The 72,089-nt window shown below is 26.1% G+C and overlaps 4 protein-coding genes across 4 annotated transcripts in view; 1 reads left to right on the forward strand and 3 right to left on the reverse strand.

Annotated features, from left to right (window-relative positions):
* LOC135928579 (protein kinase C zeta type-like) overlaps positions 1 to 2,192 on the forward strand; it is a 3,770-nt gene extending 1,578 nt beyond the window's left edge. Inside the window, exons 6-14 of the mRNA XM_065465035.1 lie at positions 30 to 184; positions 282 to 388; positions 625 to 761; positions 884 to 969; positions 1,291 to 1,378; positions 1,572 to 1,676; positions 1,793 to 1,860; positions 1,905 to 1,994; positions 2,076 to 2,192. Coding sequence (XP_065321107.1) covers positions 30 to 184; positions 282 to 388; positions 625 to 761; positions 884 to 969; positions 1,291 to 1,378; positions 1,572 to 1,676; positions 1,793 to 1,860; positions 1,905 to 1,994; positions 2,076 to 2,192 — 953 coding nt within the window. The remainder of the gene's footprint in view (positions 1 to 29; positions 185 to 281; positions 389 to 624; positions 762 to 883; positions 970 to 1,290; positions 1,379 to 1,571; positions 1,677 to 1,792; positions 1,861 to 1,904; positions 1,995 to 2,075) is intronic.
* An 18,159-nt stretch (positions 2,193 to 20,351) lies between these two features.
* On the reverse strand, positions 20,352 to 31,293 carry LOC135928580 (uncharacterized peptidase C1-like protein F26E4.3). Its single transcript, XM_065465036.1, has 12 exons — positions 30,990 to 31,293; positions 30,664 to 30,924; positions 28,103 to 28,181; positions 27,022 to 27,114; positions 26,189 to 26,319; positions 24,678 to 24,785; positions 24,118 to 24,274; positions 23,664 to 23,814; positions 23,432 to 23,477; positions 22,909 to 23,077; positions 22,026 to 22,065; positions 20,352 to 20,662 (listed from the first exon to the last, which is right to left on the reverse strand). The coding sequence occupies exons 1-12, from the start codon at positions 31,291 to 31,293 to the stop codon at positions 20,531 to 20,533; spliced, it is 1,671 nt and encodes a 556-aa protein (XP_065321108.1). The 3' UTR covers positions 20,352 to 20,530.
* A 3,897-nt stretch (positions 31,294 to 35,190) lies between these two features.
* Positions 35,191 to 55,571, reverse strand: LOC135928581 (uncharacterized peptidase C1-like protein F26E4.3). Its single transcript, XM_065465037.1, has 11 exons — positions 55,355 to 55,571; positions 52,887 to 52,965; positions 51,898 to 51,987; positions 50,941 to 51,071; positions 43,246 to 43,353; positions 42,047 to 42,177; positions 39,066 to 39,182; positions 38,814 to 38,859; positions 38,389 to 38,530; positions 37,642 to 37,681; positions 35,191 to 35,316 (listed from the first exon to the last, which is right to left on the reverse strand). Exons 1-11 carry the CDS (start codon positions 55,569 to 55,571, stop codon positions 35,191 to 35,193), a joined length of 1,227 nt encoding a protein of 408 aa, XP_065321109.1.
* Positions 55,572 to 62,110: 6,539 nt separating this feature from the next.
* On the reverse strand, positions 62,111 to 71,300 carry LOC135928285 (poly(A) polymerase beta-like). The gene is made up of 20 exons (XM_065464704.1): positions 71,221 to 71,300; positions 71,014 to 71,178; positions 70,898 to 70,964; positions 70,775 to 70,856; positions 70,438 to 70,547; positions 70,307 to 70,360; positions 70,041 to 70,152; positions 69,685 to 69,774; positions 69,361 to 69,499; positions 69,030 to 69,108; positions 68,055 to 68,175; positions 67,834 to 67,918; positions 67,090 to 67,143; positions 66,730 to 66,945; positions 66,449 to 66,549; positions 65,766 to 65,917; positions 65,425 to 65,577; positions 65,013 to 65,331; positions 63,108 to 63,176; positions 62,111 to 62,259 (listed from the first exon to the last, which is right to left on the reverse strand). Exons 1-20 carry the CDS (start codon positions 71,226 to 71,228, stop codon positions 62,249 to 62,251), a joined length of 2,187 nt encoding a protein of 728 aa, XP_065320776.1. The 5' UTR covers positions 71,229 to 71,300; the 3' UTR covers positions 62,111 to 62,248.
* Between the last annotated feature and the right edge of the window lie 789 nt (positions 71,301 to 72,089).

Here is a 72,089-nt window from a genome sequence, read left to right on the forward strand (position 1 = left end):
AATATACGAGCTCTTTTTTATTTATAAAGTTCTAAGAAAACCTGAGTACCAATTGTCGGAATTTAGATGCCATGGCGTTTTAGGATGCGGCGCGTATGGGAAGGTATTCAAAGTCAAGCGTAAGAATACCTCCCAAAACTATGCTATGAAGTTTGTCAATAGACGATATGTAAATGGCACTGAGGTTCATATTTATTTATCTATTTTTGCAACAAATATTAAATGTGAATACACTATAGATTTTTTTTCTTTTGGATTGTAAATCATATATTTGCTTTTAGGATATGGCCTCTATAAAGTGGATTCGAGCAGAATTACATGTTCTTGAGACTGTCAAGAACCATCCTTTCCTGGTTGGCCTTCATTCCTTTTACCAAACTCCCCACAAGTATTTTATTCCTTTTATATGATTATTGATTATAATGAGAAACAGTAAGAAAATATATATAGTTAAGATAAATAATAAAATTTGAATATTAAGAATTCGACATATCAATTGATTATGCCTCGCGCTATAGTCGCTTTTTAAAAAAGCGCTTTTAAAATGCTTATATATCTTGAAATGGTGACATAGGGCGATTTGATAATCTCGGTTTGAAATCTCATATTAAATTTTTTTCGAAGGTATATATTGCTGATGGATTACATATCTGGTGGAAATCTTAGATGTATTCTGAATAGATATGGACGACTGGTGGAGGACCATGCCATATTCTACGGAGGAGAAATAGCAATTGCTTTAAATTTTCTACACGACAATGGTTTTAACAAATATTATATATTATTAAAGTATCTTTAATAACACTAATATCATATCTTTGCACAATTAATTAAATATAATGTATAGTTTTTCAAATACAATTGAATATTTCTATCTTTTAAGGGATCATTCATCGTGATCTAAAACCCGAAAATATACTCATAGACCGTGAGGGCCATACCAAACTAGCCGACTATGGAGCATGCATGGTATAAAAAAATCTTTTAAAAAAGCACCCAATAAACTGTCGGCGGCCAGGAGAGCGCCGCTTTCTAGCCGCCGTCATTATAGGTGGCCTAAATCGGTACACTGACTTAAAATGTTTATAAATTATTTTTAAAAAACCTAAATATAATTAGATATAAAATAAACACAACAGATTTAATTATTTAGTATATCTATTGAAATTAACTTATAAGATTTGTGTAAATATAACATATTATTACTTAAATTGGAGAAGAATATTCAAACCTAATTTCGTTGAGCTAGGATGAGCTAATAATGATTTTATATTAACGGTAATTAAATAGGAGGGTTTAGCGAAAGGAGAGAAAGTTAACACATTCTGTGGGACAATCCCATATATGGCGCCCGAAATTTGGCATGGTGAATATTATGGTAAGCCTTTTGGATTACTTTTTTATATTTTCCTATTTCGTAATACAGAAAAATATCAAATTATACTTTAAGGATTATAATAATTAGTACCAAAAATTTATTTTAAAATAATTTTTAGGGTTTAGCTAAAATAAAAATTATTAGGTAAATGTATCCTCTTCCCTACAAAAAAATTTAATTTTAATTATGAAAGATTTTGGTGTGGATTGGTATTCGCTCGGTGTTCTTCTTTATGAATTTCTAGTGGGCCCTATAATTTTTCGAGGGTCTGATAAAGCGACGTACTACTACTATCAAGGTTCAATAATACACTTTTAGAGTGTCTTAAAAAAAAATTTTCTTATAATAAATGATCTAGATCACAAATAATCAGCTTATTTTGTATGTTTAATATTTTCTTAAAACTTTAACCAGAAAGGTTTTCCGGTCCATGGCGTGTGTCAGTCGAAGCTAATTCTATTATGAGTGGACTTCTCAATATAGTTTGATAATATAATTTGTGCATTAAATAAATATAATTTTATAGGATCCCATGGAAAGATTAGGAAGTAATCCGAAAACTGGTTTTAGCGAGATAATCTCCCATTCCTTTTTCGCTTCAATTCATTGGGATATGGTAAAAATTCTATAATTTAAAAAAAATATACATAGTTTATCATAGATTTAAAATTAATTTTTTTTTCTCTTTGCCTTTTAGCTCCTAAACCAGCAATTGTACCCACCCTTCAAACCGAAAAAAAAAATAAAATATGGATTTTTGACCTATTTCTTCGATTCTTTGCTCTATTTAGCGTATGTAAAAGAGTTAATGTGACTTAATTTATTTATTACCATAATCAATAAATATTAGAAAAATATTGTTATTTTCTCGTTGAATTTATGCGTATTTTTTTATAGGTTTTAAACAAAATATGGTAAATTTTTTATAAATCAAGGAAGGAATCATGATTCTATAGCTGTTTTTTTATTATAAAATAATATGCTCAAATTTGACTAGTATTTTTAAAAATGGCCCTATTTAGATTTTAGCCGAAATAACATTATGCAAGCTTGAGATTTTGTTCAAAAGTGGAAGAAGGAGTTGAATTTTTGTTTTCAAAATTTTAAGATACATAATATTATTTTAATCGACCGTCGGGCCCGTTTGACTATATTAATTTTGAGAATTTTGTAAAATCCGCAAAAAATATAAATTTATAAAATAAATTTACATACAAAAAAAATAAATAATAAAGTTTTTTATTATATCTTAATAAAATGTGCTGATTGTGATAATGAAAATAATATATATGTCGTATTGGGATATGGAATCACGTGGGATTCGGAATCCCTTTAATCCCCACGTTTTATTCAGGATCTTTTTTTTTAAATACAATGGTGAAGGTCCGAAGCAACTGCTTCTAAAAATTTGAATGGGGGTACTTAAAAATTTTTTTAATTTAATTCTTTTATTATTTTACTTCCATAACCAAGTGATTTCTGGTTTATGATATAGGACTCGACCTCGTGATTCCGTATACATATTATATTTAATAATAAATGGGGCGTCTTATTACATTTTAATAAATTTTAATGTTTAGCAAATTAGGTTGATTTCTTGTCATAAAATTATTTTACCAATTTCAAAATATGCCTAAAAATATTAACCAAATTAATACAAATGCTTATTTAATAATTGCACATGCATAATATAAGAGATGATAAATTCTTACTACCTCATATACTGCCAAGACTTCTTAATACCATGAAAGATCCATTTCTTAATAATTTAATTATTTTATCAATGAAAAAAAAACTTATATAAACAATTAAATGATTATGATTAGAGATAAGCGCGGGCCGTGAAATTACGGCGTGAGTTATAATAAATTTTAAATAAAATTTGCGATTTTTTAAAAGAACCGTAAGTAAAACGTAACCATTATAATTTTTTACATACTGAACCGTAACTGTCCCTGCTTAAATGTTCAACGAAAATTGTGCAATAATTCGGATTTTTTATAAATATATTTATTAATATTTTTTAAAACAAAAAAGTCTTAACCTCATCCCTTTGCATTCATTATATGCCTTAATTTTATACTATTTACTTTTTTTTAAATTCTCTTTTTAAATCCCTAATTTTGGCCTTTTAATTATAGGGTGCCAGCCGCAAAAAAAGAGAAGAAAAAGTAATTAAATTATTTTATTTTTTTCATGGGGATTCGGAATATTTATTAAATATTTTTTTCCATATCCCAATACGACACCTATCTCTTGGACAAGATCACGTTATTAAAAGTGTCGTTAGAAGAGTTAATTTAGTATTATTTAAATGGCTCATAGCTTATCGTTTAGTCTTTAGATTTGCAAAAGTTAAATACCTAATAAGAGGAAATATATGTCTATAAGTTATTAAGTTTCAATATATTTATTTCAATCTAATAACATGCACATATATCATAAGCGTAAAAATATAGATGGAATGTAATAATTATTTTCATTTTTTGAGATCAGAACTCTTTCATCTACTAAAAAACTACCAACCTTATGATTGGGTAATGATATAACTTGCTAAACAAGGATAAAAATATAAAAAAATTTTATAATTTATTAACGGAATCATGTGGTTGAATATCTACAATATATCTTCCCCCAAATAAAGACCATCTAGTTGGCTTTAGGAAAAACATGATCCTTGCCGGATTCGAACCCAGAACTATCGGATTATAAATTATTATAATTCTAACAAATATTTAAATAAATACATAAAAAAATCATACTTAAAAACATTGTCATTACAATTTTTTACGTATATAAGAGCCTTTCCTGCATAATTTCATTAACATTGCGAGTCTTAAGCCTAAATGTCAGTTTCCTATCTTACCATTGAAAGCATTTCAAAGGCAGCGTTAAAGAGGTGGGCAGGTAAAGATTCAAAAATACTTTGAACATTCGTTTTGCAACAGAAATTTTAGAATTATTACAAGAATAAAGAGCGGGACGTAATTGCATAAAATACTAACCACATTAAATTTAGTGTGATAAGAGTATTTCTAGCAGATTTATCTTAATTTTTTTATATTTTTATAGTTAGTTGCTATTACATACTTTGATATGTTCGGAAATATTTATTTTACACTGGGCTCAGCTCAAATTAAAGAAAATGATATAAATTAAAACACTTTGATGTTAACGTTCTCCGGCAAGAGCCGGTAACCGAATTAACCGACATATCGCCATTACCCAATCTAAAATCTATGTAATGTAATTTATAAATCATTCGAATAAAAAACATATGAATATATCTCTATAGCTCGGAGCTTGAATCATAAGAAAGAGTTTGTATTGATATTTATACTTTATAAAAAATAAACTGAATGATATAATTAAAAAAAATTATAAACTGAATTCAAATTATTTATCAATAAGAGGGATGGGCTGCATAATTACTCAAAAAATTTAAATAATTTTTAATTGTAATGCAAAAATTTATAATTATGAAATTCCATTTCTTAAATTATTTATTAATTAATAATTACATGTAATCGTGATTTTATAGAGAATTCTAATTATATAATTACAATTCTTTTTTATCTCAATTCGTAAAGTAAAAATTCAAGATAGGATTATATTATGGTAAAACTAATGAGAAACTTTATTAATTGGCATATAATAAAATAATATTTTATACTTTATTAAAATTTGCTTTTTATATTTGAAAAATATAAAGGTTGGTTTTACTCCTTAAATATACAATACAAAATGATAGGACGTTTGCAATAAAATTCTGTATTACAAAATGGAACATCATTTATGTCTAAATACTGATTATTTTTCTACCCTAATCAACAAACACTATTGAAAATACTTTTAACGGATATTTAAAAGAAAACGTATAATTTTTCCTATAAATTATCATTTTTTATTTTTCAAAGAGATCGTTAATTATAGGTATTTTATTATAATTATTTAACAACTTAAATAGTGTTACTATAGTTGATGAAGAAAACAATGTGTTATACTTTAAAAACACCTTTTAATTAAACCTAGAATATTAATTCGATTATCGTCTTTTATATATTCACAAATTTGAAATTACCATTATTGTTTTCGACAATCTCGGGACTTTTGTATTTAGAAATGTTTATTGAAAACAGCTTCATATACTATTAATTATTATAAATATTTTGTCTAGATATTTACTCAACAAATCTAAACGGGAAAGTTTTGCCATTCTAATAAAATTTCTTTAGTGCGGAATAAAGACAATTGCTATGGGGGATAAAATTTACAGAATTATAAAAATTACATTACCATCTTTAAATTATCAAACTTTGGGTAATGCTTAATTTGATTTAGTAATATTCAAAACAATTATTGTTATTTTTCAAACAGCTTATCATTCATTATTGAATAGCTTTTCTTCATAAGCTTATATTCTTCATGTATCATTTATATGAGAAATTTGTAAAATTGAACAGGAAAATTTTTTCGATAAATACTTTATTTGGTGATTGAAGTAAAAATAAAAAGCAAGTCAGCCAGCCTCTAAAAGTGGTAATATAAATATTATAGATAGGTTTAATTTGTATTTTGTTAGTAAAAAAAGGAAAAATTAGGCAAATATGATGACATTAATATCAATGTAATAATCGTACCCCAATGTAATGCTATGGATAAATATATAATTAAAAGGGCTCCAAAAGATGGTAGAATAACTGTTATAAACCTGTTTGTGATTTGTATTTTACTGGTAAAACAAAAAAGTAAGAAGCTAAAAAAATTCAATTCGCGTTGCTGGAACCTCTTCATAAAAGTAAGAGAGAAAAAATTTTATGGCGTTTATAGAATAAATTTCACTTGTTCTGATTTTCATTATAACGATGATAATAGGTTATATGATTATGTGATTGTCGCAGAGACGAATTTTGATTTTTTTAAATTTCTTATTTTTTTGTTTTATTTATAAAATATTAATCATAAATAAGTCCATAGCATTCAATTTGCCTTCATATAGAGCGGCTTTTATGTTCTCTTCACCCAAATCGATAATATGAATTGATCTTATGAATGTAATCTTTATCATTTTTTCGACATTTTTATATTCTACTACAAATATATTTCATATAAATGATATATGATGGAAAAATATTGATTATTGAAAGATAAGCTGATTTTTAAGTTAAAACTTAAGAAACAATTTTACAATATCCAGAAACCCTTTTTGAAGCCGGTTCTTTCAAAGTGCCTATAATTAAGCCTTTCTTCGTTTTTTTCTATTATTGGGATAAATATAAAAGCAATCAATATTAATGATCAACCCAAATGTCCATTTTTATCGAGAAAGATTATATCTTTATTTTTGATAGATTAATTATAATTAGATAATTACAATTCATTTTTTATTAATTAATATAATAAAAAATTAAAGTAGGATTCTATTGAAAATTATCAAATGGAGTTATAGTTTAGAAGAACCTTTTAAATTGCTGAAAAACTTCCTAGCATATTAATTCGATCTTTATCACCTAGAATAATTGACATATATTCTATATTAATATAATCCACTTCCACAACATAAAATTTTAATGTTCAAAATCATATTAAACTAAATTTCGATTAAAAATATTATATGTTAAGGTATGAATATATAGTAATATTTGAACCATATTAACGTATGGCTCCCCTTGGCTACACCATTGAGAGAATCTATACATCTAGAAAAAAGAGATTCTATGAATGATACTATACCCTTTAATATAGGTAATGAATTTACCCGTTTTCTTATCATTCCCATCAAAGCTTAACCAAAATTTGTAATTTAAAAAAATTACTTGCGTTATCTGCCAAGGTAATAGTTAAAGTATTCACTCAATATATTCCCGCCAAAAATATGAATGAATGATTGCAATATTATTAATAGTTAACCAAAATAGAGGAGACTAGGGTAAAACGATTGACGGGTAACAATGTTAACGAGAATAACCTTTTAACTCTTGAGCACAAAGATTTTAAATTTGGTGTGAAGATGTATTTTTATATCTAATTTCTTACCTATGTTCATATTTTTAAAAACTTACCTGGTTTTATATATTTTGTCAAAAAACTGTTTTTTACCCAAAAAATATAAAAATCATTCTCTAGTATATTTTGCTTTTAGTAAAATATACATATCCTCAGGATTCAAAATTTGGCAAACATGTTTCTTAATGTATTAGCTATAAAATAAAATTTTATCTGACATTTGTAGCTATACTAGAAGTCACGCAATAACGATATTTATAATATATGTCACCTTGGGGTAACGCTGTTATGGGTAAAACGGTTAAAATATATAATTATTCACATTAAATTTTTCTTTCATTCATTTATTAAAATTGTATCAATCAAATAATGAGAAATTATAAAAGAAAAACCATATTCAGAGATGTAAGTATAATAGATGAAGTCATAAAATATAAAATAACAATAACACTTCATTGAATTTGTCTGCTAAAAAATATATATACCTTATACAACATTGAGAAGAAGATATAGAAATGGTATTTAAAGTTCAGATCATATACAAATATTTACAAATGAAGAAGAATCGTGATTGCATATTAGAAGCAAGCAGGTCATTTATGATTAACGCCTATACATAATTAAATTATATTGTTTGTATTAGAATTGATTGAGCAATACTAATAAAGTTACCAAATTAATATTGAAATTATTAATTCCGAGAAAAAAAGGATATCAGAAAAGAATTGTGTATGTGTTATTTGCAATAAAAACTATGTAAATAGTCGTGAGGGCGATGAATGGTTAAAATGTACAATGTGCCTTGAATGGGCGCATTCTAAATGTGCTAATTATGACTACTTTACATGTCCATATTGTATTGATTAGTTTGTAAATAAAAATCATAAATATATCTTAAATTTGTAATATTTGATAAATAAAACGATAAATATATGTCAAATATTATTTTAACCACTTTAACGCATTGCTTATCACTTTACCTTGTAAGGGTAAAATGGCGAAAATGAGTAGTTTGACATAACTAATCATAGCTCCTAAAATATTATAGGTAGAGGGCTACACTTTTTTATAACTTGTAGATGAGGGATGGGGCTATACATTGATTTATAATTTGTTGTGTTTGACTCTTGTTTAAAATTTTTATGGTAAATATGCAAAACGTTTACCTTATTGAAATATTTATAAAATTCCTGGCATGATATATTATAAATTTGTTTAACCATTAGCGCGGCCTCTAATGTTGTTAAAGCAATCCGATTTCTCTCCAGTCCTTATCAGGCTATAAATGTGCTCGGATGAGGCATTAGAATGAGGTAAGGAGAAGACATACTCGCATATTTTTCCCAAGCATGAGAATAAATTGTTAATACGAAAAAATTCAACCCATTTCTCCTCTACTTATAGATCATCTAACTTTAAATATTCTGGCTAATCATAAAAAATTGTGGAAATTACAATCTCCTCAAACTAGACATCAATGTTTTTCAGTATTTTTAATATATTTATTAATTTACAAAAACCATATATTGATGGTTTCTGTTCCAAGGCTAAATATTTATCCATTTGTAAATAGAGTTATTAAAATCAAATTTTGATTTTAATTCTAAAATTGTTTTAATAAAAATATCTGCTTCATTTAAAAATGTATTATTTAGAGTATTATTTGGACATTTTAATATAATATTTTTAGCAATAGCGCCATAAAATTTATTATCATTTTTAACTGTAGAGATGAACAGAGCTGTAGCATGATTTTATTAATAAAGAATCTTCTAATTAAAACTGAATATTAACTGCATGAAGTAGATTTTTTACATATCTTAAATATGCTTCTGCCATTTCATAATCCAAAAAATTTTTCAAAATTTTAGGACAGCTTTTAAATTCTTTATTTAAAAAGTATTTTTTTTAAGGGTTTGTAAAATTTTAAAATATCGATGGCAGGTATTAATGATAACCACCTGAGAGGTACATATCGCAACAACTCATTCCAAGTCAGACCACTCCACCAACTCTTTTAGTTGATGAACAAAATTAGTTAAAACATTTCAGCACAATTATTTCGACATCCACAGATAGTACATTCATTGCCTTCTTTCAAGAATCATGTTGTATATGCCATATACAGCCAATTGGTATTAATTCATTATTGTGCTGCCTGAATTAGGTAAATACACTTTGGTTTTTGCCAAAATTTACAGAGGCATTATCAGCGCAGATAGCTGACATGCAATTCATTGATAACCCTGAATCAGCTATATTTACATTATGTGGTTAGCTACATCGTTGGATTTTTCACTACCCGAAAAATTTTTTTTAACAGTTTTATTGAAATGTTATAATATTTCCATTATTAGATGAATCTGTTATAATTGCATATGGGATGCCCATCTTTCAAATCGTTTAGATTTGACCTCTAGGATTCAGGTACTAAAACCAAGTAAGGTTTGCACTTATATTGGAGTAATTAAATATCATAGGAAAAAGATTCTACCAACATTGTGATGATATAGCTCTGTGAATGTTGAACTACATGATAGGTTTATACGATTTCCGTAGCTGTAGTTGAATCTATATTATATATTATTTTTGGAGTATATTTTTGTATAATCATGTTGATATACGATAATCTCACCTGTACTGACTTATATGAATGAAAATATGTTGATTTATTATTGGATAAAAATAAAACAGGATAAAAAGAAATTTACAAATTAGACATGTTTTTCGAAATATTTAAAATTTATTTTAAAAATATAAAAATAATTAATTACTATCTCTCAAAATTATTATTTATATATTAAAAACGTTTAAATACTTGTTTTAAAAATTGTGGGAGAAATTAAAAAATTGCGGTAGATTTTTGCGGGAGAGAGATGATCTGCGTGTAAACTAAATAATTGCGGGAGTCTCCCGCTGATACGGGGAGACATGGCCACCCTGTTCACGACTCAAGTTGGAAGTCTAAAGTTAAAAATAAAAAAAAGAATATATGTTTTTTTAATTAATAACTAATTTGAAATCTTCGTCCTATAGTCCCATCAAGTTGACGACTCAGCTCATAGAACTATTCGACCTCTAGTCGACATAAGTATATATTTAGTATTCACGACCTTAAATTGGAAGTCTAAAGTTAAAAATAAAAAAAATAGAACAAATGTTTAATATAACTAATTTGAAATCTTCATCATAGTCGATTCAAGTTCATAGAACTATTCATCCTATAGTAGACTCAAGTTGGAAGTCTAAAGTAAATAAAAATGAAAAAAACAGAACATATATCTTAATTTAATAACTATAGCTTTTTGAAATATTCGTCCTCTAGTCGACTCAAGTTCATAAAACTATTCGTCCTCTAGTCGACTCAAGTTCATAAAATATTCGTACTTGAGTTCACGATATGAGTTAGTCGACTTATTCAACTAACGACTAGAGACTCTTAGTTGGAGTCGGGTAAACTCGACGTTTTAACAACATTACTTTTATATCTAAAAGATGATCGAATTAATATGCTAGAAAGTTTTATTGTTTTCTTCAATACAGTAGAATAACTATTTAGCTTTATTGTCGCTAAATAATCATAATAGAATACTTTTATTGATAATCTCTTTGAAAAATAAAAAAATGATAATTTATAGAAAAAATTATACATTTTCTTTTAAATGTACGTTAATTCAATAGTGTTTGATGATTAGGGTAGAAAAATTGCATCAAATTTTTGACATAAAGGATTTTTCATTTTGTAATACAATTTGAATGCGAATGTCTCATCATTTTGTATAGTATATTTAAGGAATAAAACCTTTATATTTTTCAAACATGAAAAACAAATTTTTTTAAAGAATAAAATTTTATTAAAATTATATTATATGAAAATTAATAAAGTTTCTCATTTTTATTTACTATTTTTAATAAAATCTTATTTAAAATTTTGGAATTCTTATGTTTGAAACATTCTAACAAATAGTGTTGGTTAGAGGGTGCGAGATTTTGTGGTGAATATAAACACCATTTAATAGACCATGGATAATCTAGTAACAGTTTATGATATTGAAAAGAATACCTTTGGTTGGAAATTTAATCAAAAGAATAACAGAAATAATAATTACTCTAAAATATAAAACGGCAAAAAATATCTGAAATCAAAAATAGCTGCTAGATCTTGATACCACTGATCTTTAGTTATTCGTTTTCAAATTGATAACTTAATAATTACAAAATAAATATAGTTTTCTTTTCAATAAAGATCTTATAATTTAGTTAATTTTAATACTATACTAAAGAAAATTTATATCTGTTGTGTTTATTTGATTTCTATTTATATTTAGCTTTTCTTAAAATAATTTTTAATATATTATAAAATTCTAAGTCGGTGTACTTTACGCCACCTATAATGACAACGATAGAAAGCGGCACCCGGTCTACGATAGTTATATCGATGCTAAGTTCTTATTTCTTATCTTTTTAAAATGATTTATTGCATATACCTTACATGCTCCATAGTCGTAGGTATGGCATGGCCCTTACGATCTAAGAGTATATTTTCAGGGTGAACATAGCGATGAATAATCCCTTAAAAGATGGAAATATACGATTATATTTTAAAAACTATACATTTTGTTTAATTAAAGGTTGTGTTATTAAAAGTTAACTTTAATAATATAATAATTTTGTTAAAACCGTTGTTGTCGTGTAAATAATTTAAAGCAATTGCGATTTCCCCTGCATAGAATATGGCGTGATCTTCCGCCAGTCTCCCATATCTTTTCATAATAGATCTAAGATTTTCCCCTGAAATGAAATGCATTACCAATATATTGCGAAAAAATTTAATATGCGACTGAGATTTTTAAAAGATTTTCTTGGGTCACCATTTTAAGGTAGCATATTAAAAACGCTATTATTATTAAAAGATAGAATATAAACTTATAACATTGCAAGCATCTTAAAAGCGCCGTTTAAGAAGCGGCTCTAGCAAGCGGAATAATTAATTGAAATGAAGAATTCTTAATATTCAAATTTTATTATTTATCTATAACTGATGAGGAATTTGTAACATCTCCAAACGAGGGTAGAATAATTATTATATAAACTGTTCATGATTTGATTTTATTAGTCAAAAATATAGGGAAAATAAAAAGGTTCTTTAAGAAATTTGTTAAAAAATCTAATGAAAAGAAGGGATTGGACATTTGTGCAATGAACGAGATTACCATTCCAGACATTCATTGAAATGATGCTTATTTATTTAGTGATATAGTAGATGGAGAATTTGTCACAGCTCCACAATTGGGTAAAATACTTATTATAGATATGTTCATGATTTGATTTTATTAGTCATAAAAAGGAAATATAAAAAGGATTAAGAGATTTGATAAATAATATATTGAAAATTCGGGAGTGGACATTTGTGAGATCAACGAAATTACCATTACATGCATTTATTATAATGATGCTATATTATTTTGTGGTTATCTCGTGGAAGATGAGAAATAAAATGTTATATAAATTTAAACTTTTCTCTAATTTCCATGATTCAAGCCCGCTAAATTGACTATGGGGGAGAATATTGTAAGACGACTCTATGAATATAGAATAAAAAAGATCTTTTTTAGGCGGAAAATTAATAATGTTTATATATTATAAATGAAATGTTGATAAAATTTGCAAAATTAATTTGCAAAAAACCTAGTGTAAAAATGCAAAATTTAAGATAATAAATTAAATTTTTCAACTTCAAGAAGCAAATATTTTATTTAGTAGGAAATTTTTATAGAAGGAATTTGATGAAATTCGCTATAATAAATTCCACAAAAAGTAAATGGGGGAAAAGTTTACTGACAAATTAAGATTTTAGAAATTAAATTCTTTAATTTCAAGTAGAAAAATTATTCGAATTATATATGCGAAATAATTTTTTATGAAAGGAAAGTTTTTTTATCCAGGAATTTTAATAATTTTAATAGTCTGAATGTGATAAATTCTCAATGATAATTTACGAAAATCTAAATCGGTTAAAAAATGTTAAAGGAAGAATAATACTTTTTTTAAACTTCAGATATAAAATCTATTCTAGCTATATATGAAATATTATTTTTAAGAAAGAATAGAAGGGAAAAATTACTATAATTGAGTCAAATATTCGAGAGGCAAAATAATATTTGATTATCATTTGTTAAGTCGCTTCTGAATGGCTTCCAAGGTAAGTTAACTGCTGACTCAAGATTGCTATTAGGATCTAGTTCACTATATTTTGAATGTTATTTAAAATAATTATCATTTTTTGAAGCACTAAATATTATATTCTAAATTTCAAATTGGCATCCTCTACGCAGAATTGTTTTCATGATATACGTTTCGATTATTGATTTTACTACGAATATCATATTTCAAAATCGAATACCAATAATAATAGAGATTCGATCAAATTATTAGTGTATTATTCGAAATTTTCCCTAAACCTTCAAAATATCCTTGTGAAACTTTATAATTATTTTCCAAAAATTAACGAATAATATTATGGTTTTTTTTATCGCTTCTTTTGGCACCTTTCTGCAGAGTTAATTTAACTAAATCTACCAAGAGGCCAAAGGACTATATCTTAGATGTTGGTTGCTTCCACTCTTCTTGTCAATATTCAAATGAATAGCGGAATGTGTCTTTTCCAACTCTATTCTTCTGTTGTATAATTTACTTCGGAACAGTTATTAATTTATTTCGAATTATTTATCATGAAAATAATTCTGCATAGAGGATGCCAATTTGAAATTTAGAATATAATATTTAGTGCTTCGAAAAATGATAATTATTTTAAATAACATTCAAAATATAGTGAACTAGCTCCTAATAGCAATCTTGAGTCCACAGTTAACTTACCTTGGAAGATATTCAGAAGTGACTTAACAAATGATAAAGGTAATCAAATATTATTTTGCCTCTCGAATATTTGACTCAATTATAGTAATTTTTCCCTTCTATTCTTTCATAAAAATAATATTTCATATATAGCTCGAATAAATTTTCTATCAGAAGTTTAAAAAAAGTATTAATTTTCCTATAACTTTTTTTAACCGATTTAGATTGTAAATTATCATTGAGAATTTATCAACTTCAGACTATTAAAATTATTAAAATTTCTGGATAAAAAAACTCTACTTTCATAAAAAATTATTTCCATATATATATAGTTCGAATAATTTTTCTACTTGAAATTAATGAATTTAATTTCTAAAATCTTAATTTGTCAGTAAACTTTTACCCTATTTACTTTTTGTGGAAATTATTATAGCGAATTTCATCAAAGCCCAAATTTATGATCTATAAAAATTATTGAAATTTCTGCACAAATAAAATATTTGCTTCTTGAAGTTGAAGAATTTAATTTATAATCTTAATTTCGCTATTTTACACTAGGGTTTTTAGCAAATGAATGTTGCGAATTTTATCAATATTTCATTTATAATATATAAAAATTATTAAATTTTCCACCTATAAATTATCTTCATTTTATTTTATATATATAGAGTCATCTAACAATATTCTCCTACATGTGAATTTAGCGGCTATCACGGGAATTCGAAAAAAGTTTAAATTTATTTAACATTTTATTTCTCATTTTCCACGAGACAAGCACAAAATATATTAGCATTACGAATGCCTGGAATGGTAATCTCGTTGATCTCATAAATGTCCACTCCCGACAATAGATCATTTATCAAATCTTTTAAACCTTTTTATTTTCCCTTTTTTATGACTAATAAAATGAAATCATGAACATTTTTATAATAATTATTTTACTCACTTGTGGAGCTGTTACAAATTCTCCATCTACTACATCACTAAATAAATTAGCATCATTTCAATGAATGTCTGGAATGGTAATCTCGTTCATTGCACAAATGCATTCCCTTCTTTTCATTAGATTTTTTTATCAAATTTCATAAAGAACCTTTTTATTTTCCCTATATTTTTGACTAATATAATCAAATCATAAACAGTTTCTTTAATAATTATTCTACTTTCGTTTGGAGCTGTTACAAATTCCTCATCAGTTATAGATAAATAATAAAATTTTTATATTAAGAATTCTTCATTTCAATTAATTATGCCTCTTGCTAGAGCCGCTTCTTAAACGGCTCTTTTAAGATGCTTGCAATGTTATAAGTTTATATTCTATCTTTTAATAATAACAGCGTTTTTAATATGCTACCTTAAAATGATGACCCAGGAAAATTTTTTAAAAATCTCAGTCGCATATTAAATTTTTTTGCAATATATTGGTAATGCATTTCATTTCAGGGGAAAATCTTAGATCTATTATGAAAAGATATGGGCCACTGGCGGAAGATCATGCCATATTCTATGCAGAGGAAATCGCGATTGCGTTAAATTATTTACACGACAACGGTTTTAACAATATTATTATATTATCAAAGTTAACTTTTAATAACACAACTTTTAATTAAACAAAATGATAGTTTTTCAAATATAATCGTATATTTCTATCTTTTAAGAGATCATTCATCGCTATCTTCACCCTGAAAATAAACTCTTAGATCGTAAGGCCATGCCATACCTACGACTATGGAGTATGTAAGGTATATGCAATAAATCATTTTAAAAAAGATAAGAAATAAGAACTTAGCATCGATATAACTATCGTAGGCCGGGTGCCGCTTTCTATCGTTGTCAGGTGGCGTAAAGTACACCGACTTAGAATTTTTAAAATATATTAAAAAATATTTTAAGAAAATCTAAATATAAGTAGTAATCAAATAAACACAACAGTAAATTTTCTTTAGTATATTTATTGAAATTAACTAATTATAAGATCTTTATTGAAATGAAAACTATATTTATTTTTTAATTATTAAGTTATCAAAATAACCGAACAACAAAAGATCAGTCGTATCAAGATCTAGCATCTATTTTTGATCCATCTATTTCGACCTCTGCCGTTTTATATTTTAGATTAATTATTATTTCTTTTATTCTTTTAATTAAATTTTCGACCAAAGGTATTCTTTTAAATACCATAAACTGTTACTAGATTTGTAAACCATGGTCTAATAAGTTGTGTTTATATTCACCACAAAATCTAGCACCCTTTCTAACCAACTCTATTTGTTAGAATGTTTAAAATATAAGAATTCCAAAGAATTTTCGAAAAAGTTATTTTTTATATCAAAATCATTAATACAAACATTATCTGTTTAAAAAAATAAAAATTATGGTATCTTTTATAGTTTTAGCTTTTTGATTGATTGAAACCCAGTCGGGGCAGATCTGTATTTGATAAAATTTAATCAGAGTTTGAAATTGTTACAAAATACCTGAAACCACGAAACCAATAAGAATATATGAACCACTATATGGAACCTTAAATTTCCATGTCATTAAAATTATTAGAAACTTTGTCATTCCTAAAAAAGAGTTTGAAATTGGAACCATACCCTATAAGAAAAAAGATTGAATTAAATGTTGTTAATAACCTTTTTATTATATACGTTTTTAAATTTACATACGAAATTTTCTTATAACTCAAATTACTGATGAAATTTCTCGCCAAGTGTATGTTAATTCTTATTAAATGTAGTAGGTATCCAAGAAACATTATTAAAATTAGTGACCATTTTGTGTAAAAATAACTTTATTATTAAAAGTCGAGGAGAAAATTCTAAGCTAATTTCGTTGAGCTAAGACGAGCTAATATTAACGGTAATTAAATTAGGAGGGCTTAGCGAAAGGGGAGAAAGTGAACACATTCTGTGGGACAATCCCATCTATGGCGCCCAAAATTTGGCATGGTGAATAATATGGTAAGCCTTTTGGATTACACTTTTATATTTTCCTATCTCGTATTACAGATTATTTATTATTTTTATACAAAATATTTAAATTAAACTTTAAGGATTTTAATAATTAGTTTTAAAATAATTTATAAGGTTTAGCTAAGATTTAAGAATTATTATATAATGAATCATCTACCTTACAAAAAATTTAATCTTAATTAAGAAAGATTTTGGTGTGGATTGGTATTCGCTCGGTGTACTTCTTTATGAATTTCTAGTGGGCCCTGTAATTTTTCGAGGGTCGATAAAGCGACCTACACTACTATCAAGGTTCAATTTGTCTTAAATTTTTTTTTCATAAATATTCAGTTTATTTTGTGAATTATTATTATAAATTTTATTTATAACATAAAATTATGTTTAATATTTTTCTTTAAACTTTAACCAGAAAGGTTTTCCGGTCCTTGGCATGTGTCAGTCGAAGCCAATTCTATGAGTGGACATCTCAATATAGTTTGTTATATAATTAGTGAATTAAATAAATAATAATTTTATAAGATCCCGTGGAAACTGGTTTTGTCGATATTACATCCCATTCCTTTTTCGCTTCAATTAATTGGAATAGGGTAAGAAATGTGTTTTTAAATTAAAATAACTATATATTTAAAATTTATTAAAATTTTTTATATCTCTCTACCTTTTAGCTCCGAGATCAGCAATTGTAGACACTATTCAAACCCCCCAAAAAATCAAATTTTTATTTTTAAACTATTTCTTCGATACTTTGCTCTATTTATTATATGTTAAAGAGTTAATGTGATTTAAATTATTTCAAAATCAATAAATATTATAAAAAAAATTCTTATTTTCTCGTTGAATTTATGCTTATATTTATTTTAGGTTTAAACATAATGTGGTAAACTTTACATAAATCAAGGAACGAATCACGTTGTAGGTGTTTTCTTTATTAGAAATCAGGTATAGATTAGAAAATCCTGCAAGTTTCACCCAAAAGCGTCGGACAAATGTATAGATATAAAAATTATTATCACTTTATTGTGCTAATAAAATACAAACAAGTACATACCAATTTTCAAAAAAAGAACCAGGTCGGATTGGACTGACGGTCCCACGATCAGGTCTTACTTGACTTAACGGTCCATCTGTCTGATTTCATTTTAGAAAAAGGACAACGGACGGGATCGAACAGTTTCAAACACTATTGAAAAAAGGTTTACTCCTTAAATAGATAATACAATAGGTATTAAAAATTACGCAGTTTTTCTACCCTAATCAACAAAAATTATTGAATATACTTTTAACGGATATTTAAAGAAAAACGTATAAATTTTACTATAAATTATCATTTTTTATTTTTCAAAGAGATTGTTATTTAAAGGTATTCTATTTTAATTATTTAGCAACTTTGTTTCAACAGTTGATGAAGAAAACAATGTGTTATACTTTAAAAACGCCTTTTAATAGTTTGAGTACTTTTTAGCATATTAAACCTTTTAATAGTTTGAAAACTTTTTAGCATATTAATTCGATTATCATCTTTATAAAGGTAAAATTCACAAATTTGAAATTTATCATTTTTGTTTTTAAAAATCTACGGACTTTTATATTTAGAAATTTTTATTGAAACAGCTTCAGATATTATCAATTATTTTAAAATATTTGGTCTAGATATTGATTCAACAAATCTAAGCTTAAAATATGGGGTAAAATATAGCTAGAAAGCTGAGTTTTTGTCGCATACAAACTTTAAAAAATTGGAAAATCAATCTTTTATTGTATCATTAAATTAAAACCGAAAAAAGAATATAAACATGTATAATTTGTATTTTGTTAGTAAAAAAAGGGGAAAATAAAGAGTTCCTTAAAAAATTGGGCAAATCCATTGGTGTCTATTCTATAGCATTCATTAATATGGTTTTAATGTTCTCTTCGCCTATATTAATAATATGAATGATCATCGAATTGATCTCACGAATGTAGTCATCATTTTTTCCCCTAAATGAGACTCCTCCGTTTTTAACAAATTTTACGCTAAAAAAAATTGTTGAAAATGTGCGGTTATTAAAACTTTTCTTTGCATTTTTGTATTATTGGGGTAAATAAAAAACACACAATTATTAGGTTAAATAAAACTTTTAAAGTTTATCGCAAATGTGACTTTTATTGAGAAAGCCTATATCCTGATTTTTTTTAGATTAATTATAATTACATAATTACAATTCCTTTTTTAACTTAATTAATATAATAAAAAAAAATTAAAGTAGGATTTGATTAAAAATTATCAAATGAAGTTATAGTTTAGAAAGAATTTTTAAATTGCTGATAAACTTCCTAGCATATTAATTCGAACTTAAATCACCTTCTATAATAATTGACATAAATTCAATATTAATATAACACCCTTCCACAACATAAAATTTTAATGTTCACAAATTAAACTAAATTCCAAAAAAACATTATAAGGTATTTATTTGAATATAAGGTAATTTTTTAAACCATATTGATGTATAATTTGCATTTTTGGAGGTTTTAGTGAGGGGTAACTTCGCCCCGTGGCTACGACATTGAGAGAATGTATATTCTAGGAGTAATATTAAATTATTACCCTCTAATATTGGTATAAAATGAATTTACCAGTTATCATTCACATCACAAATTTTTTAATTTAACAAAATTACTTACGTTTTCTGAGTCCAAGTTAAAATTTAAAGATTACTCTCATGTTCCCGTCAAAAAAAATGAATGAATGATTGCATAATAGTTGTATACATTTTGAAAAATATATTAATGAATATAATTAATAAGCATTTTTCATAAATTAATAATTTAATTTAAGAAAAGGAATTATAAATGTAATTGTAATTATAACTAATTCCTAATTACAGGCTTGAAAAATGGAATTAATTATAATAACCAAATGTGAAATTTATTACAGTTTTACTAATTACAAAAGGAATTAGAATTATGGAACTAATTACTCTCCAATAGTCTAACAATAAAATCCTATAATATATATAGTTTTTTATTTATATTAATCATAATTTTTACATATTATTTCAAATACTCTCAAAAAAATATTTTTTAAATTACAATTCATAGACAAATAATTTTTGAAACAAAAAAATATATTATCATAATTCATTAACTCCCATTATATACAAAATTAATGATAATAAGAGGGATCACTCAAACCCCGCCCATATATGCCCCACCTCGTTAAATAATAAAAGTATTTTAGAATTAAATTTAAATGTTGAGAATTTAATTTGTTTTTTACACGGAAAGAAAAAAAAATCACAATTTTAATTTTTTTTCCCTCTCTATAATTTCATAATCAAATATTTGAATTTTTAGGGCGAGGCCATATGCCGATGATAGAATTTTCTATTTCGCAATCGTTTTGTCCTCTAAGTATTCGGAAAGTTCCATTTTCACCCCATTCTTGACCCCAGGAATTGGCGACAATCTATTTAAATATATATTATATGGGGATGGGAAGAAACCATATTTTCGAAAAAAATGCTACGATTTTTATGGAAAATACAATCTAAACAATCATCTTTCAACTCATTTATTTTGTTAAATTGTGTATTTTTTAATAAGAAAGTAACATTTATAGATTAGATTTTTGGGTTTTTCACAATTTAAAAAAAATATTAAATCTAGTTTTTTATTTATTTTTAAAAAAAAACAGTTGTTCCTGTTTTTTCCATCCTAATATATATACTAGAGAGCTGCAAAACCCGGCCCACACGGCCCAAGCCTAGACTAAATAGAATTTAATCCGGGCTTATTTTAACTAATATCGGGTCGAACGTCCTAATACCTTTTTAAAGGAATTTAGGCCAGGCTTAAATTTTTAAATGTCATATTCAATTTTATGAAATAAATTGATATGTTTAGTACAATTTTTGCAAGAAGCAAGGAGCCAATATTTTTTATTAATAGAATATTATTTTTATAATTAAAGAGATATTAAATATTTTTTTATAATAAATTCGGGCTAGGCCCAGCGAAATAATCTATATTTTAACTTGGGGTCGGGCTTTTCGGTGTTAATAAAAAAAAATTAAATCTCGAAATCGGGCTAGGATAGACAAATTTTTTAAAAAAGATTCTGGGCAGGCTTGAAAAATTAGTTCCTATAAGATTTGTAAAAATTAAAATATTAAAATCGAGCTTAAACATTATCTGATTCAGACATTTAATATTATGTTAACCGAGGCTAAACAGATTTTAAACTGGGACACTATCTTAATATTTTTTAAGTATTTGGTGCTATTGTTATTTTTCGTATTTATTTTCTCGTTTTTTTTGTCGTTTTCTTTTCGTTTTTTTAAAAATTTTCTTTTTGCTTTTTAGGTTGTTTAATCGAAGCCAAATAGCCAGCTAAAAAGAGTCTATTTAGTAATAAGTCGAACCAGAATACATTCTAAAGGCTGATTATCATGTAAAATAGGTTTAATTTTGAGAAAAGAAGTGTCACAATCATATTTCATGCTTTATTAATTTAAAAAAATATGTATTTACAGTTATAGTGGAATATTTTAAAAATTAATTTTTATGGTATAGACCAGTTGATCAAAAAGTTAATGGGATATCATTTTGTTATTCAGACTTAAAAATTATTTGTATTGAAATTGAATGGGAAATTGCAAATGTAGATTCAAAGAGTGGTAAAATATGTTCGGCCCGACATGATTGCCTTATTTCTTTATATCATTATGCTTTTATTGGTAAATTATAACTATATCACAAATAAATTTGTAGAGATAGTCACCCTCTCAATTTGCAATATTAATATTATATAATAATACATATTATTTTACCCAATATTTCGTCTTTGGTGGTTTATCCAATTGTCCCCAGCTATTTTCAAAATTATTTGTTTTTTTAAAAAAAAATTATAATTTACTTCTTTTATCTAGATAAAAGGATAAAATTAAAATTAAATATGTTAGGATAGGATATGACCCAACAAATACTGTAATTTTACTCTTTCATTCTATACGTTATATAAACATTGACGTCAGGAGAAACAAAAGGATGCAGAGTAACATTAACAATATTTAAATTCTTCTTTAGCAATTTTTACTAAACAAACCCTAATTATTCAGAGCCAGTGGAGCCAATGTTTTAAAATTGTAACTGAACCTTTATAATTTATAACACCTAAACATATAACCTCAAAATATAACGGGTTTTCAACTCCGTGTTTTCTACCATAATAATAATAGCAATGTTTAAATATTTTTAAATTATATTTATGTGTGTCCTATTTGTGAAAGTTTTCAATTTTATGGGGGTTATATTAGAAGTTTCCCGTCATGGGCCGGATATTTAGATAGATGAGCGGTTTAAAATAGAAAGAGTAGAGCGAGCTTATATATATATTTTTTTTTTTAAAAAAATTATTTCTCAATATTGCATATTTTATAAAGTTCAAAGTAAAAATAAAATAAAAACAAAATGAATGGATCAAATAAATTTTAAACATTTGGGCTGGGGAAACAAAATTTCGGATAGTAGACCGGTTATTTAAAAAAATGGGCGGGCACGGGTGAGTTATAAAACTTAAAATATGAGGGTGGGCTCGTTCGTATTAAAACTTCTCCCATTACAGAAATCTAATTTTTACACAATTACTCTTAATAAGGTTTTATAATACATTTAAAAACTTTTAACAAAACAATCCACGAAAAATTTGTAAACCCTAAAATTCTGACGGAATGATAAACGGAATTGTTTTTGACTGAAGCTGATTCTTTGACTAACCCATCTAGTCGAATATTTTTCTTCGATTTTCCTTTCTTCACCCTCTTTGGACATCTGTATATTCCACTTTTGTAAACGAATAAATCGGGTCTGATAACCATCGTAGCTTTAAAAAAAATTATAAATATATATATTTTTCTTTTCTTTTATTTTATTTTTCTTTCTTTCTTTCTTTCTTTCTTTCTTTCTTTCTTTCATTCATTCATTGATTCATTCATTCATCCATTTATTTATTTATTCATTCATCCATTTATTCATTCATTCATTCATTTATTTATTTATTCATTTATTATTTCTCTCTTTCATTTATTCATTCATTTTTATTTTATTTATTCATTCATTCATATAAATATTTTTTTAAATAGCTGACATCTTTACAAAAAAACCGGCATATTTATGCTAGAAAGTGACATAAATGACGCAAGCTAAGATGTAAATAAAGTAAAGTATCATAATTTACCCTGAACTGGTCCATTGGACAAAATTTCGATCCTGATACTGCTTTCCTAAAAGAAATAAAAAACATTATGTCTGCAATATTTTAGTTAAAAGGGTTATCTTTTCTTCGTTCCATTTTTTTATAAAAAATTTATTTCTTTCATATGATTAGATATGAAATTCTAGCTCCATTCTTATAAAACCAAAAATCATTTTTAATTTAATTTATTTTGCAAAATCTAAAAATGTTTTACATTTTTTGGAACTTTGTAAGGTGGTGTGAATTTTAGAAATTGGCTCTGATTCTTCAAGCAATCGGCGTTTTTGGAGACAAGAGATGAAGAATTATTAATAGGGCATTCGATATCTGCCCCAGTATAAGGAAAACATCCTTCCATTACAGTGCTATAAAAATTAAGTTTATGATACAATATTAAACTTGCAAAATATCATTTTAAACTTCAAATTTTAACCAGATTTGAAATTATATACCTTTATTCTACATTTAAAGGCTTCTGAAAGTTTATAATCATACTTTGCAAGAGTACAATTTCTCATTATTATACCGAATTAAGGATTTTAAAATTTAACATTTCCTTATCATTTTTTTTTCTTTATTAGTCGATTATCATTGAAAAGCGCACATTTAGATAAAATAAAAAAAAAATTTATCGTAATATAATTTTGAGAATATTATATATATTATACCCAAATTTCCAAAGAAATCTCCAAGCTATATCAATATGACCACCATGGCAACCCAGCTGTCTCCCCCTACCTTTGTTACATGATATTAAGTACTGAGGGGAAAGGGTTGTTAACCCTTTTCGCATACCTATTATTCCTGACCTATCACCAGCCACATCTTTTTTTCGAAAATTTTTTTAAAAGAAAAAGGTTAAAATAATCTTTTGAAAGATGAAAACAAAGTATATATATATAAAAAAAAAATTCGGTTTCTTTTCTAAAAAAAACATTATATTGATCTTAGAGACCTGCAGATCAAATCCGGATGTTTTCGGGTTGTAACTATTCAAAACTCCGCCCGTGAAGCATTATAAAGATGTATAGAACAATGGGAAATATAATGAAGTTACTTCTTGAGTAACTTAGTGAATATGAATTACAGCAATACCTCGTTATATTATGGTGAGTCACAATTTAAGGACTCGCCACATACATCATGTTTTTTTTATAAACCTGTTATTGTGTGAGCGAATGAGTGTCTATTGTTAAGCAATAATTTAAAGAAAAGTAAAAGAATAAACCAGCTGCTGATATTGCCCAAGATGAACCGCAATTCAACTGATTCCGAATAGGATTGATGTGAGGGCCCCATTTTTTCCGACTATCGAAGTTTTCGTTTAGTATTTCATCTAGATACGATATAAGGGATATAAATATTTTTTGTGTATATATAGAATTAGAAACTCGATTAGGTTTAAAAAAAAATTAAAAGAATAATCATAATAAATGATAAAGCTAGGACCAAAAAAGATTTTTTTGAATGTTTTCCCACTAAAAATCAAGGAAAAATATAAAATTTTCCCTTTTATTTTTATGCTTCCTGGGGCGAGTTCTTAATAAATTATTAAAATAATTATCTTAATTTTATTTTTATCATTTTACACAATTTTTTATCGGTTTGAATTTGAAGTAAATTGCAAATGTCTAAATAAACACTAAGTACTTCATATATAAATTATTTATATATGTTGGAATAGGATAGAAATACGCACTTTTTATTGGAATGGTAGTTTATAATTGTAGTATAATAAAAGTAGAATCATTATGGATTAGCAATCTTAATCTTGGCAAAATACAAATCTATGTTCGTATAAAAAAGTGTTATTTAAATTTATGATATTTATATTATTTATATCCTCTTTTATATGTTAACTTCAATGTGTTTTTTGGGGCAATGTATTATTTTTTTTTAACATTAAATCCATTTTTGAGAGCGATTTTTTTAAAAAATTTAAAATATATGATTTTGCAGGAATAATATTTCAGCCAATCTAGAAAGCCTGCGCTGTGATTTTTAGAAAATTTTGTCATGAACTTTTGACCTTAATATAATTTATTTCTTAATACATTTTCTATATAAACTATAAATGACTCAAAACTTGACGACAAAATTATCTGAATCTCATAGAGCAGGGATTCAAAACACCTGTAAAATCAGATTTTTTTTAAATTTAAAAAACGCAATTAAAAATATGATTTAAAGTTGAAAAAAAAATAATATCTTTTGTACGAAAATTTATTTAGACAATTTTAAATAGGAATCTATCATTTAAATATTATTATATGAATTCGAATAATAATTTTAAAATATTAAAAAATCCATTTATTTTGATATATATCCGTCTTTTTTAAAATTATAATTTTGATAATTTTAAAAAATAGAAAATTCAAATTATTGTTCGATCCAAGAGAGGTTAGATAGGTAGGCATATTATATGCTACATATGCGAGTCGCGTGGTAACCATAAAAAGCTACTTATTTTTTTAAAAAGGTGTATCCTGGTAAAACTACAAAAGGGTAGAACCGCAAAACAACACTGCTATAACCATACCAGTCTTATTGACACATTGATCTTATTAAACACTGTTAGTTTCCCAAATTTTTCCCAAAAATCAAATTGCCCACATTTTAAAAAAAATAATTTAAGTTATATTTTAAAAGAAAATGATCTTAGACACAAACGCAATATTAAATAATCAAAAAGATATTTTAAAAAAATTGAATATCAAAATGTCTTCATTAACAACGAACCTTTTCCGAGAGTTAACGCCACGTAATTCATGTCTGAAAGACTATTAGCTAAAGGCAAAACTCCTAGTTTGTATTTCTTACCTTCGGCCAGCGTGTAACCCCAGAAAGCGGAATAGTTTGAAGCTTTCCAACTTGGCATATAAACATATAATTGAGATAAAATATCGAGAGGTTTAACTTTGGTGGGTAGGAAATATTTAGGATAGGATCTAGCCCTCATCTCTCAATACCCAAAACAAAAGTTCCACAAATTGGTTTATCTTACACTAGTGAAATGTAATTTTTTTTCTTCAAAAGTATATGTATTAAAATATTTGTAAATTACCCAATTCAATAATTTATTAGAAATTAATTACATTTTACTTATGCATATTATATATAATATAACTAAATAATATTCTAGCTGCTTATTCACGAATTATAATTTTTTTAGTATCGCACGAGAAAAATGGCTAAAAGTTATAATAAGGAAGAATTTTAAAAAAAATTTAGTAATACTTAATTTTATAAATGGCATTTTATAAAAAAAAATAATTATTTTAATAAAAATTGATATAATCAAAAGCATACAATAAGTGGACCTAAAGATCTCCAATAAAATATATGGGTCAAAAAAACTTACAATATAGCGCCCCCCCCCTTAACAAAATCCAGGTATGCCTATCCCAATTCAGTCATTTATTATATATATTTTACTAAATTGAATACATAATATAACTAAATAATATTCTAAGCTGCTTATTCACCAATTCTAATTTTTTTTAAATGATGAATTTAATATTCATGAAAATGATATAAAAGGAATCAATATTATACATTTTTATTATACATACCCTTTATTAGAATTATTGATCTTTTTAATGATTTCTGGCCGTATCATGCACACAGTTGTATCGCATTTAAATATTCTATTAACTTGACATGTACTACGATAGAAAAATTTTTTGTTAGAATTTTATATTTTTATAATATTTTTTTGGGCCTATATAACCGAAAATATTAATAAAAAATGTCATAAAGTTTCTATATATTATATTAAGGAAAGTAAACAAATACTTCGTTTGTTCATTCTTTCTTTCTTTCTTTTCTTTTCTTTCTTTCCTCAAAATTAAAGTTCTCATATTTTCTGGAGAATCTCATCATATCATACTTCATTTTAATTTCCATTAATTAGAAATAATAAACCATCTGAAAGATGAAGTCAATTTATTCTCCTGTTAAATTTTTTAAAATAAGATTTTAACAAAATAAATCTGGAGAAATTGGATTAGAGAATGAACAGACACTTATGATATAAATAAGAATGACTAATATGACAATAATAAACTGTTTATTTCGAATCTTCTAATAATTTCTTGTGTAAACATAACAAAATGACTTCCTTTTTAAAAAAAATACCCTCTAATTTCTTATATTATTTTTTCTTTAAATATAAATACAAAAGTAATATTTGATTTCGCATCTTAAAAATAAAAGATAAATTAAACAAAAGAAGATTAAAAATTATGAGACAATGAAAAAAAAATTAAATATCACTTTTTTGACAATATTTTTTTTTTATTCAGACATTTTTCCGGGAAAAGATTTAATTGAATTTTTGACAAATCGCAAGGTTTATTAAGAATCATTATCATAATTAAGTTTACATTATTGGAAAAATATTATTAATATTGATTTAAAATATTGTTTTTTTTCCCTTCTTCCCTCCCCCTCTTTCACATCCTTCCTTCCTTCCCTCCTTCCTTCATTCCTTCCTTCCTTCCTTCCTTCCTTCCTTCCTTCCTTCCTTCCTTCCTTCCTTCCTTCCTTCCTTCCTTCCTTCCTTCCTTCCTTCCTTCCTTCCTTCCTTCCTTCCTTCCTTCCTTCCTTCCTTCCTTACCTTCCTTCAGTCTACAAAATTTGTTATTTTGTTACCAGAGATTGCAATTGTCCTTAAAGATAGTTCCTATATCATATGTCTCCCCTTTGTATATGCATTTTCTTCGAATGTTATCTAATACGTTTTTAAAAAATGAAAATAGTTCTCTATTTTTGACAAAATATAATATTTATTTTTAAAGATTATGCAATAATATATAGTTAGTAATAAGATACCTTATCGTATTATCTATATTATGACACGCAAGATATTATTATTTAAATGACGATTCGGACAAAATGTATTTTGAATATTCCTAAATAAAACAAAAAATAAAAACAACAATCTTAATATATCCACCTCTACAACAGCAAAAATATCAAAAATGATTTTTTTGATTCAAATTCATGGCATAATTTTGCTAGAAAAATTGTTATAAATGATTTCCATTTTCAAAGCAAGTTAAAAGACATATAAATAACCAAACAATCCACATAAATGAAAATTATTACTTAAAATAAGTATTTCATAATAAATAAAAAACAACAATCTTTCCCGTTATATTGATATTTTATATATTTTTTTTTTGAATATAAATGTCCTCTGAGAATTTTGTCATTAGTTGCATGTTATTTGGACCTTCGTGGTTATTTGTAATGTATGATAAATATGCAAAAAAATTTGAAACTATATTAGTAATTTTTAATTTCACATTCAACTTACACGAAAAAAAAATGAAAAAAAAATAGAGATCTCGGCCCGGGCCTATTTAAAAAAAAAATACTGTTCGGTCGGGGTTTCCCTCAATATTTAAAAACATCTGGAATTGGATCGGGCTTAAATTTTGAAATAAAATTTCTATAAACCGATCAGTGTAAAAAATGTATAAACATTTAAATAAATTCGGGCCACGGGGTGACAAATAACTCTTATTTTTATTATGGGTCGGGCCTTCGGGACAATAGGATGACAATTTTTGGGGATCGGGGCGGGCCGGACAGGGTTGAAAAATTAAGCTGGATGCAGATCACTAATATAAAGTAACTCTAGCCAACAGCAGGTTTCTGGAGGATCCAAATTAACTAAGTTACACTGTATAAATGGTTTGATGTTCTGAATATTTTTCCCCAAAATCCCATACCTCCAAAATTAATTTTTGAAATAGAATCTGGCTCTTTGTAACTCCTATTCTCTAATTTATCATGATTTTTTTTAATACTTATGGCTATGTCTATTTTTTTAAATTTCAAAAGTTTCAAAACTTTCACAAATTTTAAAATTTTAAGGAAATAGTAAGTCAAATTTTTGTAATTTATAAAAAGAATTATGTTTTGGGCATGTTTTCATTTTTATATTTAAAATAGCTTATTTATTTATTTTCATTAAAGTTTTGAAATTTTGAGAATTTAATTTTTTTTGATATTTTGGACACGACATAAAGAAAAGAGTTTCGTGAGGAATTTCGAAAAAAAAATATACGGGACCAAGTGGAAATCTGAACTCTAGTATGATGAGTGATAAATTTCCATAAAAAGAAAAAGAGATAAAAAAAAGAAAAGAAAGATATGAAGGAGAAATTTTCAAAATTAAATATTATTAGTTTATTTCATTAATTTAATTATTGATTTTTGTGCCTTATATTTTATGGAGTTTTTTTTTCGACTTCCAAAAGGTTTATATTGTCAAATGATCAATAATTTATGTTTTCTTTCAATAAATATTTCTTCTTTTTCTCTTGATAATTATTATTACTTAATTATAGGATCTTTCAAAAAAATTATAACTCCAAATTTTAAGCTATTGTGATCGCGACCTTGTCCTTAATAATAATTTGAAATAAATATTAAAAAAAATGTAAAAATTTTATAAAATAACATTTTAAGCTTTAAGTATAAAAATAAGAAAGAATTTCAAGGGTGGGGTAGGTTTGAACCCAATAGAAGAGTTTACTTTAGATTTTACATTTTGGTCATTAAAATCTGTTGTAAAATTCTTTTAATTTTATCGTTTCTTTTATCAAGACTATTTCCAAATCTTCTATGTATTGAGCTCTAAGTATGGTAGATCTTAGACACTTTTTATCAATCATTCATAACTTTCCATCTCTACCTTTCATGAATTTGCAGGGAATGGGGATATAATTCCTTTACAAACTTCTTCCCATTACTTATGTGAATTAGAACATAAAACATTTTTTCGTTTTGTATTTAATATGACTTTATTTTTATAAAAAAAAAATGTAAGAAATATACAAAATAAATTTTATCATTAATAATCGCAAAAGCATATAAGAGAACTTATAAATTTATCATTTAGAAAAAAAAAATTTATATATTTTGCATCACATTTATTTTTATTTTTTGAGATTCCAGGATAAGATTTCAAGATGTAAAGAATTTATGAATTGTTTAAGTGAATGTAAATAATAAATGGGTGTGGTATGGGGTATCAAAATTATAGGTAGGGATAGTTTCCAAATAATAAATTGAAGAGAGGGCGGACTTGGTACGTGCGAAATAATTAATGGGATAAAATAGCGAAATTTAAAACATGTAAAAATTTAAGATAATAATAATAATATAGCTATAAAATTGACATAAAATAGGGTGGAAAAAACCTTGATTGATAGTAATGATGGATGATGTTGACGAGGGAGTAAAATGAGTAAGTTTTATGACATTTCCAGAAAGTAGGGCATTACGGGAAGGCGGAGTAATTGATTCTAAGTCGCCATCAACACAAACCGATTTATAGTCAGGGCAGCAATCGTTAGCGTGCTGGCAAAAACTGTCGCAATAGCAGAGAGTAAGATTGAGATGGATAGGTTTGCTACAAGTGTCATTCCTATTCCGACAGCATGTGGAAGTTCCCCTGGTTTAATTGGTTTGTTTCGATTTTCCATTGAGCTCTCGGTTATTGAAAATGGAGTAAAACAATAATCACCAGCTAGATCTGAATCTACTATATCGTGCAAAAATTCTTCGAAATTCCCATCTCTTAGAGACCGTCTTAAGTCGTTAAAGTTTTCCGGTTCTTTTTGCGAGTTAGTCAAACCATATACGTAAGAGTTATAAGTCTTGAGCTGATTAAATTTGGAGTCGTTAATTCCCCTCTGAATCTCGAAGAAATTCGAATCTACGATTGATTGTGATAACGTTATAGATATCGCCAATATTGCCAAAAGTTTTTGGATCGAAAATGTTACAAAGGTGTAGTAATATTTTTTTATATGTGTCCTATAATTCATTTTTCTATTATTTTTATATTTCATTTTCAGAGAATTTCTTTTCTTGTCTGAAATAAAAAAAAATTTGAAATATTTTAGTTTTAAAATAAAAAAAAATAAAACTGATTTTTTTATTTTCGTCAAAAAAAAAATTGACAAAAAATATTATAATGAAAATAAATATCTGATTTTTTTTAAATATTTATTTACTGATTTAAAATGTTAATTATGAAAGTATATAAACTTATATTTTTAAAGATTTGGGATATCGATTTGGAAAGACAATTTGGAATTAGACAGATGTTTATTTTTTACTATGGTCATTGTCGATTAATAGGATCATAGGCGAAGAGGAGCACTATTAGATGTCTTTTTTTGTCTCATAAAATAATAATGGAAGGCTTAGAGTTAGACCCACTTATTTGCAGACCTGTTGATAGACTTATATTTCTTTTTTAAAGGAATTTAGTTTTCACTTATTTTTATGTCAATACGCTTATTTTTTTGAACGAATCGGATAATTTAGTTTTAAAAAAAATTTACTAATCGTATTCGGTTAGAATTATTCGACTTTTTTATTATTTAACAAAAAAATATTATAAAATATTCATATGAAAATGTATTGAGAGATTTTTTTTAATGCAATATTTATAATATCTCTAAAATTCTCATCAATAATTCTTTGCCCTAAAGAAGGGAACCTAAATCTCCAAAAATCATAGGTAAAATTTTATGACTCTTATTTTTGGATTTAAATACTCTTTTTCTTAAAATGTATTATATATTTTCAATTTTATATTAAAAAATTGTTCAAAAAAAATGAATTTCGCATTTATACATCCCGTCTTAACTCGATTTCGTAAATTTCAATTATAAGTTAATTTTCTTTTATTTAAATAAAATTTTAACTTTGACAGTTTTAAATGGATTATTATCATTATTTATAAGAGTTTTTTTCTAAAAACAAAAATTAATTATCAATTATTTTTTATAATAAAAAGATTGATCTCGATGATTTAAGTTTACAAAAAATATCATTTTTACTGTAACTCTTTTTATTCAGGCGTGAATGGAACATTTTATATTGTTGATATGATAAATAGATGTTTTCCATTGCCTAAATGATTTTCTAATTATTAAACATTTTATTTCCCATAGAGTATCACACTCCTAATGATATATTCTTTTATAGAAACTGTATCTGTATCCACTCTCCAGTTTAAACCCCTCTTAAGCCAGTGTCATTGAGATCCAACCTTCTGGTAACTAACATAAAATAATTAAATTATAAAATGGATACCGTTTATCTAAGATGGGTATTCTTATCCCCTGATATACCTCTGACATTTTTATATGCGTGGGTCAAAATTTTCAAGAAGAGCCTCATTTTTAAATTGAAATTAGTTATAATTACAACTTAAATCTCTTCTTCTAATATTATAACTGACGGTGTGAAGATTTAAAGTTAAATATATAACTTAATCTTGTGGTAAATGATCAAATAGAGGCAATACTTCACAAATCAAAATATCTACAAATGTCAAAAAAGTATATATAAATAGAAGTAATTGATTGACGTTCATGATATAGAAATAAATTTTGATCTCGTAGCAGTTAAAACCTTATGAGACACAAAAAATAAATTTTGTAGTAGTTTTCAAAAATGATAAGCACTGGCAGTAAATTCAGATGATCTATAAATTAAGATGTCACAGAACGTGTAACAAACTTGAGAATTGTCAGAATCTTAGCTTTGAAATTGATGATGATCCTGGTTTTTCAGATTGGTAAAAATACTCTTTTTATTACCCTTCCGTTTTCTCAAATATATTCAATCCCCTCATGCACTGCCGAAGGGGTAATGCTAATGTGTAAAACAATTTAATTAAATCTAAACTACGAGGTATTATTATAGATCCTTTAAAAAAAAATAATTTAACAAATTTATCTATTCAAAAAAAAAAAACTTCATTTCGAAATTTAAATAAATTATTTGATTAGTTGCAAGATACTTTGTAGTTTTAATAAATTATTATAAAAGGTAAGATATTTTTGATAAAAAATTAATATTTTATTTTAACAAAAAAAAAAGGAGGAAGGGGAGAGTTCATTAAAACAATTTTTTTTAATAAAACCTGGCAATTTATCTGTACTTTGTTTTGATTACTTGGTTTATTTTTTTAACCCTTTACAACATAGGTATAATAAACTCCCTAAATTATGCGGACGCGGTATATTTTGTCCAAAATTTTAGATAGCTATATCTCAGAAAAGGTAATCCATATCGTCAGAGGAATGTTTAAAGAGTGGCGTAGACAACCACCCCTCTCATGGAACATATGATAATGTAAAAATTCTATAATATTTTTTATATTTATAACTAGTCCAAAATTTTCTTTCATTACCTTTAAATTGATAAAACAAACCCTCTCATTTACTTTTAATTCTATAAAATAATCTTAGAAACTTTCTTCTTCTATTAAAAAAAAAATTGTGGGCAAAAAAAATCTTACAAATCTGAGAATAAGCTATACTATAGACACATATTTCATTTTTTAATCAAATTTTTGGGTACTTTCCAGAGATGCTATGATTTTTATGTGATCGGAATTTGACCCTTTCCTATTTTAATTGTAAATATACTTAGTATTTATCACACTTTTAATTTATAATGTTGCTACTAAATTCTAAGTTTATCAAAGTTACAGTCAGTAAGATAGAGTCTCATATTTTGAAATATAGTTGATTCTTCATGATAATGATAGTAATTTTTTTATAGATATTTCGTTATTTTATATTATAATTGCTTTCGTACATTCTAGGTTCCTCGCTCTATCTTGAAACGTGATATGAATTTGAGTAATTTTTGAAGTTTTTAACCTTTTTATAAGTGTTTACCAATTGGGATATAGAGTAAACTAAGTATATCATTTAAATATGGTCTTTCAAATGTTTGGCAAACTTCATGCTTAACTGAGTCCTCGTTCTTCTTATTTTTTAAACTTATTTCCGTTTAGACCAGGAATTTGAACGAGGTCACCCTATTTTGGTTGGTTATCATAAAATAAAATAATAATCAATAAATAAATTCACTACAAAATCATTCTCTACAAAATTCTCCATAAAAATAATTTTCAATAAACTGTCTTCTCTATAAAATCATCCATACTATTATTTTACAATATTTTAGAGATTTTTTATATTATATATAGTGTTGTTAAAAAGACTCTATTTTTAAAAACGACCAATCCAATATTTAAGCCAAAAATATTAAGCAAGCCTAGAAATTTCGTTAATAGATGATCAAGCCATTTTACCATCTATAAGCAAAATCTCCAGGCATTTTTGGCTAAAAATCGAACCCCTTTTTATATCATAATTTAGAAGTCAACCGTAATTTTTAAAAATTACTAACATTTAATTTTTATAGGTTTCTTTATTTATATACCAGCCAATTTCCCACTTATCGTGGCAGAGCGATTTATATCGGTGACATTTTTTTTTGATTTTAGAAATAAAACTTATAATGAGAAACAAATGGATATATTTTTTTTCAGAATGATTATACTTTCAATTTAACCCCGATTTCGTTTGAACATATAATATAAGTAAAACTAAAAATTACAAATAATATTATTTTATTTATTTAAAATCATTATTTTACGTATTATTTTTCAAACCACATTCAAAAATATTTTTTTACACCAAATCCAAATAATTTTTAAAATAAAAATATGATCATAATTCCTAACTCCCCATTATAAAGGAAATTATTCATTTATAGTAATGAGATCTCAAAACAGATCCGTACGTAATCCCACAAATCGTGTATAATCAAAATATTTTACAATTAAATTTAAATGTGAGGGAAAGATAAAATTAAATTTAAAACTTTTTTTTCCATCCATAATTTCGTAATCAAATATTATTTTTTGAAGGCCAGATACCAATGATACAGTTTTCTATTTCGCATTCGTTGTGTCCTCTAACTATCCTAAAAGTTCCACTTTCACCCCATTGTTGGCCCCAGGAATTGGCGACAATCTATTCACATATAAATTATATTGGGATTACAAAACCCAGTTGTTATTTTTGGAAAAATCACTATAATATCTCACTTAAAATTTATTTTATTATAAAAAAAACTAAGCTATTTTTTTAAAGAAAGTAATAGGCTTGTGAAGATAACCCTGCAATTTGGGATTTTGGTGTTTATCAATTGGGTGGATTTGTTGCCCGATTTGTACCCGTCACCGTTTTTTGAGATATTCAAAGAATGGGGCCAACTTTAAGGCAGCCCCACAATTTCTGAATTTACAAATAGATATTTAAGTCGATTCAGAATGATTTGTACCGTTTTCAGTTTGATTGATATTATTACTCTCTTCCAGATATTGCCCTGTTCAAGTTTTAGTGTAGTAAATAAAATAATTATTAATTTATATGTTTATTTTAAATTTTATTTTTTTGATAGCAAGCGTTTTTTTCTTTCCTAGTTGGTGCTTTAAAATGATGTTATCTTCATTCCTTTTTATAAAATCAAACTTTCAATTTAAAATATAATGTGAAATAGGCCTCCTCAATTGGATTTCTAATGGTTTATCTAATGGAGTGGTTAGTACCCCATTTGTATAGTTTTGAGTTTCGATTTTTACCATTAGATTTTCCAGATATTGACCGTTTAAATTTTGGCGCAAAAATCTATTGTAAAAATTTTTTTTAATTTTTGGCACCAAACTTTAAATAGCCAATATCTGGAAAACGATATAACAAATCGAACTGAAAATGGTATAAATGGCACAAATACGTCTAATAGTTATACTCAAAATCCAAATTTGCAAGGCCAACTTCAAGCTATATTTTAAATTAAATATTTTATTTTATATAAACTAATTTAGATAAAAATAATTTGAAATCACCATTAGAAAGGAAATAAGGTTCTTTCTCTAATTGGTATTTTTAAAAACATATTTTAAAGATTTTTATATTTGGTACCAAAACGTTAACGATCAATATCTGGAAAACAGTAATGGTACAAAATTGCTGAATACGTACAATTCTGTCCAAAAGATAAATTATTAAAAATCTAAAATTGCATAGTAACTTTACGTTAAAATTCTTTAATTAACAGTTTGATTTTAGAAACTAATAATGAAGATAAAATCATTTTAAAGCACCATTAGGAAGAAAGGGTTATCTATCGGTTTCTATTAATAAAAAATTTAAAATCCTATTTTTAAGTTTTTTTTAGCGCCAAAACAATAATCGTGAACATCCTATCTTAAAAACGATAATGGCGCAAATCAGGTTTAAAATGGTACAAATCTACGTTTTAAAAATTTGGAAATTGCAAAATTGCGAGGCTAACTTTACGCCATATTTTATATCTAAAGTTTGATTATAAAGAAAAAACTATTGAAAATAACAATGATTTTAAAGCACCAACCAGTAGGAAGGAAAAAATGTTCTATATTACTTCCTATTAAAAAAAAAACTCTTTAAAAAAAATAACCTATTTAAAGATTTTTTTTTTATTTGGCGCTAAGAAAATAGCGATGATATAAATCGAACGGCAACGGTACAATACAAATTATTCTCTATCGACCTATATACATTTTATTTGTAAATTAAATTGAGGGGATGCTGTGAAGTTGGCCCTGTACTTTTACTCTTCGAATATCTTAGAAACGGTAAGGTATAAATCGAACTGAAAACGGTACAAATTCTTCCAATATATAATCTAGCAAAAATATAAAATTGCGGGTGAAAATAATTTTTATATATTAAAACTTTGAAAACCTTAAAATTTTAATAATATTTTGTTTTTTTATGTTTAAAAAACAGTTTTATTTATGTTTTATTTCATCCCCAATATATCCTATGTAGTGTACTATATTTTCGGTTTTAACAATACAAATATATTTAATAACTCCTTTTTATTTTTATAAGGGAATATACAAAAAAAAATTCCAATTTTGAGAAAGGGACTCTGAAACATATTTTGGGAACCTGAAATTTAAAATATTAAAACCAAAGAAACAATGTAAATTATATAATTGAAAGCTAAAAATTAAAATGATAAAATCCATAATCATATTTCTTTGTTTTTAAATTTAAAAGTATATAGTAGATATTTTCTTAGAGTTAACCCTAAGGGAAAGTTAAAATAAATTTTTAAGGTAGACTTAAATTTATTTTTATATACACTTGAAATGGAATGGGAAAGTTGCAAATGTAGATTTCCTAAAGAGTATAATTTGACCAGACACGATTGCCAGTGGTCAAATTAGAACTATCGAAAATGAATTTGTTTAGATAATCCCTCCCTCAAACTGTAATAATTATATTATATAATGCAAATTATTTTACCCAATATTTTGTATATGGTGATGTATCCAATTGTCCCCAGCTTATTAAAAAATTATTTATTTTTTTTAAAAAAAAATTAATAATTAATTTTTTGTTTTGTACAGATATAAAATGTTAAATTTATATTAAATATGATATAAAAAAAACACTGTAATTTTATTCTAAGAATATTTTACCATAGCAATACACCTTTAAATCCTCTAGAATTTGTTTAAATCTATTTTTTTTTAACAATAAGCTTCTTATTTGAAACTAATTTGCTGTCATAATTCTCATATCTTATAAAGAAGTAACAATAAGAAAATTTTACCATAAAAATTGGTTTATCATATAAAGGCATTTTAATTTCGCTAATATCTTGATCGCAAGTTCCTTATTATCAGGTTATTAAAATAATTTTTCCTGTTTAAAATTGATTGAAGGGGCAGCTTGAGCACCCAAATGGGCTTTTTAACAACACTAATTAATATTGCATATTTTGTACGTTTTAATAAAAAATAAACCAAAACCATCCGATCAAATAATATTAAGCATTGGACGGGAAAAGATAAATGGGAGGGTAAAATTTTTATAAAAAGCATGGACAGGCAGACGGATGGGTTAAAAAAAATTTAAACAATAAGCGGGTAGGCATTCGTATAAAAACCCCGCTCATTGCTGACTAATTTTTACACAATAACTATTAGTTAAGTTTGTATAAAAATTTTTAAAAACTTTTAACAAACAATCTGCGAATAATTTACAAACCCTAAAATTCTGACGGAATGATAGTTCGAATTTGGAGCGTTTTTGGCTGATGATTCACTATTTTTCGCCATTTCCTCTACCTTTGGGCACGTGTAAATTCCGCTTTTGTAAACGAATAGATCTTGTCGGACAACCATCGTAGCTTTAAAATAAAATTATATTTATATATTTCTTCTCTCATTCTTTTCCATTCACTCATAAGAAATGTCTTAATTTGTGCTTAATATTGCCTATATACCTTACCGTCGACGCCAGAATTAATAAAGATTTTTTAATAAATATGCCCTTATGTTTTTAATCTATTTTCCTTGTTTTATTCCCATTTTATTATTCCTCCTTCTTCTATTCAATTTTAAATTTCACTTTATTTCTTTTTTTTCTTCTATTTTTCGTTATTTAATTTTTCTTAAAGTATTATAATTTACCCTGGACTGGCCCGTTGAGTAAGATTTCGATCCGGATACTTCTTTCCTAAAGGAAAGGAAAAACATTATATTTTCAGCAATAACTTAGTTAAAAAGGCTGCAGATTCTTTGTTCCATTTTTTTTTAATTATTACATAAGAAAAACTAACTCCATTCTTTTCTAAGATTATAAATAACTTTTAACTTAATTTATTTTGCAAAATCTAAAAATCTATATATATATATATATAACATAATAGCTCATTCCTTTACATTTTTTGAAACTTTGTAAGGTGGTGTGAATTTTAGAAAGTGGCTCTGATTCTTCAAGCAATCAACGTTTTCGGAGATAGATGGTGATTTTTTATTGCGGCATTCGGTATCTTTACCCTTATATGGAAAACATTGTTCCGTGAATATGCTTTAAAGATAAGTTTAAATATAATATCTTGGCCTGGATAAATTATATCATTTCAGATCTATTGAATATAACATTAAACTTGCGAAATATCATTTTTAAGCTTATTTAAGCAGATTTGATTACATTCATTAATTATATACTTTTATTTTACATTTAAGGGTTTCTGAAAGTTTAAAATTATACTTTGCAAGAGTGAATTTTTTTATTATTATAGTGTAGGGGAGACTGGGGTTAGGTAAACCGTGGGGCTTGGCAAACCATTTAATATTATTTTAAAATTATAAACACTAGAAGGTTAAAATTTTATCCTAATATAGATTTTATTAGTTTACATCTATAGACAAAAAATCTTTTGAAATGATTAATTATTAAAAATTTTATTTAAGAAATAAAATTTTGATGAAATTTTCTAAAGATTTTTACATGACAGAATTTTAATTTTTATTAAAATATCTATTCATTTATATATAAATTAAATTTTATAGCAAAGTTTAAACACTCTTCTATAATTTGGGAAAGTTTTATGAATATTTATTATGTCTATATAGTATTTCAATCATGATTAGTAAATTTAGAGCTATCAGGGCTTGCTAAACCATACTATGTCAATCCATTTCAATAATTTTTTTTAGCAATTATTACATTATTCGATATGGTGCGAAAATATAAATCCAAAATTAATATAGGAGAATCATTTAATATTGATAATTATTTAGAAGTATATAAAAATTTAATGAATTAATATTATAATTGTAATTAGGCTATTAGGGTATATGAAAATTGTAAATCAACAAGGAAGACTAGCCAACTTACAGGTAAATTTATCTACATTATCTGTCTTATTTTTAAGATATAATCACAATAATTTTATGTAATTTTTAAACAATATAATCAATTTTTAGCAATATTTAATAATAGAAATTATGTAAATATTTTTATTAAATGTAATTTATAAATGATCTTATATTTTAGATTGATTACAATTTAGATGAAGTATAGTATTATTGTATTAATTTTATGTAATTCTTAAACATTAAAATCAAATTTTAGCAATATTTAATAATAGAGAATATGCTAATAAAATCTAAATGGTAATGGTAAAGAGATTATCATTTTTAAATTTTATGTTCTTAAATGTTAAACTTATAATTAAATAATTATATATTTTACTTGACATTTTTATTTTAGGTATTCCTAGATCAAACTTTATGAGATATTATAAGAGATATCAAGAAAGTGGCATACTTACTAGTGTAGGACAAAATAATAAAAAGAGGATATTCACAGAAGAAGAAGAGGGAGATATAACTAAATATCTGATTCAATCTAGCCAAATTTTTTATGGCCTTTCAATTAAAAAGGTATAGTTTATTCTTCATTATTTTATATTGTTTTTTAGATAAAAATATTAGCCTACCAAATGGCAGTAAATATGAAGAAAAAATTTCCTAAATCTTGGAAGGACAATTCAATGGCTGGCCATGACTGGTATTTGGGATTTATGTCAAGAAATCCTACTCTCTCCTTAAGATCCCCTGAAGCTACAAGTATGGCTAGGGCAACTGGATTTAATGAATAAAATGTTCTATACTTTTTTGATTTATATAAAGTTTATTAAATGATTGTTTACAATTAATATTTAGGAATATTAGATGAACATAAATTAGAATGTATGGCAATTTACAACATGGATGAAACTGGACTTACCAGGCCTCAGTTTATGGAGATTCTATATGTGAACTTCCAAAAAGCCCATTATTAGAATCAAGCTCAGTATCTTTGGTATTAAAAGATATTTTAAATACTAATAGAAACTTAGATATATGTAATGATACTCCATCTACGTCTTATGTTCATTTAGATAATATTCCTGGACCATCGTGCAATTTATCAATATCCTTGCCTCATCCCAAAAAGGAAAGAGTCAAGAGAGTTAAAAGGAGAGCAGATTTACATCATCTCCTTATAAAAAAAATTAATTGAGAAAGAAAAGAAAATAATGGAAAAAGAAAATAATGGAAAAAGAAAATAATGGAAAAAGAAAATAATGGAAAAAGAAAATAATGGAAAAAGAAAATAATGGAAAAAGAAAATATTAACAAGAGAAAAATAGTGAAAAAAATTATTCACAAAGATATTTGTGTTTGTTGTAAGCTGGAATATATCAAACATCATAATGGTGAAGAGTGGTACCAGTGCAGAATGTGCCACGAATGGGCACATGGTACATGTGCTAATTTTGATAAATTATATGTCCAAAATGTTTATTAAATTAACCAAAATTAAGTTTCAATTTTTATATATAATTAGCTTCAATTCATATGTATTATGATATTTTTAACAATAAAAGAATAAAATTATAGTATATGTATCATTATTAATAAATAAAAATACATTTCAATTTATTATGGCCTAAAAAAACCATTGGTTTAGGAAGCCCCTTGAAGTGGTTTGCCTCACCCCGCTATTGGGGCTTGTTGGGCAAATTTACGACTTTTACAAAAAATAAAATTTCAAAAAAATGATTATATTCTAGAATTTTTTTATAAGGCACCTTTATAGAGTATAGTTTTAGGTATCCAATCATATATTGCTTTTTATATTATCTAAAAAAACCCAGGAGCTATAAACAATTTTGTAAAAATCGGTTCACCTAACCCCAGTCTCCCCTATATGTATTTAAAATTTGACATTTCTTTATCACCTTATACTTTCTTAATTCGTCGATTATCATTGAAAAACACATTTAGATAAAATATAAAAAAATTAATTCCATGTAATATTTGAGAATATTATATACATTATACCCAGATTTCCAAAGAAAATTCTAAGCTATATCAATATGACCACCTTGACAACCCTTTTGTTTCCCCCTACCTTTGTTACAGGATATTAGATATTGAGGGGAAAGCGTTGTTAACCCTTTTCGCAAACCTATTATTCCTGACCTATCACCAGCCACATCTTTTTTTGAAAATTATTTTATAAAGAAAAAAGATTAAAATAATCTTTTTAAAAGATGAAAGATAATAACTGAAAATATATAAATAAAAATAAGGTTTCATTTCTTAAACAAAAATTATATTAGAGACCTGCAGATCAAATCCGAAAGTTTTCGGTTATAACTAATAAAAACCCCTGCCGAGTAGAGCTTTTTATTATTCATTTACTGCTAATATTTTTAATTTCCCTTTAAAGTAAATACAGCAATTATTTTAAATAAATAATAAAATTTAAAAAATTCTAAGTTGGGCGGTTAAAATGATCAATTTTTTTCCTTTTTTAAATCCTGGCAGGATATTAGATACCTCTGCAGGTCTATGTTAAAAATGATGAGTTATATAAATTATTTATTAATCCTGCAATAGAAATAGCAACTTTTAATTCGAAGTAACTCTTGTTAGGTCATACTATTTTACTTTCCAAAAGTAACTTATAAAAGCACTACTAATATAATAACTAAATTATATTTATAAATATTTGAACAAAAATGATTTTTAAATTACCTTAAAATAAAATTATGATAATAGTGAGGATTATTTTTTCTTATGTCGAAAGGGGTCTTTCACCCATTAATTTTAATATTTATTAAATATAATCTGAGATTTAGTGTTGTATAATAGCGCTTTACCCTGCATTCACAGTTACTATTGAACACGTATTCAGCACAGAAAGGCAGAAAAGCCATGCTGACATTCTTTATATAGGATAAAGATTTTAAAACAAAAAAATTATGCAAATAATTCTTTAAATGAATTTATGTAATTATATCTTGATTGATAAAATAAAAAGAAACGGTGTTTCCTTTTTAACATAAAGATGTATAGAGCAACGGGAAATGTAATGACGTTTCTTCAGGGAAATGTAATGACGTTACTTCTTTAGTAACTTTATAAATATGAATTACAGTAAAACCTCGTTATATTATGGTTAATGACAATTTAAGGACTCACCATCTAACATCATGTTTTTTTACAAACCTGGTATTGTGCGAATATAAGTATAATTTAAAGGAAAAATAAAGGAATAAACCAGCTGCTGATATAGCCCAAGATGAACTGCAATTTAACTGATTGCGAATAGGATTAATGTAAGGGCCCCATTTTTTTCGGCTATCGAAACTTTCCTCTAGTATTTCATCTAGATACGATATAAGGAATATAAATATATTTTGTAAATAAAAACCTCGACTAAAAAAAATTAAAAGAATTATTATGATAAATGATAAAGCTTGAACCAAAAATAAATTTTGAATTTTTTCCCAGTAATAATCAATATTTTATTTTTATGCTTCTTTCCCGAGTCCTAAATAAATTATTAAAATAAATAACTAAAAAATTGATCTTGTTTCAATTTATGATATCATATTTTTATAGGAAATAGGAAAGAAAAAACCCCAGCAAATTAAACCTTAAATAGAGTATTTTTTTATAAAATTTAATGCTTATAAATAACACTTTTCGAAATTCTCACATATAACATAGGATTTCTTCTACGCGATCTTCTTCAAATCAAATATCGAAGAGTGGTGGGAAATTTTTAGGTATGCTTTATCATATTAATATATAGGGAATTAGTGCAAGGTAAATGTGGTTTTGATTTTTATTTTTTTGCTATTTTTTATTTTTATTTTTTTTACAAATTTGAATTTATTTTGTTTAGGTAGAGGATTGTTTTTCTACACTGTTATATTTTAGAATAACCTAGCAATAGTATTGATAAATAAATTTATAAGCGAGTGCCCATGGCAATATATTATATTTATAAATCATTTTATAGGCGAGTGCCACAATCATTGACAGCCATTAAGATGTATTATTATTATTTATCATTAAGGGTTAAAATTTATATTTAATCAATTAAAATTGTTTATCAGGATTGAAAACGCTATATTTAGACAATTGAGGGTTAATAATTTGTTAAAAAATATAATTGTTCAGCTAAATCATGAACAGCCATGGGCGTAGCCAGGTGGGGGGGGGGGCAAAGGTCCCCTCCCCCTCCTTCAGAAATTTAACACTTTTTGTGAATATCATTTTAATAAAAAATATCCCCCTTAGCCCCCCCTCACTCCCTGACCCCCAAAAATGTATGCATATATCTTAAACAATAATTTGAAAGAAAGAATGTAAAAGTTGATATTTTTTTATAAAACTATTCATCATAATTTATACATTTTTGGAAAAGCATTTATATATAAAAAGTGAACCAAAAATGTTTTTTAAGAAATGGAATATAAGCCAAAGATAAGTCTTAAGATAAAAGTGAAATGTATTATAATTATTAATAATAGATCCATAAAATTACTAAATAATATAATACAGGGATCCAAACCGAAGAACCGAACCGTTAAACCGCTAAAAACCGGTATTTTTATCGAACCTAAACCTCTAAAAACATATCTAGCCAAACCTGAACCGAACCGCTAAAATGCCTCTGAACCGGTTCGAGTCTCATAATTTTTGTATATAAAATAATGTGTAAGTTATTACTAGTAGTATATTGCAAAAATTTTAATTATATTCAAATTGTTTGAAAAATTATTAATTTTTATAAACTTTAGTATATTGCCATTTTACAACATTTTTTAATATTTTAAGCTTATAAATTATAATGTCTAGAAAAAAATTAAATCTATATTATAAATAACACATCAAATCTGATTTCATACTGGCAATGCCAGCTACCCAAGTTAGTGTGGAAAAATGTTTTTCAACAATTAAATTTATATTATCTCCTTATAGATGTAATTTGAGTGAGATGAATTTTGAAAATATATTAATTGTGCGGCTTAATAAAAAAATTTAAAGTAATTGTTCATATTAAAATTAATCCTTTATATATTTATTTGTTATATATATAAATTAAATATTATTTTATAATGTGCAAATAATAAAAATGAAAGTTTTTATTTTAATTATGAAATAAAAAAAAAAATTTCCTTATACATAATCCTAATGTAAGTTTGAATACAAAAGTGTTCAAACCGGTTTTTAGAGGTTCGAACCGAACCGATATTTTTATTTTTAGCGAACCGAACCTGAACCTTGAACCGTTATTTTTATCCGAATCTGAACCTGAACCGAACCGATATTCGTTTCGGTTTGGATCCCTGATATAATATATCAAATATAATTTTTTTTAAAGTGAGTAATTTTAATTTATTTATTATCTTAATAAAAGTATAATATAATTATAAAACTATTAATAAAATTAAATCATAAATTAGATAAAAAAAATTAAAGCACAATACAAACAGTGTAATATTATATGTCGTAGATTTACAGTATATCTAATTTTATCAATTATCATATGACAATCAAGTTATTTTTACCAATTTAGCGAATTATAAATTTACAGAAAACTATAAAATATTGATAAGGACACCAGAAAATATCTTTTAAAGACATTGTGGGATGAATAATATAAGAATTAATTATTAATATCATTTTTTATTTAAAATAAATAGATGGCATTAATAAATTGAATGCAAATTGTTGCTATATTTATTATCAAGAGCATTGATTAGTAAAAAATGTTAAAATATTAACTGTAGTATATTCTCTAACTGTCAAATATGTCTGTAAAAGTGGAATTTTACCTAGTATTTTTTAACTAATTCTATTTAATAGAGGAATATATGAACTATATGTCTACTAACTTTTATAAATAAATTTCTAATACTTGTTTGGAATAAATTATTACCATGCTTTTATATTAATGTATATATAAGTAATTTATTATGTTTTATATAAACTAATAAAAATATATTTCATATTTGTTCCAGGCTTATTTTTTTTATTATAATTAACTTCCTATCTTGTAAATATATTTTATGACTATATATAGACTAAGGTAAACCGGACGAAGGCCCGGCAAAAGCGGGCCGAAGACCGGCCCAAAATGGGGTCTGGTGGCGAAGCCCCCAGTAATTTTTTAATTCCCCCCTCCCTTAGGAAAATCTTAGCTACGCCTATGTGAACAGCTATTAAGATGTATTATGTCATTAGGGTTTAAAATTTATTTTTAATCAAAGTAATATAAATTGTATAATTCCTGGTATTCATAAAATTAAACATTAATAATTTGTATCATCTTTATACTGTATATAAAGACAAAAAATTATTATAGTATTTTAATTGATAATTTACAAAACTTAAATATTATTTATATTTTATAAAAAAAAATATGGATCTAAATCATCCTGGAAAAGTCCTATTTGAAGGTAATCATATACCATCCATAAAAAAAAGATTAAACAAGATAAGATGGCGCCTCAAAGTATTCATCTTTTAAATGCCGAGCATAGTTATTTAGAATATTAGTTTAAAAATAACATAAAAATTTAAATATTATAAGTGATTGGGCAAATTGTAGTTCCCAGAACTCAAAATTTATTATTTGTTAATGGCCCACATGAAGAAGAACGTATAATCATGTTTGCAAAGGATGAATCCTTAAATTTAATAGACCTTTCTACAATTACATGTCATTAGAGAATCAATAAACACTATTTTTTATCACCGTTGTTTATTGTGCACTCAAAAAATAACCCAAAATACTTACGAAAAAATATTCGAAATAATAACGTCTAAATATCAGGAAAGGGATTTATTTACTGATCCATTATATATATATAATATCCATTATAATACAAATAAGAATATGCCTATATTATTAGGTCTTAATTAAATTCTATAAATATTAAAAAAAAATTACGGGGGTTTTTTCCGGGTTTCCTGGAGATTTTTTTCTGGCTCTAGCTGATTAAAGCTTTTTCTACATGGGATGATTACAAATTGGAAACCTAAAGCCGCCCGGCGGGTGCAATTCAAAAAGAATGAGACCTTTCTTTAATTTCTCATTCCTTAGTTTTCCTTAATTCAAACTTGCAATCTGAAGCGATACCATCTTCTATGAGTGGCTTGAAGTTATCCTATTTCGAATTTACTTCATCTTAGTGCTGAACTTTGCATAAGATAGGTTTATTAAATGTTTTTCCTTATATTTGTGTATTATGTGAAGCGGCAATTAAGTCTATTACCTACTATTCTCTCCTGCAAATTCAGCAAAGAGAGAAGTATCCGATATCACAATGAGTTTCCCATTAGGTAAAATCCTCAATATAATAGGGGACGCATCAACCCTGGAACCAATAGGACTCACCACATCTGAGGGAAGAAGACTAAATGGCATAACTCTTATTCCATTCAAGGAAGGAAAATAATTAGCTAGGGATTATACATGAATATATGTATTAGCCAGCAATTCTCTTCCAAAATGCTAAATTCAAATGAGACGCGTTTATTTGATAAATATTCCTTTTTAACCGATATTATTTTTATCCCGTTGGTTACAACCATTTTAGGGAATTTATAACCTGAAGCCATTAAATTTTTATAATTTTTAGGTCTTAAAATCTTATCAAAAGCTGGGAATTCAAATAAATATTTTTATCTAAATTAGCAAATTTTAATAGCAGCAATCATATCTAGTCATTTGTGATTCAATGTCTGCCATGATCTGATAAATTATTTAATTTTTTTAAATCCAAACTGGGTTTATAGGTTTGAACAGACCCGATATTTTTATATTTAAAAACTGAACCTTAACCCTAACGGTTATATCTGAAACAGAACTTGAACAGATATTCGTTTCGAATCTCTGGTTTAGATAAACCGATTTATCATCCATACTCTAGAATTTAGCAAAAAATATATTATATTTAATGATATAGCCCTGATATAATTATTTGACCAGGGCGACCTATATTATTATTAGTAAATTACCCAAAATACCACGAAGAGAATCGAGTATGATAAAAACTTTTGACCTGGTTAATATATATCCAAGATCTACTCAGCTCAATATTTTATCCAGAAAAATATTAAGCAAGCCTGAAGATTTTGTTCATAGTAGGCACAAAGGTCTAGCCATATATTAGTGAAATTTTGAGTTTTAGACGATATTTTTATGGTTTAAAGTATTGAGTTAGCCGTTTTAAAAAATCGGCTCAAATCGAGCCGTTTAACAACACTACTCATACCCTCACTTTCATCTGCAAACTCACTTCTCATTACTATAATCATCTTTATTATATAATATTATGTAAGACAGTACTCCTGCAGATATTACTCCCACTCTTCTCGTGGTCAGTATAACTCTTTGAAAAATAGAGAAGCCAAAATACTATAGGTTTCATCTTTAGAAACTATCTAAAATAATTTGCGCTTATCAGCACCGAATTAAGTCACTTGAAACAACTTCACTTATTATTGCTCACTAGGCTTTATTTCTTATTAAAACATTCATATCATCCCAGGATAACACATATTCTCCATTCGGCTCCAATATTTGCTAACACCAATGCTTAGTGATCTTGAAGGCCAACTCAAGGCTTAGCTGAAAGAAGTCTAAAATATGGCAGATCTTCCTCTCCCTTGGTTACATTCCAACTTACCCAGTAAATTCGCAGGTATCGGTGTTCTTTCTCCCTATTATTATTTCTAGCTTTATTCTATCAATATTGGCATGTTCTAATTCAAACCCAGTTTTATTATATAATGATTCTTGGACAAAGACGTAATAGCTTGGGACTTAAATTCACTTATCAATATTCTTAGTCCGTCCGCTTCCTCGTAAAAAGACTGGAACTTGCCATTAATAGCCCGTCCCGTTGAATATATTATTATCGAACGAGTAATCTCTGGCAAACAGCCTGTAATCTAAACAAACGGTTATGAATGGCTGGAGTACCCGGTGATAGGCTGAGCCTGTTTTATCCCTGGAAGAACTACGGATAGCTATAGAATCCCTCTAATTGTCCGTAGCACTCCTTTTTAACGCACGCTTTGTAACATACCCCTTTCCATTGTAAATACTCTAAAGGATGGGTGATTAGACACAAAATTATAAATAGCATAATATGTCAGTCTTAACAAGGACAAGCCTACCTTCAACTCTAAAACCAACTAAGATGAATTTAGGGGAAAATAAACTCTCTGATAAAATATCCTTCACCACTATGTATAAGATGGCCGTCATTGCCTCCAATGCATCTTTAGCATTGGACGTTCAGTCTGGCATATCAGATGCAATGCTCTCATTAAACGGGCCTTACAGTACGCGGATCTGCTGCCACTTTAGAAGCACCGGGTCTCTTCACTGATAAGAGACAGCCCGATGGAATTACATATTCCTTGGGAGAATGGCTGATTGCTAGCATAGGACTTTTCCTGCATTGACCCCTTCTCACTCTCCAACATCAATAAAGACATGAATACACAAAAGACATTAACATTAACAAATCGTTAACGCATCGAATTCAGATTATAAAGTCTAATTTCATATGCTTCATAGGTTTATTTCACGAGAAGCCGAAATGATCTAGATATTTTCCTCCCTTCATTGTTTATAATCTTTTTTTTTCTCTTTCTCAAATTAAGAAATATATGTACAGTTTTTTTTCATTTATATTCGCGATATACTACTTTATGAATAATTGATTTTTACCGTAAATTTATCATTATTAATTATTAATTTTTTTTTTCTTTCTATAAATATAAATTTTAACAAAATTTTTTAAATATCAGGGTCGGGTCTCTTTTTTTTTCAAATTTTAAGAGTAGATATTTTAAATCGCCATAATTAGCTGCAAAAATTAAAAATAATAGGACCTCTGCAGGTCTCTGATATATATGCTAGCGACAATGTGTTAATTATTCAACTTTAAATCATTTTTTGAGCGCATTTTTCTATATTTAAAAATCTGATTTTACCGGAAATGAATTCCAGCATGTTTAGAATACCTTTCTTATAAATTGTGGACATTTTTACCGTTAATCTTTGAATCATAATTTTTATTTTAAAAAAATGGAAAAACGCGTATAAATTATATTAAATAAATTCATGACAAAATCGTCTGAAATTCATAGGTTGAGTTATTCAAACATGATGGAATACATTTTCGATAAAATAGGAATTTTTAAATTTTAAAAAAGACGCTCAAAAAACGATGTTGATAAAATAACACACTGGCGATAACATATATAAATAATATAATATTTACTAAATTTTCTCTTTATATTTTATTTTCAAAAAAAAATATAGTAAATAGGATATATCAGTTTTAGCATTGTTTTTTTTTGGTGTTCGTATCCACTAAAAAAACTGGCATCGGTGCATCTCTAATTTATATTTTATTAATATAATATTAATTTTTTTTTTCATTGTTTTTTTTTGTAAAAATGAAAATAAAATACATATTTTTTGTTATTTGTATATTTCCTATTTTTCATTATTAATTTCTATAATTTGAAAGAGAGAAAAAACCAAATTATAGAAAGATTTATGAAAGGTTTAGGCCATCAGTGTTGTTATAGATTACTTATGAAAGTAGCGCTGAAAGTTACTTTTATTAGAAGCGTGCTATAGCTGAAGGTATAGGAAAAAGTAGCGCACTTATCATTGAGAAGATGAGTCTGAAACGGTCTGCAGCTAGAACTAAATCAGACTAATTTACGCACTAATCTTTTAAAAGAGTATAAGTTTCCCAATTTTTTAAAAAATAAAATTATTCGCGTTTTTTTTTTAAAATTTAAATTATTTCATAGGAAAAAAAAATGATTTTATACACTTTCATGCAAAAAAAAAATTAGGATTTGGTTCAATTATAAATAATCAAAAAGTATAAAGTATTAAAATGTCTTCAACAAACAATAAATAAACTTTCTCCAAGAGTTAATCCCACGTTATGCGTTCTTAGGAGACTGCTTGATATATGAAGAGTTCCTAGTTTGTATTTCTTGCCTTCGGCCAGCGTCAAACCCCAGAAATCAGAATAATTTGAAGCTTTCCACCTTTTCAAAATTAAATAAAATATTAAATGACATTATTGAATAAATAGTCATAAAAAAGAGCGGGGGGAGGGATCTTGAAGCTAGCTCCCATTTCTGGGCCCCCAATACAGAAGTTACTTGATTCCATACGCGTAACCAAGGGGAATCCGCCCCTCACATTACAAACTTGACTGTTCTCATAAATATCATTTTAAGCTTAAAAAAAAATTCGCATTACACCCCCTCCAAGAATTTGAAAGAAAAATTAGTAAAAGTTAATATCTTTATAAAATAGGACTATAATCCAAAACTTTTAGAAAAAAAGGCATTTTATTTTTAAAAAAAAGAAGCGAAAATTAAAAATTATTTTTATCAAAATATAATATAGTCAAAAGTATACAATAAGTGAACCTACAGAACTCCAATAAAATTTATAGGGAAAAAACTCACATAATAGAGCTCCCAACCCCTTAGCAAAATCCTGGATATGCCTCTGCCCAATTCAGTCATTTATTACCAATTATTTAAATTTTACTAAATCGAATACATAATTATAACTAAATAATATTTTAAGCTGCTTCGCCAATTCTAATTTTTTTTTTAAATGATGAATCTAGTATTATTATCGCAAGAGAAAAATAGCTAAAAGTTATGGTTATTGCCATGTAAGGAAAAGGGTTAGTGGATAGGAGAATGAATGAATAAAGTATATATAACTTGATTCAGAGGTGTCTTTGGCTTTTTGATTTGGTAAAGGGAAGGGAATGTTTAAAGAGTTTTTTCAATATCGGGCATATTCATGAATATGATATAAAAGGAATAATATATATATTTTTATTATACATACCCTTTATTAGAATTATTGATCTCTTTAATGATTTCTGGCCGGATCAAGCAAACCCTTGATTTGCATTTAAACTCTTTATCTTGACATATACTACGATAGAAAATTTTTTGTTAAAATTTTATATTTTTATAATAATTTGTTGGGTCTATATAACCGAAAATATTAATAAAAAATGTCATAAAGTTTCTATATATTAAAGAAAGTAAACAAATACTTCGTTTGTTCTTTCTTTCTTTCTTTCTTTCTTTCTTTCTTTCTTTCTTTCTATCTTCTTGTAACAAATGTCTTATATTTTAAAAACTGCTGAATATTCTACGATAAATTAAATAGAGACACTGAGGATTAGAGATCTTAATAAATCGCCATTTTAAGGTCATATTTATTTTAAAATGCCTGGGGTCCTATTGACACCGCCAGAGTACAGTTTTTTTAAAAAAATTTTTTTAGCTTATTCATTAAACAAAAGCGATATTCTACAAGAACCAAACGATCTTATATAATAACCATTTTTTCAAAATTAATGTTATCATATTTTCATAATGATCATCATATCCTACTTCATTCTAATTTAAAATAAATAAAAATAATAAATGCTCTAGCTGAAATATAAAGTCAAATAAATTATTTCCTTCTAATTTATTTTAAAAATAATAATATACAAAGTAAGAGAAATGGGATTGACAAAAGCAATACTAGATTTCACATCTTTTAAATAAAGAATAAATTAAACAAAGTTCAAAAATTATGAGAAAATAATCTTTAAAAAAATTTAAATGACAATAATTTCTTTTTTAATTCAAATATTTTTTTTGGAAAGAAACGAATTAATATAATTAAAAATCGGCAAAGTGCGAGGTTTACTAATAATCATCAACATTATTGAATTTAAATTATTGGGAAAAATATTTAATGTTGATTTAAAATATTTGTTTTATATTTTTCCACTCCTCTTCCCTGCCTTCCTTCTCCAAATTTTATTATTTTATTACCAGAGATTGCAATTTATCTTAAATCCAGTTCCTATATCATAAGTCTCCTCATCGTATAAGCATTTTCCTTCGTTGTTAACTTATATATATTTTTTTTACATAAATTAAAATGATTTTTTGAAACAATCGAAAATTTCCTTTCGTATTTGCTATTTTTTGGCAAAATGTATTCTTTCATAAATTATATAATAATTTTAAATATATAGTTAGGTTAGTAAATAATTAAATTTTTATGTATATGTTTAGCGGCAATGTGTTTTTTTTCCCGGCAATGTGTTTGTCTTTTCAACGTTAAATCATTTTTTTGAGCCCTTTTTTTTAAATTTAAAAATCTCAGAAATATATCCCATAATGTTTGGAATACCTACTCTATCAATTTCAATACAATTTTGCCATGAACTTTTGAACTTAATAGGTTTTGTAAATACAAATTATAAATGACTTGGATGAACGGAAAATTTATCTACAATTCATAAAATAGGTTATCCTAAACATGCTGGAATGCATTTCCGGTTCAGATTTTTCAAATTTAAAAAAAAACGCGCTTGCAAATATGATTTAAAGTTGAAAAATAAACACTTTGCCGGGAAAAACACATTGACACTAACATATATTTGGTTTAATTTTGTAATTTTGATTCGAATTCAGCATAAAATTTTGTTATAAAAACAAAATATTTTTATTTTTAGAGCAAAACAAAAAATTATATAAACTAGAGATCTGCAAATCGCGAACCTGCCCTAACCCAGCTCGAGCCCGGTCGGTTTTATTTTTTAAAATAATTCTGGTACGGGCTGGGTCGGGCCTAAAAATTTTAAAAAAAATTTCCAGGCCAGACCTAGCCGGGCTTTAATTTATAAATATGATATTACATTTTGTCAAATAAATTAATATATTTTAAAATTCTTTGCAAGAAACAAGACGGTATTAAATTTTTTTCTAATAAATTCAGACGGACAAATAATATTTTAGTTTAGGTTCGGGCTTTTCGGGCAAAAAAAAATTCGTTTGGGGTCGGACCGGGCGTGACAAATTTTTTTAAAAAATAGTATCGGGTTGGGCTTGAAAAATTAGGCCCGATGCATATCACTAATATAAACCATCCACAATCACAACACATTTATTACATAAATTCTTTATTTCGATTTTAAAATAAAATAATGACCAATGATTTTGTTACTTTATATATATATTTGTTTAAAATTTAAGTTATCAATGCCCCCTGAGAATTTTTCATTCTTTGCATGTTATATGGACATTAGGGAAAGATGTGAATCAGGCCTTATTTTTCAAGCCCTGCCCAGCTTTATTTGTTTTAAATTGTCCGGCTCGACCTGATATCGAATGAAATATTTTTATTTTTGAAAAGCCAGATTAGAAATAAGAATTATTTGTCCTCCCGGCACGGTCCGGCCTTAATTTATTTAAATATAAAATTGGTGCTTAGTTTTCTACAAATATATAAAGTTGTAAAAAAAAAATATTCCACAAACAAATAAAAAATATCGGCATCTTGTTTTTTGCAAAAATTTTAAAATAAGATCAATTTTATTTCACTGGATTGAATCATATTATACATTTCAAAATTTAAATTCGGCCCGAATTTTTTTTCAAAATTATTAGGCCCGACCTAGATTAAACCGAACTTTTAAAATAGGCTCGACCCAGCCCCAAACCCGTTCGGGTGGGGCCTAGTTTTGCAGATCTCTATTGGTCATTTAATATTTGTAATAATGAGTAATAAATATGCAAACATTTTACAAATAAAACGAATATTTTTTAAAGGTTTCACTGTTAACCATTCAAAAGAAAACGTATAAATTATCAATAGCACGCACCAGGTTATTAATGAATCCAATAAAAATAGGGGTTTTTTGAATATCTGAACGCCAGTTACATGTGATATTTTTGCACAAAATGTAGAAGAAATAAGATAAAAGGAAAAGGATTTCCAAATTAATTTGTTATTTGTTTGTGTGCCTTATTATTTATGGAGTTTTTCGTCGACTTCCAAGTTATTGTCAAATGTTAATAATTTATTTTTCTTTTAAAAATCTCTTTCGCCTGATTATAATATTATTATGATTCGAACAATTTGAAACTCAAAATCTTATGCTATTATGTTAATTAATAATAATTTTAAAAATATATAAAATAAGTCAAAATTTTATAAGAAATCGTTTTGGGCTTTAATTAATTACCAACAATTTCATGGCAAGGGTTGAAAAAAAAGAGACGGTCATTTTGGAAATATTTCAGGTAATTTTCAACAAAAATGTTTGAGTCCCCCGAGATTGTAAAGGATAGTGACAATATTAACTATTGCAAAACCATATGCCTAAGAGTAGATTAATGAGTGATTCATTCATAACTTTTTCAAAAACATATCCCGCGAAGAAAAGGATTTCTATTCAAATCTCATCCATCCACTCTCGCCATATGAATTACATTAAATAAAAAATAATTACCGGCCCGATTCCTGGAATTTGCATTTTTTTGAGACCGTCTTCCGTTACTTAAGTTCAGCCCTCCATGACCATTATCTCTGCTGAGCATCTCGAAGGAATTCGAATCCACCAAGGATTGCGATAACAATATAAATATCACCAATATTACCAAAAGTATTTGGGCCGAAGATCCTAAGAAAGGGCAGTAATATTTTTTTACAACTGTTCTATAACTCATTTTACTATTTTTTTAAAAAAAATTTTTTTTTCACAGAATTTCCTTCTTTATTGTTGTTAAAACTAAAATTTTTGATTTGAAATATTTTATCCTTAAAAAAATAAAATTGATTTCGTTAAAAAAAATTAATATATAGATAAAAAAAATATAGTGAATAATATCATATTTTTAGATATTAATTCCTTGACTAACATATAAAAGAAAACTTAATTTTGCTTACTCTAGTAGAGACCAAAAAAACAACAAATATAAAAATCTTGGCAATTTTATAATAGCCAATTAAAACTTCAACCAATAGAGAGTTTTTACCTGTCTCTTTTCCTATTTCTAAAAAAAATTACTTATATATAATATAATTTTTTTACAAAAAAATAGGGGGTCAATAAATTCGAAATTAATTTTAACTTATTATTTTATCATGAAGTAAACATGATAAAATATTTAATATTTATATACATTTTATGATTCCAAAATATAACACGTCCATAATTTTAATTGGTTCTTAAAAACAGGGGATCCAATAGAAATAAGGAAATGATATTATATAAGTTTTGACTAGAGGTGTTTAATAAAGATGAAAAAAAAATAGCAAATTATATTCCCCCATGTTTTCTGAAGATTTTTTGAAACAAAATTAGATTTTTTTCGCTTATGATGGCACCAGTGTCAGAGCTGGAGTGAAATCTAGAGCAGCGCGACTTTGGGCGCGATGTTTAAATAGTTTCATTAGCGGTGTCCGATACTATAAAATATGTTGCTGATGTTGATCATCTCAACGGGTTTGTTGACACAATATATAGTTTATATAGCCATAACAAAAAATCAAGAGGCTCTGGATAAAATAGTGTCTGAATTGGCTTCAGTTGACGAAGATCGAAAGGATACTTGATGCACGATAGATGTCCTTCTTACTGTAAAGTTTGAAATAATTTCTTAATCGTTTATTAAGGATATTAAGGATATGCCGGTAGGTTCTAAATCCCTGATTTCTACGAATGTTTTTAATGATGCTTGCTAAATAAATAAATTTAATAGGTTATTAGATGCTAATTTCGATCATTCTGGTAATTGAAAATATTATATCAAATTATGAAGTTTTATCAATTTAGCATTCTTAACTGATAGGGAATATTTAGAAAAAGATACAAGGTAACCAGATTGTCACGTTCATAACTGGTAAAAGCAAGTTAGACGAATTTGTTTCCTACAAAAACTACGGATTTCTCAATAAATTGGATAAGGAATATATTAGTAATAATAACGAGAGTAATAATAGCACCCTGATTTAAAAGAATTCCAAAATTGCATTAATACGATTCCGTGTAGTCATGCCAAGTGGAAGCAGCTTTTACATTAGGAATGTCACGACAGATAAGAGTGCAAGTTTCAATATTATACCTTTCGTAGATACATTGAAAACCCAGCTTAACCAAAAATTTTCTAACTAAACTAATTAAACAATTCCAGTCTTGAGAGCAAAAAACAATTATAAATTAATTCTCCTTAATCTATAAATCATATTCATATCATCTTAATGTATAATCTAATATTAATCTTAATATCCAGCCTTATCAATTTTTAAAAGCTATTTCATTTGTTTTTCACTATACTTGTAAATTTCGTCTATATTTATAAAAAATTAAATCATCAATCTATTATTTAGTCAATGAATGGAATAGATAGTTTGTGATTGTTTCGATTTCTAAATTGATATAAATTTAAAAAATAAATTTTTTTAACTTTGAACCTAAGGTATTGTGCGATATATTTTAACTTTCATATAAATTTTTAAATAACTATTTTATATAACATTAAATATATATATAATATATATATGAAATGTTTAGATTATTAAAAAAAATATCATAAAAATCATTTCTCCTCATATTCGCTTAAAAAAAAAATTTTGCCTCTATTTTATGTCAATTTTGGCGTGCCCATACCTATTCTTTTTATATCAAATCATGTCTGATTTAGATATAGTGACTAGGCCAGAGAGGTTCTTCGAAAATGACATTTTTTTAAATATTTTCTTCTTCTCCATTTAAAGGCGATTTTCAGATTACCCAGGTTTGCCAGTTTTCCCTCTGATTTAATCAAAATATTTTAAATAAACAAGTGTTACCTCTATCGTATCAAAATTTGGTTCGTTTAATATCACACCATGTTATATCTAACATTAACCTATAAATATTTACAAGAAATAAAATATTTCCTTAAAATTACAACATAAACGATAGGATAATTTCGAATAACACAAATAATTTTGAATAATTCGAATTGAATAAAAATTTACTATTAGACGAATATTTTTTCTCATAATTAATATTCGAATTTTCAAATATTGTGATATTCTTATTACTAAAAAACCGAATCTCATCGACGTTTAAGGAGTACTAATAACCAATAAAAAATTCTTAGATAATCTCAATCTAAAAACTTGTCTTTTAGATTTTCTTATAAAAAAAATTGGAAAAATATTATACCAAAATCTCTTATGATATATTTTTTTTTCTCCAAATAAAATGCTAGTAATTCAAAAATGAACATTAAATTATTGAAAATAAGAAAAACGCTTGTATTCTTAAAAATCAGTGCAAAAATGAATGTATATTGAATTTAAACAACTTTAATTTAGTCCATGTGATTTGTTTCATTATGCTATGCTGTGTGATCATCTAATAAAATAATATTTGAACTATTTATACATTATAATATTTTTGATTTTTCGCTGTCTGGTAACTAACTTAATTCAATTATAAAATGGATACGGATTATTTAAGTGCCTAAGAGGTACCCTTACCTCCTGAGGTTAACTTCGGCATCTTAATAAATAGCAGATAATTAAAACTTAAATATTCGTCAGAATTTTTAAGTCCATATTTATTTAATTGGTCTTACTTCATAAATAAAACTCTAACCACCCCACCCCCTACCCTAAACCCTTTATTGATGTCAAGGTTAGGAATTAAATTAAATATACAATCCAATTTTGAAGTGAATGATCAAATACTGGATAAAAAAAAAATTTTTTTGCTTAAAGCGAAAGGAAGAAAATTATAATAATGAAATGATCTAATGCCACAATGAAAATAATATTTATTTTAAGTCCTAAAATTTCGTCAGACAGCTATTTAAATAAAATACTAATGTATTTAGTTAAGTGAGTTATGATTATTTAAAAATTTGGTTCTATTTTTTTTAAAAAATAATATGCTAATCCATTAAAATTGGTTCTAATTTTGAAAAGAGGGGAGGTACTTTAGCAACCAAAGCACCTAGCAAGTGAAGCCTAATTTCACTTTTCTAAAGACAAATTCAGTTGCGGCATAATAAATTTAGATCCTTTTTAAGGATTCACAGGACTTCACATAAACTCAGAAAATCTGAAATTTATTTTATTGATTTATAATGCAAAATACATTATTTAGCTTCGAAGTTGGTGATAATACAGTTTAGTTTGGAAAAATTATTCATTTCTTTTTACCATATCTATCATTTTATAACTTTTCCACTTTCTCAAATTTATTAATATTGTATCTATTTAAAATTCCCATCCCCTTTTTTAAAAAAAATAATTTAACAATTTTGTCTATGGAAAAAAAAACCTTATTTCAAAAGTTAGATAAATCAATTGGGTTTACCTGTGTTGCATTTAATATATATTTTTTTTAAATTTAATAATACTTGTTATTTTAATAAATTATTATAAAATAAGATATTTGATAAAAAATATTTTGTTATTAAATAAAAAGGGAAAGTTTATTTTTTTTTAAAAAACATTTTTAAAAGGGTAGCAATTAATTTATTAAATTTTGTTTTAATAAATTCATATAAAATAAGATATTTGGATAAAAATAAATTATCATAAAATAAGATATTTTGGATAAAAATAAATTATCATAAAATAAGATATTTTGGGGGAATTTTTTTTTTGTTATTTAACAAAAGAGGTGAAAGGGAGAGTTCATAAAAATATCTTTATAAAAGGAAAACAATTTATTTATACTGCTAATATATTTTTTAAATAATAATTATCAGAGACTTGCAGGCCCGCCCGTACATGTGCTGGGTTGTATTTTTTTTAAATATACCCCCGGGCCTTATATTTATTAAATACCCCAAGGCTGAAATTTTTTTACCTGAGCCAAGTCGTGTATGAAAATTAAAAATATGTAATATATTTAAAAAATTCGGGTCTCTGATAATTATTAACATTAGTTATTAGTATTATATTTACTTATGTATTCAATTTTTTGGAATTCAATCCTCAACCTCATTATATTTTATTGAAAATTAAGTTATCATACAAAAAAAAATTATATATTTTTTGAGCTTTTTTTAAATTCCCTATCATCTCAAATCTATTTCTATATTATTCATATAATTTATATTTTTGGTAAAGATTTTAGTTTTTTAAGATATAATATTATATTCTTATTTTGTCATAACATTTGACCCATATTACCTTTGATTTTTTATTATTATATTTTAAAAAAGGCTTAACAGAAAACCTTGAATTGGACAATAATTTCGTTTTGATTAATTACACACACAACCTTGTTTATATTGATAAACGGAGTTTAAGAAAAAAATAGCTGCAAAAAGGAAATTGACCAAATTTTGTCGTAACCGATTTTCCATTTTATATTTTATATCAAAACACTCCGTCTATTAATTTACGTCTTCTATTTGGCTTAAAAAATTCTCCAAATTTCTTTAAAAAATACTCTGCCGATTTTTTTTATATATTTTATTAAATAATTATAAATATAAATAGCTTAATCATGAACTTAGGCTACAATTTTTTCCTTTAATTCAATCATACATTTAAAACGGAATCTTGTTTTTATTTTTTTTGATCCACAAAACTTTCTAATTTAAAATATAAAAATAATATTTAATATCTTATAATTTTAGAACAAATAGTTATGATAAATCATATAAATACTTCTAATTTTGATGATGAAAATGATTCTTATGTGAATGTGATGTTAAGTATTTTATATAATTTTTAACAATAAATATATATAAAATGCTATATAGGTCGGAGAAAAAAAAGGATATAAGTTTAAATGCAACAATTTGAATAATATGCAATACAATAATTTAATATCAGCCAGGGAGGAGCCCATTATGTAAAATAACATTCAACAAGGCAAAAATATATATCCAATTTAAAAATGAGAAAACATCTAACAATATTCAACCATACTAATTTATGTCATAATACTTCAATCGCCTTAACAAAGAACAAAATCACAAATAGTATCAAAATACCCTAAGTCCTGAAACTAAGAAACAAATCTTAGAGGACTTGAAGAAAAATCATCCATTTCTCTATTAACTGATGCAGCAAATAATGGAAATACTAAAACATCACATCCTATAATGTCCGCTATTTTGTTAAAGAAAGGTGTTTCAAAAAATCATATATTTTACCTTTTCCCAAAATTCACATTTTAGTTATCGGCACAAAAGACTTTACATTTAATAGTGAAAGGATAGAATTTTCAAGGCTCTGCAAAAGCTTAGACTCACTATTCTTTGCTTTCTCCGTGTTCGATGAATTTTTAGAAGTTTATCCTTATTGGTTGCCTATGCCTTACAATTCACAATGCAGGAAGAAAAAGGGATGCTTCATTATCAATAAACATAGCAATAATTTCTATGAAATGTTATGTCCAATTTAGAAGATCCATAAATGTTTTAAATAAAATTATGAATTCTCAAAATACTGAATGGTCCAAACTTCTATATCATTAATACCGGCTTTCAAAAGACTATATAAAAATTATTTAGCTGTTAGATCTTATTTTTTATCCCAAAAAAATTCAAATTTAATATTAAAATTATTTTTTGAAAATGAGTTGGCCGAGGCTCATTTGGTATTGTACTTTATATTGAACGAGTAAAACCTTTATATCTTTCCAGCATAAAAAAAATGTGCTAAAGAATAAAATATTATATCTAATTAATATAGTTTCTAGTTATTATGAGTTTAAACAAATCCTAATTACATTTTTAATTTTATTATAAAAGGAATTGTAATTATGTAATTATAATTACTCTAAAAAATCACGATTACTTGTAACTGATAATTAGCGTTTAAGAAAAAGAATTAGCTTATTAATCAAATACAAAAATTTTGTATTGTGTAATTAAGAAATAATTACAATGTAATTATGTCCATCCCTGATTCTAACATATTTAGACATAGCAATCAGGTTTTGAGGTAAGCAGAGAGTGGCCCAATCCGACCTCTTACCCTTTTTCTGGCTTAGCCCAGAAAAATTAATAAAAGTTGCTCAGCCCATAAAGATTTTAAACCTCCATTGCTCAGGCCATGAAAACTTTTATCTTGGACACTCTGCACTACTCGACCGAGGTATATGTAGATATGTAGTTCCGAATAAGTAAAAGATTTTTCTAAATAAAACATAATTTACTAATGTAATCACGAGATATTAATTATTGATCAAATAAGACGCCGAACGTTTTTCTCATAATTTTATTTTTTTTATTCATTCTTTGAGAGATATATAAAAACGAAATGATTTATTTACATAATAAAATAGGGAACCTGTAGAAGGAAATATTTATAATCTATTTACAAATATAAAAATTTATGGATAAATCTGTAAAATCGACAATAATTTTTTTTTCATAAATATACCTCAGGAGGTAGCTGCATCAATAAAAAAAAATATATATTATTAAATATACATATATTATAATTTTTTATTCCTTGTCCTTTCTTATTCAAATTTTTTGTCAAATCTTATACTAGTCTGATCGATATAATTTAATTTGTCCAAAATGTACAAAAAAAGGGTAAAGCTGTGTCCCAGGTCGGCTTAATTTGAATACTTAATTGATTTTTTAGGCTAAAAAGTATTTGATCGAGAACATTCTATTTATGTTCATTTTAAGTATTTGGTGGCATTGGTATTTTTCGTGTTTTTTTCTTTTGCTTCGTGGCTATTTAGCCGATACTTAAAAGACGGCTAAATAGCCGGCTTAAGTATTAAGACGACCTAGGACATAGCCTAAATGCTTAAAATTGTCCACTTTCCGTAACAAGTTTTTTTTTCATTGGTATCAATTAAATTACAAATAGGCTGATATCGATATCGTAAGTGTATTAATATATTTCCTTACTGAAAAAATGATATGGTGATTTAATTATTATAGATGTATCCTTTTTTTTAATAATTCTATGTGAACTTTGAAAATTGCAAGATAAGTTATAATTAATAATCGGGAAAGGGTGTAACGATACAAATTTTTAGAGGTCGATCCAATTTTACCGATATATAAAGTTGACACCCGTCAATCACCGATATTAACCTGTCCAATTTATAATATTTAATTTATAAATTTCTTATAATCAAAATAATTCCTAAAAATCAATCTAAACTGATACAAGCCAGTACATTAATTATGGGCAATTTCTTCCAGTCATCTCCAGAAATACCTGGCTGTATGTTATTAAACTAGACTTAAAAATCAGGCATAATTAAAAATATAAATAACTTTTTGGCATGCGGCTATCTTTTTCGGGTGAATGAGGCCTTTTAAGAACGCCCCTATTTTGATCGTCATCTATATAAGTTTATTTGAAGAAAAAAAATTCAAAATAAAATACAAGTTTTGTTTTCTAAATATAGGTATATTTCATATTATTGATATAAATAGACATAATATTCTTCTTGTGGAGGTACTACAAGAAAATAAGTAAATTGGTGTGACAAAGATGGATATTTAAATCCCTCTATATAGTGCATGTTCAAAAATTATTTGAAGCATAAAATATCAATTTTAACCCTCGAGTGAGTGGCAAGGTGGATGAAGAGAGTGATTCGGATGTGGCACAGCTTATCCCCATTTTAAAAGTGGTACATCTCACTCAAATGTATATATATTAAGCTTCGATATTTTAAACAGTTATTAAATAAATTACAAATATAAAAATTTTGGAGTTTTAAAATATATTAAAAAAATATTAAGAGAAATGTGGAGTTACGAGCAATAATCAAAATTTCTATTTTAAAAAAATCTTAGGCGTAGTAATTCAATGGTAAAACATTCAAAAATTTGAGTTTTAAAGGTAAGTAATTATTTTATTTTAAGATTCTCAAAAATCTTGCGCTAATTATTATAAATAATCTTTAAATTAATATATACCTATATTGCATGGCATAGTAAGAAATTGTGGTAGTAGGTCTAACTCAAATTACAGGAAATAATATTCTTCGAAATTTGGTGACTTAAAAGTGATTTTATATAATTAAAAATACAGATAATTTTGGAGGTCAAACCAATATTCTCAAATCTGTCAGTTTCACCTCGTTTTTAAGTATTTTACGTGTGACCCTTATCTAAAAGAAAATTTTTTTGTACCCAATGACAAATTTGATAATCAACGTTAGAGGAGGCGCTACCATATTATGGGCAAAGGATACTTGTCATGACACTGATTAGAGGAAGTTATGTACACAAAGCTAAACACAAATAATAAATTAACCTTCATACTCCCTGTGTGTGGCCGAACTTAATTTATTATATAATTAATTAATAATGTTGCAGTAATAAAGTACGTTTTTTTTATTTTTCCAAATAACCAAATTGTTCAAAAATTATAAATATACAAAATATAGTTTTTATTAAAAAAACTTAGATTTTAAGTTTCTCAGTGGTACAAAATACCGAAAATGTTGATATTTTAATTATCGAGATTTCTAAGACCAGGAATTCTGGCATCTAAGCTAAGCAAGGAAAAAAATTAAATCGAGATTAAATGACAAATATAGCAGAGAAGAAGAAGCCAAGCAGGAACAAATATAGGAGGCAGGCCTCTCTTAAAATTTTAAGGATTCGAAACTAATTTTAGAATTGAGGGGAAATCGGAAAAATTGTAACTCATTTTAGAGTGTTTAATTATTGCTTATAAACAGATTTTAAAACTGGAACCAAATCAAATCTAATTACTAAACCTTTAAAAAAAAATTTTATAGCAATGTATGTATTCATTGATTGTTGCATTAAAATCGAAATCATTTTTCATAACTCAGATTTCCATTTATTTAAGAAGGGTAGTATTTATTTTTAAGAAAATTATTACAATTTCTCTTGGAAATTTTAAAGAAAATGAATCATAGAGAGCCCCGTTCACAAAAATATTATTCAGAAGAATATTTTTAGCAAAAAATATAGATTTATCCCTAACCTGTTACATTATACCACCGAAAAGATACTAAGAAACCAAATTGATAAATGTCAGAAAAAACTAACCTTATTAATAAAAATACAATGAACATTTTTTTTTTAAAATAGTTCAAAATATAGAAAAAAATATCAATACAATAAATTTTATAATTTTGTTCTTTCATTCCTTTATATTTTCTTTTCTTTTCTTTCTTATCTTATTTTTTTTGAAACCTGAATAGAGTGGTGAACGACCTTTGTTATCTTCCTCCAAAGGCAAACTATTACATTCTTTGGATAAAATACAATGATTTGCATCTTGAGCGGCGTTATCAAAGGTTTCTTTTATGGGTGTAACGCTTTTTTCATCGTGGGAGTCGATTCCTTCCTGTAAGAAAATATTTTTTGGGCCTGACAAATCGCTACAATCATTTAACATTTTTGGAGAAAGATTTTGGAGAGGGGTAGTTTCGAGATTAGGGAAATTATCAGGAATTTTATCGATTTCTATCGATTCAACCGGGTCTATTTTTGGCAGGAGATCTGAATTATTCTGATTTTTTAAATATAATTTAAATGTATTTGTTTTTTAACTTATAAAAAAAATCTTAAATATTAAAAAATAGTATTTATAATTCCCCTTTACCTCCACAAAGGAAAATCCACCGCCTCCCACGTCTAAATTATTTAAGCTGGGAATCGTGGATTCGGTGTCACCATTGGCAGTTTTTGTGATGAAGGGAGTCGAATTACTATCTTCTAGGATGACCGAGTTGTTCGGTGGTTGTTTGTTAATGTCCTACCAAGTTGACGTTATTAAGAAAAAAAAATATATCATATTTAAATCCTTCTAATTTTTGTCGTCTTTATTTGAACCACATAACCAAGTCCAGTTGGTTCCCAAAGTAGCATTAGACCATACTGGACCTGGAGTTCTAGTAGTCCTTTTTTAAAGGGAAGATTTTTGTGCTGTTACATTATACGAACCTTATCGATAGTACTAGAATATCTCGAATGGCTTTTGCCTTTGTTGATGATATCCGAAGGTATGTATTGAACTAGTTGTTTGCGTTTAAGGTATTTGGTTTCCAGGCTCATACCTTCTTTGTAAACGTTGTGGGTTACTGCTTGCCACATAACTGTGGCATAAAAAAAATTAAAATAAAATAAAAAAAATTTTTTAAATAAATATTTTCATTTATTTCTCCTTTTCTAATTAATATGTAGTTTTTATTAATAAGGTGAGGTTTTTCTTACATCTTGACATATTTTCAGTGGTAAATAAGAACAAAAGATAATCCAGGGTTGGAGAAAAACAATTTTTTTTTCGATTTAAATTAAGCATGATTGGTCAGTTAATATATTTTAAAAAATCCCTCCAAGTATAAAATGACTCTGTAATATAGTGTCTATGAGAAATGATGCAATTCATTTGAGCTGATTTTTAAAAATGGCTCACTCAATATTCTACAAGATAAATATTGGCTAAGCTTCGAGATTTCGCTAATCGAAGTCCAATCTTTCTGCTATGACCAAAATCTTTAGGCTTGCATAATATTTTTCCAGTTAAAGTATTAAGTTAGACGTTTTTAAAAATCGGAATCGAGCCGTTTAATAACATTATTGGTAATATATAATTATCCCGACCTTGAAAATTTTATTTTACAAACCTGTGTCAGTGAAGAACTGAATATTTTCGGTGATGTCGATGTTAACGTTTTCTACCTTGTGGAACAATAGGCCTATAAACCACATAGTTTGAACAAGGCTCCTAAGCAAAATTGAATCGCATTTAAAAAATAGTGAAGATAAGCATTTTTTCTAAAAATAATTTACTAATTTGACAAGATATCACGAAGATTAAAAAAATATTTGATGAACATTCAGTCTCATTAGAATAGTTGGATAATTACTTATTTAAAAAAATTTTAATCATGAAAAACTTTTAAACTCATTTTTATCGGTCTCTATGTCGTTATGGTCGTTATCTATTTCTCTTTTGTCTTGATAGTGATCGCTATTTTCTATGATACTCTCAGTGGCATAAGAGGGCGTCAATTCGTTTGGAGTTTCGTAATTGTTAGGGTTTATGTGAGCCAGTTTAAGGAGATGATTGCTTTCCAGAGCAGTTATCAGGGTTCGGATCTTGGATTCAATCAGACCAACCCTTGAGTCGAATACATATTTTATTAAAATAAAACGGGTCTATAATTAAGAGCATCAGGGTTCGATAATTTTAAAAAAAATAAAATGAAGGAAAATAAAATAAATAAAATAAAAGCAAAAAAATTAATATAAATTTTATTATTACCATTCCAGTTGCATTTCTTTGTTTGGTGATTTGGCGATCAAAATGATATAATGCCTATTTTCGAAATAGATGTATATGTGTATGAATGAATATTTATTATCATATATGATATATTTTTATGAATTATTCACTTGATTATTAAGTATAAAGTTTTTCATAAATTTTTAAATGGATAGAGTATTAAAAAAATTAATATGCCTTATAAAAAATAGAAGATTATTTAAAATCTTTAAAACGTATTCTTTTTAATATATTTTTTCTTGGAAAAATATAAGCTTAATTAAAACAATCTAAGGATTTATGAGAAAAAAAATTAAATCGTTTTTGGGTCAGTATTTAAATTTCTAATTTAATAGTTTTAAAAGTTGTGCATTTTATAAATGTTTTATTTTTTTATGCGCGTCATAGTTGTATTTGACTGGCAAAATTATCATCCACATTTTAAGGATTATAATAATTATATTATTATCAAGGGTATAAAATTATACAAATAATGGTATTATTTTAAAGGAAACGTCGAAAATAAATTTTAAATTAACCTTCATTAAACGTGTGTTTGCCATTCAAGTTTTTAAAAACATATAGTTTTAAAAGTTTTTCATGATGAAATTGAAAAGGATGGGTAATATTTTTTAAATCTATAATTACATTTAAAATTTAAAATTTTTGGTAATATTTTTTAGAAAATTTATGATAAAAACTTTACACTATTATTTATTTTGTAAATATGATAATATATAAAACTTATATTTCTGGAAAAAGTTTGGAGCTTCGAATAGATCAGCCCAAGTTTTAGTGCCTCTGACAATCTCTTCTACAATGGCTAAACCTTAAAACATTAAAAGGTGTATTTATAATTTATTCAACAAATCCTATTCTCCTTTATTCATTTTTTTAAATTCTATTCTTTCCCTTTCTAACAACTTTCGTTTTATTTTTTTTCCGAATTATTTCATTCATTTTACCAGATTTAAATTCTTCTTCAATGATTGTGCGAGTTGATAGGGAAACGTTAAAAGTAGAATTTTGGTAAGGATAGACGGGGGTTATGATTGGCATAAGGTGGTAACGGTCTCCAGCATTTATCTAGAGATATTTTAGGAAATTTGTAATATTTAAGGTAGCTTACAAAAAATGCAAATAGTGGGATCCGATCCAACATGATTTAACAGCTGAGCGATTTTAAAAATCTAAGTGAGATCAATTTTTCTTTAAAAACAATAATTCTTAATATCATGAATAGAATTAAAGATAAAATTAATATTTATAAAGAAAAATTGATCTCATAATCGATTTTAAAAATTTATCAGCTGTAACATTGTGATGGATCTGATCCCAATCTAAAAATCAAGCCTTAAAAAGAGCGTCGAGCCTAAAAGTAGGAGACAAAATAATCTCTAAATTTCCTAAAAGCCATTACCATGCCTGATGGAAACGTATTAATCCCATGCCTGGTAAAGTGTCTTTGGCAGGCATCCCATCCTTAAAAATAAAATATATGATGAAGAGGATGGTTTTCCTCAGCTTAGTGAACGCCCCTGGATGAATCCAAGGCATAATGATAATAATAAAATTTTGCAGGAACTGTGTATCAAAACGCCTACTATTCTTTAAAAGAAAAGCTTTTACTTTAGTCATTCTCTTTAATGAAATTTTCTCAGAGAAATCAGGTGTATGTCATAATAATATTTACGATAGCCAAGTAACAATATAATGAGACAAAAATCACTTTTATGTAAAAATATCTTATTTGATTATCGAAAAATTACAAATATCAATGACAAAACATTAAGAGGATATATATTGTCTGCTGCAGAGCAAATCCTTAATCTGAAATTTGTTTTAGCAAAATCGATTTGCCGTATATATACAAAAACTAGTATCATAATAAACAAAAAATTTGACAATAAGTAGATATATTTAGTATATTATTTACTAACCCTAGGGTCCCATATTGGAAAATTGAGGCCTGGACTTGCTTCTTTCATAGGCTGAAGCAAAACTGGTTTAGGCCATTCCCTATTTTTTTAAGTGTATAATATTTAATATAAGACATTTTGCAAATATGTGGAAAAATTAATATTCAAATTAGAGGTCAATGGTTTTGAAATGTTCAATTTGTATGCACTATTACTTAACAAAAATTGGTTATTAATTTTAGTAATGTAACTTGGACATCTACAGTTAATAAAATCAATTTTTCAGAAACTCAGCAAGATGATTGGTAGTTAATAATCGTATTGAATAGAAAAAAAATTAATATAATTTTACCAATTTGAGAATACAAGGAAAAATCTGTGAACCAAGGTGGAAGCAATAGCGTTAGGATACAACTGGCATATTCTGGCCACCAGCATAGCCCAAGATACTCCACCCAGGTAACCAAGAACATTAGAATATACACCATGATCTTAAATATATATGATGTATATGTATATAAAAAATAGATATCAGTCTGTACATTTGTAATTCCAGAATAATAAATATTGGTATATGATTTTAGGATGAATGAAACAAGTTAAATCTAAGTCTAGTAAGAGAAGGAAAAGAAATATTCAATTTCTTTATATTTTTTTTAAGTTAAATTATACAAACTTTTGGCCCATATTTTGATAGCCCGAAGGGCCAGCCTGAAATTTTCAATATTAGGAATGAGGTGCAATATTTCATCTGTCACACGAGATCCTATATATATATATATATATAATAAAGGAATAAGTAAATATATCAATCTTAGAATCCTGGTTAAAAATTTGGGCTAAGATCAAATTTATAAACATTTGTTTATGTTTTCATTATGTTTTAATTTTAAATGACCACAAAACCACCTAATTATTAAACTTAAAAAAAGGAAAAAATTATCTATATCTTACTTGTATTGTGCATTATTAAAAAATGTGTGGAACTTTAAATTAGTCCAAAAGTATTATATATATGGGGAATAAAATTACCATTGAGACTTCTGACACATTTTTGGTCAAGATTCTTGAGGAGGGTCTCATCCCTTATATTTTCATCCTTGTGGACAATTTTTAAGGCTAAACGGGCAAAGAGTAAGTCCAGCTAGTAAATAAATTAAGTTCAATAAATATAGATATCGAATATGTAAATTACATAAGGTAAGTAATCATTATGAAATCTAACAATTCAATCTTAACAAACATTTCAAATTTAACAATATTAAATTTATGTGTAATCAAAACAAATAATGTAATACCTCTATACCATCAAATTTCATCTTAATAACTGGAACATAGGCTTCTTCTATTGCCTATTTTTATGAAATAAATTTAGTATTCATTATAAGTTTTAATAATTTTAAAATAATTTGTTGAATAAATAGATTACTCTAATATCAGTTACTGAAGGATTTTTTTTCAATGTTTCAAAAAATGAGGTAAAAAATTCATTCCTTTCAATGTGTCTAGGTCCTATACATAAGGTATCTATATCAGCACCTATATGGGTATATAAGTAAGTAAATGTAATGAATGTTGTAGCTTTAGTAATATATGTAAATCAGATCTATTATACTAAAATATTAATTACAATAAATATAAATCTGTATTAATCAAATATTTTATCAAAAACATAATAGGTTAAATTCATTATATAAAAAAATCTTATAATGTAAATATTTAAATTATAAGTAATTTGAAATTAAAATTGATAAAAAATAAATTACCTTTGGTATGAACTCCTAATCTATATGAACCAAATGTACATATTTTTCCACCAACTTGTTCTGCAATTTCTATAGGCATATTCTAATAACAAATTTATTATTAGGTAATATGTAATAATATACTTTTTTGACACTAGTGTCTTTGATCCATTCAGTAAATATGGCATTTAATTTTCTTAAAACATCCATTCTAAGATTAAAACAAATAAGTATAAACTAATATAAATTATCTAGAGCACCTTAAATTAAGTTCTAATTCTGTTTCATATAAATTAAATGATTTTAACAATTCTTCCAGTTTATTAGTAAGATCAAAATCAACAGCTTTAGGTACTGCCATACTCAGTGCTGAGGTCATGCCTATAGTTTTACAACTATTTTGATTAGGCATATTATCAGATTCCCTAAATTTACATGGATATTTAAAGTTAAGAAATTAATTATACTTTGTCATTAATAAAAATTAAACTTTCCTCGGCACATAGAAATCCCAACGAATCAAAGTTATGGACACCAATACTACAACCTAACGCAAAATAGCGAAAATAGATTTAAACTTTGAAATTCTCATCATGAAATATATAAGACTATTTATTATTATAAATATTTTCAAAAGATATCTACATTTTGAGGGATTTCTTTATATTTTATTTATATGAAGCATAATTTTGAAAGATATCTTTATTATCTATCTAAATTATGCCGTGACTAACTTGGACAAGGGAGTAACACGAGACGTAAAAACATTAACAAATTTCTGTGACTAAATACAGCTACTTATCAATTATATAAATGATAAAACCAAGATATATTTTTAAATAGTAATCAGCGTCTAATCGTGGGGGAGGGGGTTATTATTATTTTTATTTTTTTAGAAATTTTATATATCAATCTTAATTAAATAAAAATTAATATAGTCATTTATTAATTAAACATAAAATAAATTCCATTTAATATTTTTTGTATATGAGCTGAGTATTAATTTTTTAAAAACCCTAATAATTAATGTTGTTAAACGGCTCGTTTTGAGCCGATTTCTAAAAACGGCTAACTCAATATTTCATCTAGAATAATATTGCTCAAGCCTGAAGATTTTATTTGTAGAAGAAACAAAGGTTTGGATCATCTATTAGCTAAATATCTAGGCTTAGGCAATATTTTCCTGGCTAACATATTAAGTTAGGCGTTTATAAAAATCGGCTCAAAACGAGCCGTTTAACAATAATACTAATAACTCTATTAACAAACTTACCACTTAATTGAAAATGCTTGCAAAAATAAAATTTAAAGAGTCAAAGTAGCATACTAAAATTTT

Source organism: Gordionus sp. m RMFG-2023, chromosome 4 (genome assembly GCF_954871325.1).
Source record: "Gordionus sp. m RMFG-2023 chromosome 4, tfGorSpeb1-WG-v2, whole genome shotgun sequence".
Classification (NCBI taxonomy): Eukaryota; Metazoa; Nematomorpha; class Gordioida; order Chordodea; family Parachordodidae; genus Gordionus; species Gordionus sp. m RMFG-2023.

Excerpts from the sequence above, each read along its gene's own strand:
- LOC135928580 (XM_065465036.1), bottom strand. The coding sequence starts at position 31,293 with ATGAATTATAGGACACATATAAAAAAATATTACTACACCTTTGTAACA. Across the intron at positions 30,925-30,989 it reads AGTAGATTCAGATCTAGCTG|AAACCAGGGGAACTTCCACA; the intron begins GTGATTATTGTT and ends AACAAACCAATT. Across the intron at positions 24,786-26,188 it reads GGCGTTAACTCTCGGAAAAG|ATGAAATACTAAACGAAAAC; the intron begins GTTCGTTGTTAA and ends TATCGTATCTAG.
- LOC135928581 (XM_065465037.1), bottom strand. The coding sequence starts at position 55,571 with ATGAGTTATAGAACAGTTGTAAAAAAATATTACTGCCCTTTCTTAGGA. Across the intron at positions 38,860-39,065 it reads CTTACAAAGTTTCAAAAAAT|GAAAGAAGTATCCGGATCGA; the intron begins GTAAAGGAATGA and ends CCTTTCCTTTAG. Across the intron at positions 35,317-37,641 it reads CACCATATACAAAATATTGG|ATTGTCGCCAATTCCTGGGG; the intron begins GTAAAATAATTT and ends ATATGTGAATAG.
- LOC135928285 (XM_065464704.1), bottom strand. Across the intron at positions 70,361-70,437 it reads CTTCAGTAACTGATATTAGA|GCAATAGAAGAAGCCTATGT; the intron begins GTAATCTATTTA and ends TCATAAAAATAG. Across the intron at positions 65,332-65,424 it reads GTGGATTTTCCTTTGTGGAG|AATAATTCAGATCTCCTGCC; the intron begins GTAAAGGGGAAT and ends TTAAAAAATCAG.